At 38.0% G+C, this 72,089-nt stretch overlaps 2 protein-coding genes across 2 annotated transcripts; both read left to right on the top strand.

Moving 5' to 3' along the window:
- Positions 1-12,515: 12,515 nt before the first annotated feature.
- LOC105056344 (ATP-dependent DNA helicase homolog RECG1, chloroplastic/mitochondrial) lies at positions 12,516-44,913 on the top strand. Its single transcript, XM_010938511.4, has 18 exons — positions 12,516-12,711; positions 15,129-15,212; positions 16,050-16,132; positions 16,231-16,366; positions 16,688-17,224; positions 17,317-17,429; positions 20,455-20,689; positions 21,677-21,840; positions 24,308-24,389; positions 25,298-25,387; positions 28,498-28,731; positions 29,975-30,046; positions 30,217-30,369; positions 30,458-30,601; positions 31,525-31,683; positions 35,132-35,215; positions 40,690-41,262; positions 44,554-44,913. Exons 2-18 carry the CDS (start codon positions 15,171-15,173, stop codon positions 44,644-44,646), a joined length of 2,994 nt encoding a protein of 997 aa, XP_010936813.1. The 5' UTR covers positions 12,516-12,711; positions 15,129-15,170; the 3' UTR covers positions 44,647-44,913.
- Positions 44,914-53,987: 9,074 nt separating this feature from the next.
- LOC105056345 (protein MOTHER of FT and TFL1 homolog 1) lies at positions 53,988-55,705 on the top strand. Its single transcript, XM_010938512.3, has 4 exons — positions 53,988-54,265; positions 54,358-54,419; positions 54,589-54,629; positions 55,265-55,705. Exons 1-4 carry the CDS (start codon positions 54,071-54,073, stop codon positions 55,492-55,494), a joined length of 528 nt encoding a protein of 175 aa, XP_010936814.1. The 5' UTR covers positions 53,988-54,070; the 3' UTR covers positions 55,495-55,705.
- The last annotated feature ends 16,384 nt before the right edge of the window (positions 55,706-72,089 follow it).

Genomic DNA, 72,089 nt, shown 5'->3' with positions numbered 1-72,089 from the left:
AATAGTACCGTATCTCAAAACAGTATCAGCTTTCTGCTCCTGGACTGGATGGTTGAGTGAACTCTCCTCCTCTGGTCAGATCGTATTTTATGTCGAAGACCTTCGGGCCGATCTTCGATTTTCAATTTTAAAGTTCATTCAGAATCTTCTTGATTACTATGGTCTCTGTCCTGCTCAGCTGGCTCCGAATGCTATCCGATTGATCATTAGCTTTGCTTTGTTATGTCGGCTTATCCTGACTGAACCTCATCCTTCTCTTTTTTAATCTTTTTTTATTCTTCGTCCTCATCCCAAGGCCAAGGGTTGGTGGTTCTTCAATCCGAGAAAAGACCTTTCTTTCATCTCCGATCTTCCATCGTTCATTCATGGATGGAAGAAATAATTTTTCTTTGTTTCTTCTTCTGCTTCTTGGGGCTTCCCTTCATGTTGGGGCGATTCGAGAACTGGCCTCAGTGAGAATAGTCGGGTAGAGATTGCTGATTGAGAAGACTTCTTTCGACTAAAGGATATGGAAGTCCTACCACAGCGAGAGCTGATGATCGAACAAGCTCTCTACGATGCTGGACTTAGTTCGGTAACTTCCTTAGGTATAACATAGTCAGTCATTTCATTTTTTTTTGTTTGTTTCTGAGTTTTGTACTGATCTTTTTATTTTGATTGCAGCTATAGGGAAAAGGGCATGAGTGTCAGCCATCGACATCTGCTCACATGCTGCCAAGAAGAAGGCAACAATTGAAGCTGGACCTTCCCGACCGCTGAAGAAGAGTTGGGTTGCTACTCTATCGGTACCGACAAGAGAATCTGACATTCTGTCGAAGACAGTTCTTGAGCTGGTCCTAGCATTGTCGGCCCCGACAACGCTTCTTCCGACTGAGGTGCCATCTGCTAAAGCTGGGATGGTGAGAGATGAAGGAGCTGCGGCAGAACCATCGATGGCTCCATCAGTGGGGGTTCAGGCCGGATCAGTTGCGATCGAACCTCAGTAGTCTGCGGCTGTACCGGTTGTTCCTCCAGTAAAATGATCTCGGACGCAGTCAAGTATTGATTTTTCGACGATCTCAATCATGCAACTGTCGATTGGAGATCGAGGGAAGGCACCAGCAACTTTGACCGATGATGGGTCATCTGTGGGCCTCTCCACGCTCTTCGATATCAGGATCTCCGAAGGTGAGTCAGCCTTGGCCAATCCGGCATTGGCCAAGTGGCTCATTAAAGCTACTCTTCTCCTGACTCATAGGAAAAATAGGAAAAGTCGGACGGTGGCTGAAATATTCTCTTCCTTCTATCCGACGATACTTGAGATAATTTTTCGACATTTCTCTCTCTTTTTTTTTATCTGACTTGACTTGTCTTCTGTCTTCAGTGGGCGTACGATATGCACGCTTTGAAGAGCGAATATTGAAAGATCGTAGGCTTTTGCCAGTCTTGGATGGATAAGGTGACGGCTGCCAATGCTGAGAAGACTGTTGCCGTCGAACAACTTCAGGTAGCAACTGAATAGGAGGCAAAGCTTCAAGAAGAAATCTCCTATCTGACTGTCGATCTTCAATCTTCCAAAGTCGAGCTTGAGTCGGCTCATCAAAATATCACATCTCTCGAATCTCAAATTAAGAGTAAGAAGCACTCCATCCATCGGCTCCGGAGAGAAAAGGATGGATGTATTGAAGAGCTGGAAGCGGAATGCGAAAGACATCGGGCTATCCTGGAAAGACTGGCGGCCTCTGAAGGGAAGCGTGGTGGGTGATGTGCATGTATTTTCAAAATTTTATAGCAAAATATATATAAATTAAATAATTTAATCTAGAATATATGTATAGATCAAATCTAAAATCACCATACAGGATCTATGACATAAACTAATATGCATATATGTACATCTGAAATCTAAAATTCAGCAAGTATAGACATATTTAATTTATATTTAGATTACATCTAAATATTAATTGAGATCAAAACCTCATATCTGAGTGTGGATAGTAGATCACCGCATCCGAAATCCATAATAGATGGTTCTTCATGATGCTTGGCAGCCACATATGCATCCGGCTTCTACGGATATCCACACGAAGTCCTTGTGCTGATCGATCTCTTCGGGAGTGCTAGCTCACGAAGACATCATCCTTTCACTAATCTGAGAGGAACATGATGGAGATAAAAAATAAGAAGATCTCTTTTTCTTCCTAGATTCATGCATCTGATCTCTACAATAGAGATCAAGAGAAGAATCTTTTCTTCTCAATTTTTCATACATAAGATAGAACCTTTCTCTCTTCCTTTCACGTCTTTAAGAAAATTTTTTTTTTTTGATTTTTTATGATAAAAATTAGATCTAATCTGATTGCTCATACTAAAAATTATATAAAATCTTGAGATCTAGAAAAAATCAAAAGAGGGATCCAAGAGAAGAACCATTTTTTTCTCTTCTTCCCCCTTTTTCTTCTTGATTTAGAACTCTAGGATGCCCCAAACACCCAACCAAATTTTTTTGCTATTTCTCTTCTAAATTTTTATATTAAAAATTAAATCTAATCTAATTTTTATCTTGAAAAAAAAAAAAAAAAATCTAAAAGAAGAACTCCTTCTTCAAGACTGCGCACAAGAAAGAAGATCCATCTTCTTCCTTGATCTAGAACTCCAAGAAGCCCCAAACGTCTAACCAGATTTTTTTTGATATTTCTTCTCTAAATTTTTATTTTAAAAATTAGATCTAATCTAATTTTTATCTTAAAAAAAATTAAAAAAAGAACTCCTTCTTCAAGGCTATGCGCAAGGAAGAAGACCCATCTTCTTCCTTGGTCTTTCTCTTCATGGGAAGAAGTTTTCTTCTCCAATTTTTTACTATATAACCAGCAGAGGAGTCTCTTTTTGATACCCAAAAACCAGTGAGAAAAAGTTCTAAAAATCTCTTCCAAAGAGAGGGAGAGATGAGGGACTACATGCATGAGATTGTGGGGCGTCCAACCTCCTCTTTTTTTTTTTTTATTTGGGCGACAAGAAAGAAGGGAGGATGCCTCCTTTTCTTCACAGAAGAAAGGAGAGGGCACACAAAGGGGCATGAGAGATTTTCCACGACGAAAGGGAGGTGTGGCGTGGAGATCTTATATCACATGGGTTGGTTGGGTTGAGTCCTATTCTAAATAGGATTCAAGATCTTGATCAAATTCTAACTAATTCTTGGATCCAATCTTAACTAACTTAGAAATTAGTTATAACAAACTAACTAATTGGGTCCTAGCCCAATTATTAGGCTCCAATCAAATTTGTAATTAGTTAGATTAAAACTTCATTGATTCAGAGATTGATTCTTGATGGATTCAGGGAAGCTATTTGATAATAGGGCTTGATCTAATCAAGCCTATTATCCAATAGGATTTGATCCAATCAAGCCTATTATCTAATAGGATTTGATCCAATCAAAGCTTATGTCAAACTAATCTTATTAATTTGATTTTGAATCCCTGAGATCAATTGAAACAAGCCCTGTTATACAATAGGACTGCATCCAATCAATCCAAAACCAATCTAATTAAATTCAATTCAATTAGATCTAATCCAATCCATATTGCTCAATCAAATTGAGTCAATTAATAATTATATTATTAATTAATTATTTTTTTTAATTTACTAACCATTAGTAAATATTTTATTACAATTTTTACGAAGAATTAATCATCAATCAAATTGATAATTAAGCCCTTCAATGATTCACAATCGTCGATCAACTATTTGATCAGATAGGTACTTCTATATGTGTCACCCCATAGATTCGAACCTAAGCTAGTTGCATAAGAATAATTTCTGTATTAATCAATGTAACCATCTAGTAATGGGACCCAATATCCAGATAGATCGAATATATGCCCAGCAACACTTTAGAACCCATGTGGATATAGTTATCGTATAATTCATTCCTTTGACACTCGATGCTCAAGAATGACTTTGGGTTAAACTGTCAACCCAGGATGAGTGGTCCACATTGTGTCTCAATCTCAAAAATCCTGTGACTCCTCACTAGGACTACTTTGGCCAAAGTTTTACTAAATTGAAATACAGTGATGCATCATCTCCAATTTTACTTGGAGCAGTTAATCCTATCTTGACTTGTATTTAGACTTCACAAGTACTTGACTGTATCCAGAAACCTTCCATCATCGAATTAAAATTTCGGATAGTCCGACACCAAAGCACAATGAATTGCTTGCAAGTCACCGAGACAACCTCAGGTCCGAGGGACACTTAGCAATCCTTAACAGCAGAGTACTTCGAAAGTGGTCATGTTCAATGAAATATACTCCTATAAATTACCCATGCGCCATACCCGTGTCATCACACGTCTTGATTATGAGGACAATCAATCAATATAGTATACAATGACCTACACTCGATACAATTATCGTCCTTGTAACAATTGTATCATTTGGTCACGAGCAGGATTTAAGAACTACATAATAAATCTTTCTTTATCATTTTAGAAGCAGCTCCAAGGACTTCATCATAATATATGAGTTCTATTTAGGAAGATTTATTCCTTATGATGGATCTTGCCAAATAATATTTATCATTTTATAATTTATATACATACATAGAGCACAATCATCTACAACCTAGATGATTGGCTTTAGGACACAATTTCCAATAGCCTCTACAAGAGTGGAAGCTGAGTCGGCAAGGGATGATCTAAGTCCGACCATCGAGAACTTCAAAAATTCAAAAAATTCAAAGAAAAAATTCTCAAAGGTGGATCTACTTCCTACTGCATCGGATATGAAGGTGGTCGAGATGCAATCGGTAAATTGTATCCAAATTTGGACTTGAGCAGCATCGTTCCTCCTACTTCAGAAGAAGAAGCTGCTGAAGAGGGCACTGCACCAGCTGAAGATGATGCACCGACTGCACCAGGACCTGCTCCAGCTATTGAACCCGTGTCAGGGCAAGATAATGAAGAAAATGACTAGTGATTGGTGTAGCATTTTCACTTTCTTTTGTAATTAGATAAATTTTGTAATCAGATTTTGATCCAATTTTTATAACTTTTCCTTCAATGAATAAAAAAAAAATTTAAATACAAATTCTTTCTCTTTTTTGTGTACTTCCAATATCATAGAATCATAGTCACATAATCGAATACCAATCAACGAATTGAATGTTTAGTAATAACTATTGTAGAATTTATCTGTTAGTCGAATATCGATTGACATAATTTATCTTTTAGGTATTTGGATAGACAGTGATAAGCTGAATATCCTTCGATTGACCGTAGTCAAATCGATATGTCTAGATATTTGATAAATGATGGTAAATCGAATATCTTTCGACCGACCATAGTCAATTCGGTGTGTTTTCAATTCGATCGGGATTGAATCAATATAATATTCCACTTAGTTAAACTAAATCGGTATAAGTAGTTATTCGACTAGAGTCAGTTTTTATAGTAAAAATTGAAATATAGTCGGTGTGTCGATTTTTACGGTGAAAAATCGAGATACAGTCGATAGGAATTAACCGTTCATTTATCGGTCCACTGTCATTTTATAGTTAGCTGAAGCTTTTATGATTCTGAAATTTAATATTTCATTCTGAATATTGTACATATGAACAACTTTATTGATAATACATCTTCAAATTATCAGTATTTTAGATCCGAAGAATAGTTGTTCCATCAAGAGTTTCCAGCCGATATGCGTCCGATTGAAGTGTCTCAATTATTCTGTAGGATCCTTCTCAATTTGAAGATAATTTTTCCTAGTTTAGAGGTTTCGAGACTTCTATCTTTTTAAGATCAGATCTTTTAGATGGAAGACATTCGATTTAACTTTTGCATTATAATATCGGGCTACTCTTTGCTGATATGCTACCATTCAAACTTTAGCTTGCTGTCAGACTTTCGAAAGTAAGTCTAGATTGACTTTTCGATATTCTGAATTGCTTGACTCATTGTATGTTCTATCTTTATTGATGGTAATCCGATCTCAAGTGGGATCATCGCTTTTGTTCTGTAGGCTAGATTGAATGGCGATTCTTCCATTGGTATGCGAGGAGTTATTCGATATGTCCATAGGATCGGATACAGTTCTTCTATCCAGAAGCCTTTAGCTTCATTCAGCCTAATTTTGAGATCATGCAAGATTGTTCGGTTTGTTATCTTCACCTCTCTGTTGGATTATGAATGGCCGACTGATGTGAGTTTGTGCATAATGTAAAATTTTGCACAAAACTCTTTGAAGTTTTGATTGTTGAATTGTCAATCATTGTCAGTGCTGATGGTGTGTGGTAGACCAAATCTGCATATGATCGATTTCTGAATGAAATCTTCCATCTTACTTTCATTGATTTGTGTCAAAAGTTCTGCCTCTACCCATTTGGTGAAATAATCAATGGTAACTACTATGAATTTTTTTTAATCAGATGTTGGAGGAAAAAGACCCAGTATGTCAATTTTTCATTGTGCGAAGGGCCATAGTGCAACAATTGATGTCAACTGGCTGGTCGGTTGATGTTGTACATTTGCATATTTCTGATATGGTTCACATTTTCGGATAGGTTCAGCTACATTTTTTTTCATGGTGGGCTAATAATATCTTTGTCGTAAGACTTTGTAAGCCAAAGATTTATTCCTTAAGTAATTTTCACAAATCTTTTCATAAACTTTTTGGAGTGCATAGTCGGCACCTACTGGTCTCAAATATTTTAGTAAGAGAAGAAAAAATAACCTTTTATAAAATTGGCCATTCATCAAAATATATTGCGAGACCATCCATCTGAGTCGTTTGATTTCTAAATGATATGTTGGTAGAGTTCTATCAGTCAAATATTGGATGATTGGATCCATCCAGCTTGGCTCATCATTGACTTGTAGCACTTCTTTGACTTTATCAATACTCGATTATTCAAGGCATTCGACGAATGTCTGACCCAACAAGTTGAATGAAGTAGTCGCAAGTCAGGAGTGCATCGGTTCGAGCATTTTTTGTTCTCGAAATGTGAGAGATCTCAAAATATTTTAGGATTGATACAAGATCTCTCATCTTCTGAAGATACTTCATCATAACAGGGTCTCGGGCTTCAAACTCGTCCTTAATCTATCGATAATCCACTGTGAGTCGATGAAGACCTTCAGATTATCAATGTCAAGCTCTTTGGTAATCTTCAAGCCGATTAGGAGAGCTTCATACTCAACTTGGTTATTTGAAGTTTTAAAATTGAATCAAAGGACATATTCGGTTATAATCCCTTCGAAATTAGTGAGGATGAGACCGACTCTACTGTCTTGTATATTAGATGCTCCATTAATATGCAGTACCCACGTCGATGTTAAATCGGGTTCAGGAGTTATAACTTACTTTATTTTGTTATTGGATTCATCTTCAAGATTATTGTCAGGTCTAGTATACTCGATGATGAAGTCGGTCAAAACTTGTGCCTTCATCGATGGATGTAGACGATATTGTATATCAAACTCATTGAGTTTTATTATCCACTTTGCCATTCGACTCGAAGTATTCGGTCAGTATAAAATTATCTTCAACGGCTGATCTGTCAAGACGACAATGGGATGTGCTTGGAAGTATAGACGAAGCGGCTATGATGATATGATTAGAGCGTAGATCATCTTCTCCACTCTTGAATATCTTATTTTAACATTGTGAAGCACCTTGCTAGTGTAATAAATAGGTCATTGAATTCGATTTTCATCCTCTTGAAAAAGTATCGAACTAACTGCTTCTATTCAAGTTGCCAAATAGAGATACAAATTTTTTTCAATCTTTGGTTTTGTAAGTAGTGGTGGAAATGCCAGATATTATTTTAGATTTTCAAATGACTGTTGACACTCGTCTGATCATGTGAAGTTCTTTGCTTATCTCAAAGTCTTGAAGAAAGGCAAGCATCTTTCTACCGACCTTGAGATGAATCGATTGAGTGCGATGCTCCTTCCATTAAGCTTTTATATCTCTTTCTTAGAGCTTGGATGCTTCATATTAATGATAGCTCTAATATTCTCGAGATTGGCTTCAATTTCTCGTTGTGGCATAAGAAATCCAAAAAAATTTTCAGAAGTTATCTCGAATGCACACTTAGTCGGATTTAACTTCATCTGATATCATCAAAATATGCTGAAGGCTTTTTCCAAATTTTGAATATGATCGATAGTTTAAGAATTTTTTATCAGTATATCATCCATGTAACCCTCTATATTCCGTTCAATTTATACCTTGAATATTTTATTGACTAGTCATTAGTAAGTAGCTCCAACATTTTTTAAACTGAACAGCATACTTTGTAACGGTAGATGCCTTTATCAGTTACGAAAGCTGTGTGCTCCTCATCTTCAGTCATCATTCGAATCTGATTTTATCCTATAAAGGCATCCATGAAGCTTAAGAGTCAGTGTTCCAAAGTCACATCAACTAGTTGGTTTATTTTTGATAAAGAAAAACTATCCTTTGGACATGTTTCATTTAGATTTGTATAGTCGATGCAAATTCTTTATTTTTCATTTGTCTTTCTCACCATCACTATATTGATGAGTTAATCAAGATAATTAGTTTCTTTGATGAAGCCAACTACGAGAAGCTTGTCGACTTCTTCATCGATGATTTTCTACCTTTCAGGAGCAAAAGGCCTTTTCTTTTGTCTTATTGGTCTAACTTTTGAATCAATATTTAGTCAGTGGGTTATTATCTCTAAAAAAATGCCTGGCATATCAGTAGCCGACCAAGCAAAAATATCGATATTTGCTCTTAGTAGATTTATTAGTTGTCGTCGCTCCGGATCAGACAGCTGCGATCCGATTTGGATCGTTTTCTTAAGATTTTCTTCTTTTAGCGGGATGAAAATCAGTTGTTCGACTGGTTCATCATTTTCTTCATTTTCTCTTTGGTCTAATTTATCAACGGACAAAGAGCCTTCAAATTTATTATTTTATGTGGAGACGGAAAAGCAGGATCGAATAAGTTGTTGATCTCCACGCATTTCTCTGACTCTACTTTTTGTTGGGAATCAGACCAGCAAATGGTATATTGAAACTACTACTCTCAAGACATTAAGTCCAGGTCATCTGAGTATGGCGTTATAAGTTGAGGGAACTCAGATGCTCATGAATGTTGAGAGAAAAATACTCTGTTGTGGATCTATTCTTGCAGTTAGTAGAAGAATAATTTTTTCTTCTACAGTAACTGTATCTCCAATGAAACCGATTAATGACGTTGAGACTCTTCTGAGTCGATCAGTCGGTAGTCACATTTAGAAGAAAGTTGAGTAAAAAAGAACATATGTTGAGCTTTCATTATCAATTAAAATTTTTTTTACATCATAATTTGCTATCATTACCGAGACAACGACAGCATCATCATGGGGAGTTTGTATTCTCCAAACATCATCTTTTGAAAAAATAATTACATTATCGAGTCATCATTTCTTCTTCGAAAGTTACCCTCCAGTTTTTTGGTCGTCCGAAGATCATGTTAATTACTCCCATCATTGATCGATTGTTAATTGTCTCCTCAGCTTGCAGTTGAGGTTGTTGGTCAGTGGGAGGTTGAGTCGGATGATCGCATCAAAATTTTCTGAGGTAGCCTCATCGAATCAGGACCTCTATCTCATCTCTGAGCTAGATGCATTGTTCGGTATCGTGACTGTGATCATGATGGAACCGATAGTACTTCTTCCTATTATAGCTCTTCGATGGTGTTTTCATTGGCAGGGAGTGTCGAAGATACTCCTCTCTCTCGATCTCCATCAAGATCTATATACGAAGAATAGAAAGAGGAGTATAGGAGTCATACCTGCCATAACTATTCGATTTCAGACTCCATCGTCGAGGTGAAGCTCGCTTATTGGTAGTCGGCCTACTTGATTCGGCTGGAGCTCCACTTTTCTTTTGTTTCTTTTTCTAACCTTTTTCATCGGTTTGGCGCCGGTCAGAAGCACCCTCATCCATACAGATATACTTGTATACATACTCTAAAAGTTTAGCATTGGTCTGGGAGAGAGTTTTGTCCAGAGAATAGGTGAATTTGGATCCTATTATATCCCTCTTCATAGCCGATATGGCCATATCTTCATTGAAATCTCTGATCTCAAGTGTGACCGCGTTGAAACGAGCCACAAAATCTCTCAACGTCTCTGTCTCATCCTACTTAATAGAGAAAAGACTGTCTGATGTCTGTGATACCTTTCGGCTAGTCTGAAATAGACCACGAAAGAATGCTCGAGCTACTCAAAAGAGTTAATGCTCTTCGACTGAAGCTCGAAATACCAAGCTCGAGCAGTCTTTCGAATAGTTGTCAAGAAGACGATGCATAAAAGGACGTTGATTGCCCTTTGAATCATTATGAGAGTCTTATAGCTCTCCAAATGGTCGATTGGAACAGTGGAGCCGTCGTATGGCTCCATCTGTGGTATTTTAAACTGAGACGGAATCAATTCATCTAGGATATGCTGAGAGAGAGGTTGGGCAGTGCGAAAATCATGTCACTGAAAGATTTTCGATCTTCCACCTGAAGTCGGACAAGCTGGCGGTCGATCTCTTTGAACTTACGTTCATAGTCGTCAAGTCACTGTTGTCGGGACAATCCGAGGGTAGAACCCCCAAAAAAATTTGAGGATGGAGAAGCAGAAGGTGTACGCGGCCTTTTTCTTTTCCTGATACTATATACACGGGGAGGAGGAGAAGAATACGTGAAGAGTGGGCGGCACGATGGGAGTACTGAGAATATGGTTGCCTGTCTCGATGAGAGTGTCGAGATGGTCGTTGCTCTGGAGATGAAGAGGGTGAGCACCGTGGTGGACGACGGCTGTGCTTAGATGGCATTGAATGAGCCACCAACTCCTCCACCGGCAGTTGCTGCTATCGTTATGTTTGTTGCTGCTGGAGGCTTTGGACCGTTTCCATTAATACCTTCATTTGCTGCATTAATGCAGTAATTTATGTGTTTGTGGTAACCACAGGATGCGAAGAGCTGGGCTCTGTCATTAGAGATGGGAGAGGAATATCTTCTCGACGGGAAGACTGCCTCGCAAATTCTGTTGAATGTTGAACTCTGATTTTTGGCATAGTTGCTTGTATCCTTTTTCTACCTGGTGCGTCAATCTATTACGGCCAATCTCTTATTGCACTTGTCATCGGTGAAAAGAACCTACAAAATGAAGTCCACACTGATCAAAATTATGTCTGGCGGGGACCCTCCAATGCTTAAGTCAGTGGAGAGTGATGAACAACAGATGAAGAATATTTAAAATGATAGAGTTTCAGCCCAGAATTATTTTATCAATGCTATTCATTTACCTCTCTTTTGATAGATGATTCAGATGTAACCGTTGAGCATGTGATTCCGCATCTTATGACACAATTATCGAGCCATAATCATAGAGTTAATAGACTGTTTATGCCCACTAATAATTGCGACACGTAATTGATAACCGTTTATAATGGTTAGATATGTAGGTTCCGCATATTCCGGCATCATGTGATCATAAAAAGATAAGCTGACTATATGTCGGTAGTTGTGAAGATCCGAATGAGCATCGGTAGGTAATTCTGATATGTCGATGGTCATCGGTCGGATATTAACTCAGTTGTTATGGTTGTCTGTTGATAGCTGAGAATAGCTGACTGTCGGTCGGTCAACTGATTGTGAGTCGGCATACTGTGTTTATGAAGTCGATCTATGGTCGGAATTGGGGGTCGGTTAAATTATTCCAACAGTTACAAAACTTTCAATATATGGAGTTCTATTCTCGTGTGTGGTGTGTTTTTCTTTTTTTTTTAAAAAAAAAAATTTATAAGCCGTAGATGGGAGAGTCTAGAAACCTTCTGGTTTGGATTCCAAAAGTAGAGGAAAAATCAGGGAAAAACATAGGAGAAAGCAAGGAATATAAAGGATTGATCAATTTTTTTCCCCTCCATTTTCTTTTTATTTATTTCTCTTTTTTGGAGATATGTGGGAAGGAAAGCACCTAAAGGAGGTCGGAGGGGAAAGCCAATGTCGGTGACGATAGGGAGGAAGGCAATGGTGGAGATCGATGGAAGGGGTGATGGGGAGAGCAAGAGGAGGTCAGTGTCTCTCTTTTTCGGAGATTCGAGGGAGATTGGATGGAGAAAGCTGATGCGGGTGATGATGGGAAGGAAGATAATGATGGAGATTGGTGGGAGGTCGTGAGGAGGAGATGGGCGTAATCCTTTGCGGACCTCGAAGCTAGGAACATAAATTTGACAACTTCTAGTAAGTTCATATGAAATATCAAATTTAGGGATCATAAATGATGAACGCTCCTTCGGAGAACTGTAATCAAATTTACAGCAGTAAGTCGGCATGAAATTTGACGACTTCACTTCAAATTCATTACATCTGCGCGGATAAGTAGCTTGGAGAATGGGAGCGCAAGTAATTTGTTTTGGATGTACGGCAAAGTCGGCAGTGACCGCCGTCATACGAAACTGCGGATGCGAACCAATCGAGGGCCACGACATTGGTGATGATTTTATATCACGAGCGCTTCGGCACTGCTGCTAAATTAGAAATCCATTTAGGGTTCTTGAAATAATTTTTCCATCGAGCCTCTTTATCCGAGCAGTCGGACCTTTCGATTCTCTCGTTCCCTGTTCCTCTTTTTCTCCTCCGTCGCCTTCTTCTGCAGTCCATGGCGATCCCCACTCCCACCAAAGTCGGAGCCGTCTCCAAGGGCCAAAGCTTCTCCTCTTCTTGGGATCAGGTAGCCCATCCGAAAACCTATCTCTCCTTGATTTTCCTCTGCGTCTTATAAACCCTAAACCCCTCAAACCCCAAAATATTCTAAAGACCTGTCGCTTGTTTGTTTGTGAAGAAAAAATGAGTACATAGATGGTGATCAGGTTGCTTTCGTCGGTTGTTGTTTGCCTTTTTTTTTCGTTTAAAGATGGCAAGCTGGCTTCTTGAAACCAGTGGATACCCTCTTCCCCCTTCGGTCTTGCTTTGGAAGTTTCAAATCCCAATCTTTATTGAGAATTCTTTGCTGTTTGTTGGGGGGTAACTCCTCGGCCACTACAAAATAATAGAAGTCGGTGCCCTTGGCTTTGTCTAATGTGACGTACCCTGAGTACTGTTTGGATTCCATTGATGGCTGGCCTGAAAGCTCGCTGGCTAGGTATTCCAAAGGATCGTCTAAGAGAAGAAGAGACTGGAATAATACTAAGACTGTTGGGGGTAATGCCCTGGCTGTGCCGAAGACTGGCATAGCGGAGGCTGAAGTCGGAACCTACCGACCTAAGAGGTGCTATGATTCAGGCTTCTTCCTCGAGAATCGTTGGCCAATCCTTACTCCTAATTATATTACTCCTAATTATATGTCATGTCAGTGACTATATCAAAATATTCTGGGGTGCCCGGCTTCTCCCCACGGGTGCCCGTAGTCCCCATGTTCATTCGGTCTACAAGCCCCGTGGTGATCTTGGCCTTTGCATCGGCTGCCGATCCACTTTCTGCCCCAGCTTTATCAGGGAACCGCGACCCAAGTGGGTGGCTTAGGGAATCTTCCATCGGTCGATCCTCCATAGGTTGATTATTGGGCTCCTGAAAATAAGAAGAGATTAGAGGCTCAGCGTGCAACAGATTGACCAGCCCATTAACAGTGCAAAAAGATCTTCATCGGCTATGCTGTTCCATGCACCTCCGTAATTCTCGATTGTACTTCACTATGCATATGCTATAAGGGGAGCTTTGAGTCATTTGAATCTAATTGGAGGCATTAAATGCCTCTTCCACTCACGTCCCATTCTCTCATAGGCCATGGGCAACACAACAAGACAATAAGATAAGAGAGGAAGCAATGGAGAGAGAAAAGATGGCAGCCCAAGGGAAGAAGAAAGAATGTGCTCCCTAATGCACTTTTTAGGGTCGAAGCTCCTCCCCTACATGCACATGGCCTCCGAAGATGCCGGGCTTTGCTAGATTTATAAGTCCGAAGTCCCCTTGTTTTGAGCACTTCGGGTGACCCCAGAGCCACCCATGGCGGCTCCATGGTCCCCGCTTATATAGACTTCAGCCATGCTGAAGTTGCTAATAGACAGCCCGAAGCTCTTTTCTTATTAAATGGTCCATATTTGCTGATCCATCTCTGGTGGCGCCAAAGTGTCATTGACATTGTGGCCTATCATGATGGCTATAGGAGGCCTTTTATAGCCCATCGCATCCCCCCATTAATAAATAGGGGTAATCATGAGTAGGGTGAGCTCTCCACATCCTTCAGCCACCACCGCTTGTCAGCCTATGCCATAAATATGGACGGCTACCTACGTGCCATGAGGCAATATTGCTAGGCACGACTCTCAAGGACATTTAATGGGATAAAATATTATCTTTGATTATTCATGCTCTCTCACGGCTCCAGCCTCCCTATATAAATAAAGGTAAAGCGGGGACCCAAAGGTATGCCTCCTCGCCCTCTTAAAAAGACTCGCTCTTCCTCTTCTGTTGCGAGAAATCTGACTTGAGCGTTGGAGGGTCTCGTCGGAGCCACCTGCGATGAGGACTTTTCTTGCAGGTTCGGCCGCCGTCGATTCGCTAGGCTTCGTCATGCTCCAGCGCTTCTGGCCCGGGACGAATTTCATCCGCAACACTGTTTAATAATCTTTTCCTTGCCTATGATTGATTGGGTTTTGTAGTAGTCTTTTCTTGCTGCATTCGCAAATGTTGATTGGTTGCCCCTTGCGTTGAAGTTGAGGTCAATATGGGGTAATAGTCATTAGGCGGTGTCTTGATTTCTTTCCATGGGAACTCCTATGTGCCTCTGGCTGATGGCACATATTTGTTTCAGAAAAGTTGATTGATTTAGTTCTGAAAAGGTGAGAATGGTGCCTGATGGTAATACTTGGGTTTCAGCTGGGGAAGAGTGTCTGAGAAAGGAACATATTTCCGTTATTTCTTGTTTTCAAGCTTTTAGATCTTTGTTTAAATAATCTACTGGCTTAGTTGGGTTGGGAATGATCTAATCTTGGTTCTTATTTGATGTTTGTTTGTTGATTTCTAGTTTTTTTTTTTTTTTTAAAATATATTTCTGCTCATGTATACAAACTTTTGATAGGATTGCTTTAGATCATACTAAGGAGATGGTTGAATTTGCAACAGTTTTACCTTTTTTCCCCTTATCTTTAGGTGCATGTGCTTCACATTGCCACACCATGATAGTATCCTCAAATGGCACCACTGGCTACTTCATTTGCACAACTATGCTGCAAGGTATTTTTGCATCTTTCCTCTATTCAAGTTTCATTTGTGCTTTTTGTTAATGAGTGTCACGTTCAAATACATGGATGTACTTTCTTTAATATTTATCATAAAATTATAAAGTTTTTTTCTTAAAATCATTCGTTCCTGGATTCCATCAGTTTTTGATTTTTTCCCCCATTTATTGATTTCAGTCTCTGGCAGAAACACGGCCTGTTACCTGAACTTAATATAGATTCCCATTGCCTGAATTCGGGTTCAAATTTCATTTGATCATCCATATTCTGGGAAATATGGTGTTAATCTGCAATGGGAGTTAAATTTTGATATGATTAGTCTGACCTGATTCAGCATTATTGATTGAATAATGTGGAAATTGGTGCATGTCTAATAATTCTTGTGCGGTTTTGTTCCTTCCTACCCAAAAAGTTTTTGGTTATCTTCTATGTGCAAATGGTAGGTTCATAATTTTTGCCACTACCGAAAAACTTAATATGATGTGGACACAATCCATTCTTTTCTTCTCTGAAGATTTATTTGTTTATTTATTTTTAAATACACATTTTCCTCCATTGTTTTGCTATTTTTAGGGAACAATTCTTGGGACAATAATAATATGACACATCGCCGTAGATGGTTTTCCAATTTAACTTTGTAAATGCTCTGTTTTGACATCCTGTTTCAATGTCAGACCATTAAACATGTATACTTTGCTACCAAAAAGAAACATGGATCCTTGTCTTAGTTGCAAATGTTTGCCATTTTAGGATCTTAGTGTCAGGTTTATGTTTATTTTTCAATCATGTTGTGCACGAGAGCTTATTCTTATTTATATGAAATTCTTTGCAGGGTTTTAGTGAGAGGCATCTAACAAGTGCCATATGTTTTGAAGTTGAGAGAGGATACTGTAACACATTTGTTAGGACCATGAGGTGATCCCTATAACTCACACATGCTTGTTATTTTATCCATAATTCAGAATAAGTTGTGAGAGGAACATTTTTCTTGATAAAGCTATGTTGGTTCACAGGTTTAGCAAATTTCTCCACTTCAAGCTTTTAAAATGGTGTTCCCGGTCCAATCACATGTTTTCTCAAAAGCTATTGGAGGAAGTGGGTGGTTACAGCACTGCAAGCATGTCGGAGCGGTCAAAATTTCTAAATAAGGTATGTCGCCTTTCAGATGTTGTATCAGATAACTTCAGCTGCTACTCTTTTAGCAACTATTTACATGTCCAAATGAATCTTACTTTTTTAGCAACTATTTACATGTCCAAATGAATCTATGTATATGTATATTATAGACACATCATATTTTTGAAGTTGCATATAGCACTTTTGGTAGCTCTGAGATATGCTAGAACATGCCTATTGAAGGAATCTAAATAGCTAATCATTATTGCATGATAAATATCATAACAAAATTCATTTTTTTGGAGGCATTCACTATGTTCCGGTAAATATGTTTGGACTGTATTTTGTGTGTAGGTCTCCGTTTTAATGGGTTATGGCAACATACAAGATTTAATTGACCAAGAAAGAAATCGAAGAGAATCTGGGGCAGATGTCAAAGGCATGATTGAAGATTCTGATTTCTCATCGACTTGTGGAAAGTTTCCATGCATTAAACTGGGCGATTCTTCACTTATCGAACTGTATGATGAGGTTCCACGTCCACAGGAACAAGTTAATTTTTTGCTGCCTAAAGCCTGTAAGAGATATTTCTCTGAGTCAGAAGAAAAATGGGCAGGATCTGATAAATTCAATGAAACATGGCAGTTGTTGGTTCCTCCACTCTCAAATGTAACCACTCTCTCATCTGGTGAAGGAAGTTCCTATGTGATATATGATTCTCATGAAGCAGATTCACATGGTGAAGCAAAACTGGATGCCAAAGGCTCCAGTGAGGCACCATCAATACAAACTATAATGCCTGTTGAGTTAGTGTTGGACAAGACTGTCAGATGTATACCAGGTACAACCAGTAGGCAGTGTCGTCAACTTGAAGATTGCGGTTTCCATACGGTGGGATATCCTTGGATATTGTAGAAGATCGTCTTCATTATTTTTTCTTTCAAATCTTAGAAATTGCAATTTTTCTATTTGTTTTCAAATAGGTGAGAAAGCTGCTCCACCATTTTCCTCGAACATATGCTGACCTGCAAAATGGTCATGGTGAAATAGATGATGGGCATTATGTGATGTTTGTTGGAACAATTTTATCGTCCAGGTAAACTATATTCTTTATCATGTATATGCAAGGCAAGCTTTGATGGCACATAGAATTCTTTTTATTCCTTTCATATGCAGAGAAGATATTTTAAGTGTGTGATTTTTTTTTTCTTCTTTCTTTCAATAGAATGTCTTCCTAGAACTGTATCTGATAATCAAATCAGAAAACTCGTGTTAAAAAATACAATATGACATATACCTGAAAAACTAAAGATAGTGATCTGGTCAAATATAAGAAGTTAATATCTTCTTGAAGAAACAATCCATTTGTGACATATAACACGGGCAAGTAGCATTTAATGTTACAACAAAAACAAGACCATAACATGCATATGAATTAACTAGCAAAAGTCATAGGAAACAATGAAAATTCTGGAGAAAATCAGGGCTTGATAATTATTGCATTAGAAATCACCTTAGAAGTTTGGCATGTGGGGAGCATACTTGTTGCTGGAATTACGGGGTCCAAAAGCAATTGTGTGGAAAAAGGTTCTGAGTTAGGTAATAACAAAGAATAAATGATAATAACAAAGATGGAATACTTATAAAACCAAGGAAGCACTAGAGTTGCTAAGTTGGATGTATGGTTTATGATGATCTATGTAACAGTTAGCCTCAAAGCAAGGATTGTAGAAACTGGTTTCAACGGGCATGCTGGTTGGTGATTAGTATGGTATGGTGCTTGTCTGTACCATATTGAATTGCAACGTATTGAAACTAGGAGGAGGAAGAGGGAGAGGGCCGGAGTGGAAGAAGGAGAGGGAGGGAGAGGAAGATGCCAAAGGACTTACCATTTTGAAGCCAAGGAGAGAAGGGAGGTGAGTGCTTTGAAGCCGTTGGGAGTAGTGGGGGAGAGGTGAAGGCTAGGATCGATGACGTGGTCGAGGCCGGAGGATTGCGTGGAGGCTATGCCACCTGTCGAGGTTAGTGAAGATGTTGTGGCTATTGATGGTGCCAAGGTCGACCCCACGGTCCACTAGGCTCTCCAGCTCGTGCTATAGAGTGGCATGCAAGGGGTTGAGGGCCATGGCAGTGAGGATGGACTCACTATGTTGAAGAGAGAGAGAGAGGGGCTGGAAGACTTATAAGTTACAAGGGTTTTGATTTGAAGCTATCGAGAGGGGGTTTTGACTAGAGGTGCAAGTGGATTGGAGAAAATCCAAAATCCAAAACGATCCAAACCGAACTAGAGGATTGGATCGGATTTTTGGACTTTGGTTTTGGATTTGGAGTCAATTTTTAAAAATTTTGGACTTTGGACTTAGATTTGGATTTAATGTTATAAAATCCAAATTCAATACAAAGTCCAAACTATGGGTCCAAACCAAATCCAATCCATTCTTCTAGTTTGGATTTTACATACATACATGCATATATATGTGTGTGTGTGTTTCAAGTTTAGTTTCTTTTAAATGTTTTGGAACTTATTATATTTTGGCAATGTAGTTTTTCTAGAAAATCTATAACTCATGTTTTTTATATGATGCTATTATAGCACGACTTGTTGAGATCCTTGGTATTGAAATTTATATTTTTTATTTCTTATCCGTTGCTATTATAATATTAATTGTTAGATGTAGGGCAATATTATAGAGTACCTATAAGTAGTATATGTTTTGAATTCATATAACTTTTGAATTATGTCCAAATTGCAGTCTAATGTATGTAAAAGTCTAAAAATCCAGTTCCACCCAATCTGAACTTTTTGGATTGGATTGGATTGGACTAGTAGAGTATTTGGTTCGGTTTTGGAGCCAAGTTTCCAAGTCCAAAATATTTTGGATTGGAGTTGGATTTAGGTATAATTTAATCCAATCCAGTCAATTTACACCCCTAGTTTTGACTTACTGTTTCAAATATATAGGCTGAACTGTGTCAGTAACCGGCTGATCTGTTTTAGCCATCTCGAAAAGAGAGAACTCGAGAAGATAGAGAGAGAGGAGGCATTGCTGGTGATGGTGGCTAGTCATTGGGCATGTTGGTGGGAGGGAGAGTGATGGTGAAAGGAGGACAATGCACGATGCTGTCCATTAGTCCATGGGGCTGCTGGTGAGAGTTATACAGGGTGAGAAAGAGGAGAAAGGATCATTGTAGTTCGTATTAGCTCCCCCTTGTTTTCCCTTGTGCCGATGGGAGGGACAACGAGAAAGAGGGAATGAGAGGGAGGAGGCGAGGAGATGGGGCAACGAAGAGATGGGTTAGATGGAGAATAGATTGGGAGGTTTGTGTTTTTCTATTTCTTATCCTTTTTTTATTTTAAAACCTTAATATTGTAAAAAAAAATATAAAAATAGATAAGTTATGTGTATTGGGCCAGGCCTTGTGGCCTAAATTTGACAAGCCCAACACTAGCCCAATTTTAAGTTGGCCTAAAAATATCAGGCCTAGCATGGCCTACTGGGCTCAAACTCTGTACTCAGGCCCTGCCAAATTCCAGGATGGACTGGCTGGGCCAAATTTGCTAAGGTTTGCTAGGAACTAAATTGGCAATATACATCCAATTAACTAAATCGGAATGCTAAGAAATAAAGTCAGCAATGGTGAGACAATGGAAAAATGGAAAGGGCAGTTGTAAATGTGACTGAATTTGTATGCCACCGTAAGTTTCTATACTGATGAACCAAAATTAGCAAGGATATATTTATAGAACCTGTCCAGATATTAGAAGCAACAACTTTCTAAGGAATGTAAATCCAAGCTGCGAGGACCATATGATATACTATATGTGGTATGCAGAATCTTTGGTCTAAGTTGGTTGTCTTAGTTGGCTAGCTGATAAATTAGTGCTTTCGCTGGTTTATCTTTTTACCTTGGTACACAACTTTGATTGCAAAGTTATGAAAGACAATGCTAGTCCCATCTCATAAAAGTGGTTTACATTTCTTGATCTATTTAAAAATTTTACTCCTATTTATTTTGATATCGTTACAAGATTTATCCTAATGCTGTGGTAAGAGGTATTTTGCTCTTAAACATGATTCATTTTTGTATTAAAATCATTCTAATGCCTTAATGGTTTTCAGGGGAATCAAGGCTAGCCGTTCTTTCTCATTCCTTGAAGTTGTAATTGGCTGTGAGCTTCAAAATAATGAGTCAGTTATGGAAATTAAAAATGACAGCCGTGGCACTGAAGAACAGAAGATGGTTTACCTGCATTTGAAGAAGTTTTTCCGTGGCACGCGTTTTACGTATGTGCCTTTTCTTAAAAGTATTCAGTCAAAGTATAGAGAGGGAGATCATGTACATGTTAGTGGGAAGGTGGGTAATAATGTGATTAGTGTTTTCTGTATGGTTATTTATGATTTTTCATTGCTCATTAAGGGTCACTGTATGTAAATGAGATTTTCCTTATGAAAAATTACTTTTTGATTATTTTAACTTTATAAGCACAATACTTTTAAGCATAACAAATGACAATGTTTAGAACTCTTAATATGATTACATATATCTGACTGATGTGCATATGTCTATCTATATAGCTCATAATGTCCCTTGGTTCGGTTTTCCCCTGCTAGACAATAATTCAGCCTTTGTTTCTTGACCAGCATGATCATTTTCTTATGTACACACACATCCATACATACAGGATCACCTTTCAGTTACTCTACATTTTCTCCAGACAACCCCCCTTCTTTTGTAAAGTGTAAACTTAGTTGCATCCAGATGATCCATTTGTATTTTCCAAATCCCCTTGGTCTAATCTCCATGAATATCCTTTAATTACCATAGACCATTGATGCTTAGTTTCAGAGGGTCAGGTTTCTTAGCTTCTCTGAAATAGGGATGCTTAGGTGGACCCATTTAACCTTTATCCATAAATGCTGAGCCTTGTCTGAGGCAGCGCATTGACTTTTTAAGATTATATTCTTTATACGTTTGCAAAAATGAAAGGAAACACAGACCTAAGGGGTGTATTTAGTAATGCAAAGGATCTTAGCTGCTTGGTTATTGTTGGGGTTTTAAAATTAGAATTGTAGTTTAAAACTGAACTTGCTCATGTTGTACGTATATAGCAACAAAGTTGTGGTTGTATTAACAACTACTTGTATGCTGCACATTAGGTCACATTCTCTTGACCTATATAAATACATAGCTTAGTAATTACATGTTGGGATAAGCTGCTAGATCGTTTTCAGTTTACAAGAAGCACACAACCAATTTGTTCTTGTGTTGCATAAATCGCAGAGCTAGATATCTTTGTATGCCTTATTGCATCATAGCTTATGGTTGTGTGTGGTAATGTAGGTCAAGAAGATGCGCATGGAAAACCACTATGAAATAAGGGAATACAATATTGATATGCTTGAAGAGGAGGAAGAACAACATGCACATGTAGAGAGGAGGCCATATCCTCTATACCCTTCTAAAGCGGGACTGAAACCTGACTTTCTTAGGGATATCATATCAAGGTTACTTAGCTTGTTAATCTAGCTGGAAATCTTTGTCTATTGAACTTTATTTTATACAATTATTGTTGCTAGGTTTATTTTTTTTTCTGCCTTTTAGTTGTTGTTAATTATTCTCCATATATTATATTTTCACATGTTGTTATCATCTGTTTATTTTAATTTGTCAGTGTCAGTAAATTTACGCAAACTTTCTGGAGCTGATATTTCAAATTTTAAGCATTTTTATGACGGTTTGTCATTTAATTTGCTTATATAAACTCTCATCGGTAATATATACTTAAAGTATTTGATTAGTGTTTGCCAAAAAAAAAAAGGTATTTGCTTGCTATCATGGCTTAATATTTATCTCTTGTAAACTATGTGTTCTGGCAAAAGGATGCTTTCATGATCATTGCATCAGGATGCATAGGTTTCTGTGGTTGTTGATTGGATCTATGCCAGTGTCCTTGGTTGCAGGATATTTGTGGACATGAAGCTCAGAGACAAAATCATCTATATGTCTAGTGTTCTTCTATGTACAAGAACCAGGACCATCATAAAGAGCTGTTGTATTAGGGTACTTTGATATGACAAGCCTTTTAATTCTAGTTAACAATCAAAATGGCCCTTTATCAGACATAGCTTTTCCCTTTTTCAGCTTTTAAGTGTGCTAGTGTTATTTACATGCTTGACTTTGTAGTTTCCACATTATGAAGTGCTTTTTTCTCTTTTATTTTAAATGAAAAACTACGCTCACTATTATTCTAATTGAAAGCTAAAGCTTGCATTTGATTTTTCTTCCAATGATTTTTTAGGATACAGAATGGATAGATTTCTCCATTGGAATTCAAAATGAGAGGTTTGCAAAAACGACAGGTTATTGAATATGAGAAGAAATAGTGATTCTTCAATAGATAACGGTTCTCTGAGCAGGAGACTGGACAAAGCTGCTACTAAAAGCTTTTGACCTTTCCTCTTGCTAAAGATACCAGTTGTTAAAGTCATCATGGCTAGATTTCTATTTTAGGAGGAATTTTGGTCATAGAGGTAAATGATGCTAGGTGAGGTTGGGGTAGTCAGGCTAAGGTAGGTGGACTTGGTCCTTTGTTGAGATCTGGGTGATGATGGAGATCCTATCCTTTTCATGTACCACTGGTTAAAAAATTGTGAAAATAGTAAGGCTTCCTCTTTTTCTTGCTTGATTTGAAACAATTCTAAGGGAAACTTACTTTGAGTAGCTGTGCTTTTAGTTCCTTAGGTGGTGATAGTTGTGATGAATTTAGATGTTTTGACAGTAATAATGCTGGGATTGGTTGAGATTTAGGGTGAACTTATGGTAGTGCTCATACTTAAGGTGGCAGAATGAACCGTGTGGTTGACAAGTACTCCAATAGTTTTGTCCAACCTGATTGGGCCAATCAAGCTACAGACTCGTGGAGTGGAATTTTGGTTATTTCTAGATGTGTAGGGTACGACAAACACATTAGGAAGAATCCGAGTTGATATTTTATAATGTGTACATAATTGGTATGAAGGGTGTTGACATGCTTCTGTCTCAACCCGTACTGCCCAATGTTTGCTGTATTTTTACCATACTGATATTGTACTGAGCTCTATATGTCGCAAGGCTAGACCAGTCCATATTATTTGGAATTGACTAGTTATTTTCGCTTTCGTGTTGTATCAACCCATACTGCCTGGTTTCGGGTGGTACCATGGCATGAGTAAAGGATTTCTGGTCCTTGTTGGTATAGAGGTTGTACCATTCTATTCCGAGTGTACCATACTATATCAGGCATATTGTACAATGAACCTTAGTTATGGAGATCCATAATATCGATGACCTCTCTTTCTTTGCTTATTTACATATTTTCTTTATCTTTCCTATTTCTTTATTTTGGGTCAATCAAACTATTTTTTGATTTTCTTGTTACTTTCTCAATTAGAAGTTTTGCTGAAATGGCTAACCTTATTTTTGTCTCTGTAGTTCTGAAGCACTTCTATTTTTTTTTGCGGGAATGGCCCGGTTTTGAAGTTTTCAGATGCTTTTGCCCCTGGCTACATGAATACACTCCAGCTAATGAATTTGCATTGCATGATCAACAATTGTGTGCATTAACTTTAGAAACATGTGAGCTCACTACGAGAAATATGTGCATTCAACTTTGCTTAGGCATGTGGCTGAAATATATCTGTGGTGTTGAGGTCTAAAAGCATCTGAAAAATTTTAAAGTTGGGCTACTTCTACGCATGCACGTGAGCATGCAGAGAGAGAGAGAGAGGCCATATCCTGCAAAAATGTCAATAAAGTGGACTACTTTTGCAAAATTACTTACTGAATTTCTCCAGATCCCTTTGTTTGCTGCTAGTAGGAGAATGCTATCACCCTTTTCATATATCTGATTCCATTTCAGTTAACTTCTCAGTTAAATGCTAAGGTTTGGGTGATTGCATTGGCAACCTAATGTATGACCTAAAATATGTGCAGAGCCTTGAAGATATTGACTTCTAACATAGATCCTATGCCAAATGTGATCCTCAAGGAGTTCAACTTGCTAAACCTTTATGATGTAAGTTAATTTACTGATCATATTCATTCACTTAAGAATTTGCTTGCCATTATAGCATACTATATGTATTGAGCAAGAGCTTTGTTGGGTGCCCTCAATCTTTTATATTTAGAAATCACCGGATCAAAGGCTATGCTATAGCTATCTAAATGTATTCTTCAGTTCATTTGTCATGAGACCAGTTAATATTAATTCTTACATTGGAGGATTGGCTGTGCTTGTTGCCATTTTTGCAACTTTTTGGACCCTTAGGTTACATGGCACTCAAGATGTTTGCTTATCTGATGACGTTACAATCATTGAGCTCGAATTGGAACTCAGATTGGATGATGATCATCTGCTTTCAGACTGAGCCTGTTACTATCTGCTCATCAAAATTTGGTTTACTTTTTCACTATATTGCACAGTGCTTGTGCTGTTGCTGTCCTGGAAGTTGTATGTTTTGTTCAAGATATCACTGCTCACCCTACCTTATCACATTTTACTTGCATTAGTAAACTGTATCTCAAGTTTTGAATGTAAGTATAGATAAGTAGGAGGGTGGATCTTCAACTTGCTTTCATTCGCCTCTAATTTCTGGACATGGAATTCAATAGGTATAGATTTATTGTCTGTTGTTTTTGCACGTAACAGATACTTTAAGGCTGCCGTTGGTCCTGCTTATTGTCTTCTATAGATCCCTGATTACTAGTAACGTCATAGGTCATATCAGAATTTCAAAATCACTGGTGTTTTGCACATCTGTATGCTCAATAATGCAGATTGGCCACATTCTCTTAGCTATTTAATGTATTGTTACCGACTCTTGTATTCTGAACTTTTAGAAGCCGTTTCCCCAACATTTCTCGTGATACTTGTTATCCTCTTTTGATGTTATCATGTTGTACCAATCTTTCTACTAAATGCAGGCCTACATGGGAATCCACCATCCAAGGAATTTAAATGAAGCTGATTTAGCTCGCAGAAGACTAATATTTGATGAATTCTTTTACCTTCAAGTAAGTTATGAAGCCATAAAAAGTATTTCCTTTCATTGTTTACTTCCTATGGGATTTGCTTTTGTAAACTGCAAATACATTCTCTCAAGTTTCAGACTTGGATCTCATAGCATGATCTAAGTTCTGCAACTCTGCAAATGCATGCGCTTCCCAATTTTTGGTTTGCTGTCTGAAGATATTATTGTTGCCAAAGAGTACAAGAAACTAGCAATCTATGCTCACAGAGACAGCTGTCAAATGAAAACACACGATAACCATATTGTTCAGCAAAACATTAGCCTTGCTTTAATTTTTCGAGTCGTACATGGTGCATTATCTGATACAATTTACTAACATAAGAGTTATATAATTAATCCTGCTTTCTTGTTCTGTATCATTAATTGCCACCTACCCCAAGCAGCTCTTAGAAGTTGTCTGATATTCTTCAAAAGACACTATTAGCTTATTACCTGTTCGATTCCTCTATTTTATCGTATCCTGAGAAGGGAAGAAAGAAGTGCCAGCAAGGTTTGCCAATGTTTCTTTTAAGTGTTTATGATGTTAGCTTCTTTGAATTCTGTGATATATTCTTTGTTACTAAATTTTTCATGTTCCCTTTCGTCCCCCCTCCCCCCTAATTTTTATCTTTTGTCAAGTCTTATGTGTCTCGAACTCATGAAAAGGACTGAGTGGGAAACTAAAGTTGAAGTACTATTGGTTAAAAGGTTGATGTTTTGCCTTGAGCATGTGCAATTGTTTAGATACAGTGTTATTTTTATTTTGAGATTTAGATCACAATACGCTTTGATCGTTGGTGAAACTTCAATCATCATTCTTTTGATGTCCCTACCTTAGCATCAACTTCTCTAGATTATTGCTCGCTCTAACTAGATTGCTCACTTCTTGAACATATTTGCTGCATTTTCCAAATACTTCTACCGGAAAACTTGTTAGAATTACAATCACGTGATGAATAGTTTTATATCATAATAAAGTTATTTGTTATGCTCAAAGCAATTTGTAAGCATTCTAAAATTTATTTTTCTTTTGAGGGCAATACTTTGCTGCTGGCCATGTGTGCATGGTTCTAAATATCTGGATGCAGGAATAATTGAAAATGTCCCATTTTGGCTTTGTCAAAGGTTTGGTATTTTGACTGCTAAGAGATTCCACACCTGGAAAATGGACTAAAGCAACAGCAAAAACAGCAAAATGCATCCAAGTGATATCCCATAAAAGATGTGGTTTGTTGTGGGACAAAATGTTAAAATTAGAAGGCTCCACAAAAAGGATTGAGAAAATATTTGTTGTGGGCTTAGTGTGAGACTGCTTATAAATTGTGCCATAGTATCTGGCTAGTAATAATTATGCATGCTACACTTCTTTAAAGCAACAAAAAAGAAAATTCTTGTGCTAGTAGACTATGCTGTGCATGTAGGGCTGGAAGTGGATCGGGCCCAGTCCGGGCTGCCCCTTGACTAAACCTGGCAAATTTCTTTCTGGGCTTCTTGTGGGGCTTAAGCCTAAAATTTTTTATGACATTTGGCTTGAGGTCGAGGTTGAGCTCATGTTCGGCGTAGAGTCCAAATGGGCCCGAACCTGAAATAGTCCTCATCAAACTTAGATACATCTAGCCCAAAGCTTGAACATTTGGATGTCCTTGTCTCTTTGCCTTTGCACAATGTGTGTGTGTGAGAGAGAGAGCGAGAGAGAGAGAGAGAGAGAGAGATGGAGAGGATACATAGTATATGGAGAAGGGGCCTGGCTATGGAGGAAGAGAGAGGAGAGCAAAGGGGATGATCTTTTTCTCTCACCTCGTGACGAAGGAGGGGGCAAACTGGCAAAGGGAAATAGGTGGAGGGAGATTGTCATTACCATCGAGCATATGGTTGACGAGAATGGAATCAAGTATAGGGTTTGGATTTGGGTATGATGAGAGTGAGAGAGAATGGATGGGGTTTTAGATGGTTACCTTCTATTAGAGATTTGGATAAATGATAACCATCGATCAAAAATTGATGGATTGGATTAAGTGAGTGAAAAAAAAAAAGGTTTTAAAAACTGATACTTAAGGGCATACCAATTTTTTGAAAAACCGATACAATAATGGGACTGACACATAATTTTGGATTGTGTCCCCTACCAGCACACTATGTACCAGTGCTGATTTTCTATCAGGATGGTGCACTACCACTCATATGGTCTCATTTCGGTGGTTTTTAAGACTTTGGAATGATATTTTTATATGATGTATAAAAATATTAATGTATAACATATTTATTTTTCAGGATTTAGGTCGGCTGTTAGGTGGAACATGGGTTGGCTAGCAGTTGCTTGAACCTTGCCTGAAAAACTTTCGGCTTTGGGATTTAGGCCAAATCTAATGTGAAATTCTTCGAGTGTGACCCAAAGCCTGACTGGAAGCTGGCCCGGTCAAGGTCCATTTCCAGGCCTATGTGCATGATGCCTAACTTTATGAATGGCATCGTAATATCTATTTAAGATATCATAAGTGCTTGATGTCAGTGCTATATGAAACTCCAATTCATATTTATCCTGAATGATTTTTTTTTTTTTTGTTTTAGTTACCTGAACAGTCCTGAATGGTAACTTTGTAAACTAGGCTATAATATTTAATTATGATGTCAAAGTTCTTGGTGTGCCTAGACTACTTGGTTATATTTATCCAGAAATAGATTGTCATATAGCACGCAGCTGATAAGTTAATTCTTATTAGCCAGAATCTTCTATTTAGTGTACTTACCCACTTTGGAATTTTTGCATAACCTTGAAGCCGCATCCACTTTGTAAACGCTTCCTTACTAAAATTATTTCTAAAGTATCTGCCTCCCCACCTGCGCTCAATTCTAATCTAAGTGCTAGCTTTTGAAATTCTTGTTTCACCTTCAGCTTGGTTTGATAGTACAATATTTACAATGACATTTGAAATTCTTGTTTCACCTTCAGCTTGGTTTGATAGTGCAATATTTACAATGACATAAGAGTTGTCTGTGACACCAATTTTGTTGCATGAGAGCATTTCATAGTATACATCATGCTTTTCTTTTCGATCGTTTTTACAGTCTATGAATTTATGGATTTTAAAATTCTATGATTGGTTTTATTCTCAGTTGGGAAGACTATTTCAAATGCTCGAGGCACTTGGTACATGGATTGAAAAGGAAGAATTGTTGGACAAATACAAACAGCATGGGTTAAATGCTGTTTGTATGGAGGAATGGTCCGATCTTACTAAGATGTTGTTAAAGGCTCTTCCTTATTCTCTTACTCCTAGTCAGTTGAATGCAGTTTCAGAGATTATTTGGGATCTCAAGAGACCAGTCCCTATGAACAGACTTCTACAGGTACTTTTTTTTTTGATTTTTTTAATTTTGGCTTTCCATATGATTGCTGGAAACATGCCAAACATGTTTTAGTAAGCCTATTTAGTTGATGGTGCCTCAATTTCATACTTGCTTCTCTGAATCAACAGCTTCCTGCAAGTTCTAGTGCATTAAAAGTGGGTCATTTCAAGAATATAATTTCTTGGATCATACCTGTATGTACATATGTATGCATGTGCATATGTGTATTTACAACCTTCTTTTAACAGAACGAGACAGAGGAAATGTATTCATATCTGACCCTCACAATTGCAACCCCGAAATACTATTGCTAATTAGCTTAGAGAAGAGAGCTTTTAATGAAAGATAGGTACTACCGAATGTTAGCAACCGAGTTTAATAGGATAGTGATTCTTGATAAAGCTGCTGCTTTGCTGCAAATTGGAAGACCATCCTGTTAAGCACTCAAAGCCTTCGAGTCAGTATGTTGACCAGCTGCAAGTGAACCAAAAATTGGCAGAGTGGCTGCACAGAGTTATCTTAACAGATTGTGTAGTCATCATAGTATGTTCTTTTGAGCTTTCAATGCAGAAAATCTCAGACATGCCTACAGATTAGAACTTAGTAAGTAAGAATGGTTCAGGATCTAACCCTGTGGTGGCTCAAGCAAAAATGTATCCCTTAAAAACTGAATCAGTTGCTGAAAAAAATGGTGTTCCAGAAAAGTGGCAGAGAACATAAAAGGATGTTGAAAGCTCAATATCTGTTAAATTAATAGTGCATTGAGATTCACAGCTGATTGACTGCTAGTCTCTTGTGATATTATTGTTGATCAGTCTCGTTGTCATGGATGTTGCCCTGAACATCAGACCATGGTAAATGGTATTGTCAAGCTTGCTATGACGGTCAAAAGTCACATTGTAACTATGTTGAGGAAATGACATGGGAGCAGGGTGCTTCTATTTTGGCTTCTTCACCGACAAGCCCACAATCACTTTAGACATGCAACTAATTCCAGTAAACATATATTATAGTGACATTATATTTCTTTTGAGAACAAGTTTGATTCTTTATCATTTGTAACCCTGTGTTTCATGTATTTCTCATGGTAAAGCCAAACAAGATATTGTTATTAGTTATCATGTTGACTCTGTGGTGCAACATTTTTGTGTTCAAAACATTTTACCTCTAAGTTTGATCTATTTATCGCATGTTGCAATAACAGTCAATGCATTTTCTGATGGCAAAATATATTCCTCTGCAGGGTGATGTTGGCTGTGGGAAAACTGTGGTTGCTTTCCTGGCTTGTATGGAGGTTATTGGTTCAGGTTTCCAGGTTGGCTAGGTTAAAAATTGATATTCATGATTGTGTTTAATACGTTTGATGTTTGGTTGGATTGTGTTGCTAAAATATCATTGTATTGTAAGTTCATTGGTATCAGCAGAATTGGTGTTTGACATATGGATCACATTGACATTATGGTAATTGTTCAAACTTGTTCTTAGGCTGCTTTTATGGTTCCAACGGAGCTCCTTGCAGTTCAACATTATGAGCATTTAGTTTCTTTGTTGGAGAACATTGGGGGAGACCAAAGTAAACCTTCTGTTGCTTTACTAACTGGTTCCACCTCAGCAAAGCAGTCACGGATAATTCTTAAGGCATGCCTTTTTCTAAAGAAAAAAAACTTTTGCACTTTGCTGTCTGAATACTTTCTGATATTGCTTCTGTAATTTGTTATTGCTGCAGGGTCTTCAGACAGGCGATATAGCAATGGTCATCGGAACTCACAGCCTGATAGCTGAAAAGGTTGAATTCTCGGCTTTACGTATTGCTGTGGTAGATGAGCAGCATCGCTTTGGTGTGATTCAAAGGGGAAGGTTTAACAGTAAGGTTGTTTGCTGTTCCTTGTTTGTGGTTGTTCTTCTTCTTCTTCCTTTTTTTATAATCTATCTTTTTCCTTCCGTTAGGTGTTTTGCCAGTTCCTTTTTGCGACTTATTCTAACACCAGTTCATTTCATTAGCAAGTTAGGAACTTTTTTCTTCAGAAATTTTTTTAAGGTTGTCTGATTTATGGTGTAATTTTTCACAGTGCATGTTATTAGGCTTAATTATGAGTTCTGGATGCAAACTCAACCCCAAACTGCATTACTGCAACAGCACCCTGTAGGTTAATCATGTCATTTGGTAGTTAGGGAACAGGTGCTCAGAATATAAGTATTAGACGCACTGCTGTTTTCTCTCTTACAGACTGTCTTTTTTTGCTCCATATTAATTCATACTTGATTCTTCTTGATTTATATAGTCGTCTATTGCAGTTCTGTTATGCTACAACTGAAAGCTGCTTTAGACAGAGCGTCAGATAGTAGTTTATTATTACTTATTGGAGATCAAATCAAGATTTATAATGAGTTTGAGGATTTAGATTTGTGTGTTGAACCAGGACAATTAAAGCAGTACCATTGTTTTTAATTGTTTGAAGGTTTTGCACTTTTACTTATTTAAATTCTCTTTTAACTGTGTTTAATTTCAAAAACTTTGTTAAGGAAAATATGTTAAACCTGTTGCAATCTTCCCTTAAGATTTCTTTGGGCATTCTTTTCAATCAAGCATAAAAAATTGCACTTACATTAGTCTTTGGCTACGTATATTTGGTTTCATATCTAAATGAGATATTAATTCACTCCTAAATTTGCTTCTCATTTTCAATCTAGAGTTTATCTCTTATTAATCACTTCTCTAACTTTTACTTAAATTTGTTATAAAGATTTCAGTTATATTGAAGTTTCCTGACTTGATTGAAACCAATGTTGCAGTTATATTCTGTATCAGCAGGCTCAAGAATGAATTGTGCAAATTTGGATGAGTCTTCTGAAGATAAAGCCCTAATGGCCCCTCATGTTCTTGCTATGTCAGCCACCCCTATTCCGAGGACATTGGCTTTGGCTTTATATGGAGATATGTCTCTAACTCAAGTATGTGAAACTGCTCCACTCTTTTTAATTTTATATTGCTTTTTCTTCTGTATGATGCTTTATATTTAATAACATTTCCTGGTGACCACTGACCATGTTATAATGGCCATGTAAGGTCTCTCAAATGCTTGCAATAAGAAAATTACCACATTATTGTTCATTTTGCAAGTAAGGTCTTCATTGCATTCCTTTGGATTATAAGGTTCTCAGGTTCCTGTTTCACAAGGATTGAAGGCTAACTACCATAATAGGTTTAATTAACCTCCACATAGAAGACAGACTTTGATCTCGATGACATGAATTTAGTTGGCTGTGCCTGTCTGAAAGAGTGACGAACTTGCAAGTGCATGGCTGAATTTAATAATTTTGAATTATTATCGAAGGAATTGGTGTCAGGGTCATCACTTGGATAACCACGAGGATCAAAATGATGATGCCAAGATAGTATTTTTCTTGAATCAACCTCTTGATCCTCTTAACAACATTTGAGCAAATGATGATTGTATATCAAGTTTTCTGCCAATTACTCATCTCTTTTCTTAGCCATCTCAAAACTAGTGCATCTGTTATTTCTTCTTGACTCCATGATGAAGCGACTACATTGTTGGCCCTCCCAAAGAGCTAATATCAAACTCTAACACTAAACAATAATAATGAAAAGAGGATAACAAGAACAAGTTGCAGAAAGAAATGGAGGTGATTGACTGGAACGAGGCACAAAGAAAGATGGGAAGAACTTGGGGAAGATGGAGGTGTGATGAGGGTCAGGCACAGTCAAGTGGGTCTCGAAAATAGTTGAGTTATAAAATCAATTCCGGTGTTTTATAAAAATAATTTGGTTATTAATATCGAGTTCAATATAATGTACTATATTTGCCCTGTTAATTCTTACATATAATGATTGATAGTTTTTCTTTTAGTTATAATCTGTTAGATGTATGTCTTAGAAGTCAATTTGGCTGATACATTCTTTCTAGGACAGTTTTGTATTTGATCTTATTATTTATTGAGTAATTTATTTTCATTCATGTTGTGTATGTGTCCATGAATCGTCCAAGAAATTAATAGGATGATGACATATTCTCAAGAGTTAAGAATTTGAGGTATGTGTCATTGGTGATTCATTTTTAAATTACTTCCAATCGATGGATCGTCACGGAGACGGTGATTGATCTGGTAAGATTGATGCACAGATCGCTTTTCTTCGGATAGATAAGTATCGAGTCTATAGTACGGGGATACTGGAGCAACAGTGCAGGTGGTTGTTAGAGAATAAGGATACCGAGCGTGACCAATACGAAAAATCACTTGGATGTCTACTTATTCATCGGTGACTTTCTCGATGCTGTAGTAGTGTGACTGGTTCTTTGATCTATGGTGCCTCAGTTATTCACAATGAGGTTGCTATAGTTTGACTGTACATATACTTGGTCCCTAGTCATACGGATCCTTGCGGTGCATGTTGACTGCAGTAGATTCGTTGTAAGAGTAGGATGTGCATCTAGATAGGATCTATCGACTTTGATAGATAAGGAGTAGTCTTATATGATTTAGGAGACTGAGTTTAGAAGATCATGACCATGGCAGTGTGAATAATGGAAAGAAATTTTTATAAGATTTTATAATATGAATTCAAGTCGAATAAATCTTATATATGACAGATGATGGGGTTTGACGGATTTTTCATAACCTCTATTTTGTTAGGACTTATGATAGAAGAACTGTATCACATGGTAACTATACCTAAGAGGTTCATTCCTTTCATTCTTCTGAATTGTTACTACATACTGCCAGGCATCACTAATGGATTGTGAGACAAACAAGAATTATTTTGATGGTCGATAATTCTCATTGGATGAGTTGGACTTGTTCCAATTCATTGAAAAGAGTTTCAATGATATTATGATGGAGATCGTAATATATCTCACTACGAGATAGAATAGAATTTATGGAGTCACACACATAAGAGGTTCTGACGGATTGGATAGTTGAATTGCGATTTCGAATCGTTGGAGGATTCGATTATTAATATGATTGATGATTGGACTGATTTGTAAAAGTTAGAAGAGAGGATTTGTTAAGAGTTAGTGAGTTAGAAGAGGATTTTTTTGCAATTGTTGCTATATTTTTTGATTTGATCAAATATTTGGGGTTGAGTCTTAGTCAAATTAAATAAGGATTTAATTTGATTGGACTTGATCTAAGTTTGAGTCTAATTGGGTTTCATAGGTCTAAAAGGTTTGGACTAAATCAAAAGGTTTGATTCAGTCAAAGTCTTGTGGAACAAGGACTCCCTTTTGATTTGAGATTAGATCTCATATAAAAACTCAAACGTAATTAGACTTGGTCCATAGGAAGATCACGCCCCATGAGAGATCACGTCATAACCACCGGTGCTTTTATTTTTGCATGGAGATGAGGTAGCGCCAAGAAGAGTTGGGGCGCAACTCCATGAGAGAGAGTCCTTGCGCCCTTGGACTCTATCCTAGAAACCCTAGGGGCATTGGGATTTAAGTGGTTGGGCAAATCAGCGCCTGATCTGATCTCTGGAGATGGGAACCACGTGAGAAAGAAAAAAGGAGAGAGGTGCATGCAAATAAAAGTAGAGATGCTATTTCAAATTGGTGGCTCTCCTCTCTTTCTCTCCATACACATCCAAAGTGGTTGGATGTCCAAGCCTCTCTTCCTTTGTTCTCTTGGGCATCCAAGCTGTTGGACGTCCTCTAGTCTCCACACCTATCTCCTCTTTCACCTTTCCTCCTCCTCAAGTTCTCTGTTGTTCTCTTGAGAAGAGAAAAGAAGAAAAAAGATTCAACAATCCAAGGAGCGATCTCTGCAAGGAAGCTAGCATCTCGGTAAGATCAGGATCTCCTGATCAGATCAGCCTTGTGTAGATATCTGTAGAGGCTAGACGTGTGTGCGGCTTCAAAAGAACTTTCAAGACATCCACGGATCATCGAATCATGGTGAAGATCTACCTATGCAAGATGAAGATCAGATCTTCCTCTCTATTTTATTTTTATCTTAATCTTAAACTATGAGGGATCCTGGATTTTTGAGATGCGATCTCTTGCTTGCATGCATAAATTAATCTGATTTTATTCTGCTGCGTTTTAAATTTTAATCTTGCATGCTACCGAATTTCCTACACAATCAACTATAAATATTTAACAAAATAACGGCAACTTCTCATGTCAAAACTTGTCATAACATATGGGAGTAAGGCTTCATTTAAGATACTTAAAATAGTCTTGCCTGCAGAAAAATTCATGACCTTGAGGCTGCATTATTATGCTTGTTGTCTATGTGCATCCCAAAACATGCGACATTGATTTCACGGGTTCTTGGATCTGTAAACATTTATTATAATTCATATTATTCACAGCATGTTTGTTGGGCTATTTTGGTTTAGACTTGACAGCCACTTTTCTTGAATCTTCTTATGCAGATAACAGACTTGCCCCCTGGAAGAACACCTGTAGAAACTTTTGTTCTTGAAGGAAATGAGATTGGTTTCGAGAAGGTCTTCCAGGTAATGATAATTATACCCGTCTTTATTTGTCTTTCTGTTTTAGGCAGAAAACTATTATGTTTTTGTTACTTGATATCAACATTGGGAAAAATATTTATTTCTTTTCTGTATCAGTTGGTAGTTTTTGTTTTTAATTTTTAATTCATCAATGAATAGTGTGCTATATTAGATGAAAAGGGCAGTAACAGATTGGCATCATCTATTGGAGAACAACCAATATTGGTGCATGCCCGGACAATTATATCATGAAATATGTATTTTCTTTGGTAAAGTCCACCGTTTTGGATTGTTTGATTTTTCTACTTATGATTATGAGCATGCAGATATGTTGAACTAGTAAAGTGAGAGAAGAGGCAATGGTCCTTTGAAGTTTGAACTATTAATACAAGGCATGTAACCTCATTCTGTAGCGACTGAGGTGGATTCTATCAAACATCAACCATGTGTCATGCTTATATCTTATAGATAAAAGTTTTCTTGTGCAATATATCCTTATATTGCACATTAGACATTATGAATGCTTCTATTTTTTATTTTGAGATTCAGATTGCTATTGTATTGGGAATGGTTACTCTCATTTTGCTGGAAGCTGACTAGTTCTGTCATCTATCACTTTCTCAGAGTAGTTTTATGCTTGATACAAACTAGTAATTCCACCCTTGGAATTCCTCAAAAGTGATTATTGAACAATTGTAGCTTTGGGGCTGTCCATAGTATGCACCTACACTTGCACACACTTGACTTGCCAATACATGTAGAGATGCTTTTTGCAGGTTGGACATTGCAAATCTGAGTGACCTTGTCTACTTGACTATCATTCTTGCTTAAGAGGTAAGTTGGAGCAACTTGTCCTTTTTCAATCAATTCTATCCCATTGTACCACAGTCCAGTGGACTCAAATAGAAGGGGAAAAAGCATACTGGATTGGATCCGGAATATGAGTATATCCAAGTATGGATCCATGAGAATGCAAAATCTGGCTTAATGCATTTAATCAATTCAACCATGCATCATTTAACAAAAAGATGCTGATCCCTATGCATAATGTAAGCTCCTTTTTGGGTGGGTGGGGGGAGTTTTGTGGGGGTTGGGGGGTGTGTGTTTGGGGGGGTGGGGGTCGGGGGTTCTTGGGGGCTTCCTCATCTCCAATTTTAATTTTTCCAACTCCATCCTATCCATGAACCACTTCTCATCTCCAATCCTAATTTTTCCAACTCCATCCTATCCATGAACCACTTCTCATGGATCTGGGAGTGGATTTGCACCTCCCTTTGCTCTTCCTTTTACACTCCTTTTTCAATAAATATGTCCCATTGTGCAAAAACTAAAAGAAAGAAAGAAGCATATTTTACTAAGTCAGGAATATATTTGTCAAATTCACTCCAAATAAATCTATCATTAGTATCACGGTCATCCATCGAATGCTTCCTTGGATAAAATACATGCATTGCACATGTTAAAATGCTAGGATTTGTTTGTTTAAAATGTAACTTAGATATGAAGCAAATTCTTGCATTTGTGCTCTCTTCTTTTGTTCTTCTGGCTGAAATTCATTTTTGGACCACCTAATGTTCTTCCCCTTTAAGTCAAGCGATGTGATGTTTTGTAGTAAACCAGCATCACAAACACTTTGGCACATTAGAAACCATGACTAGAGCACTTAAAGTGAGACTTTAGTATATTTTTTGCACAAAATTAGCATCAAGACACTAAAACATAAGAAAAATGCAAAAAAAGACAATTAAGGGGCTAAAATAGGCGGTATAGGGGTGTGGACTGACAAAGATCATACATGCAGTGATGTCAAAGGTGCCAAAAGGCGCGCTTCAGGCGCTTAGGTGAGGCACCAGAAGGGGTCATCTCTTCTTGATTTTTCAGGCGATATCTCTTCACTCGGGCACATGCCTTTGGTGTTTTTAGGGCCTTTCTCAGTAAGGCAAGACGCTTGCCTTTAGCACTTTAGTGAACTCTATGATTATTTTTTTTTTAATGGTTGAAAAGTAAAAAATCTTAAAAGGCCACTTATTTAACTTTTTAGCTTTATTATTAACTGGGGATAAAGTGGTCAATTAGTATGGAATTAGTTTTGACTTTAGTGACTTAGGGTTTTGTAAATAAAAAAAAATTGAGAGGAAAGAGAGACGGTTAAGTATCATAGGAGATTGTCGAGGAAAGAGAGGCAGAAGGGGATCACTTTAGGGTTGTTTATATTTCTATTTTATTTATGAGACTCCATTGATGAACTTTAGGATTTGTTATATTTTCTGTTTCATTCATGAATTTAGAGCTGCCTATGGCTTGTTATCATATACTTTATCTTGAATTAGTTGAGCATTTTACTGTTTTATATATGTTTTATGCTTAAATTGTTAAGTATATAATAATTCATGTTACAATAGTTATCTCTAATTTATTTATTTATATATCATATTTTTTATTTTTATTTTTTTCAATTTTAGCATCTTACTTCACTCGGACAAGCGCTTTTCTAGCACCTTTTGCCTCAAGGCGCTAGATCTCTCAAGTGCCTTAAGGGCGCCTTTCGCCTTTGACTACCTTGCATTAGGGATGGCAAAATTGACCCGATCCGATGGGTATGCACCCTATGCAAACCTGGTCAAACCCGAAAAATAGGATTAGACTGGGTTCGGATTTGGGTTTGGGTATAATCCAAAAACTATAGCATGGGTTTGGGTAGTGCTGTTGTCTATCCGAATCCGATCCCGATCCGAACCTATGGGTATGGGTTATTATCCAAATTCATATCCGAATATATATATATATATGATCTCTCTCTCTCTCTCTCTATATATATATATATATATATATGATCTATCTCTATATATAAATATTCAATTTATAGTTAATGTGATAATTATATTAGTTTCATCAATTATTGAATTGTATTTGTATATTTTTTTTCTTCATTCTCATTTTCTTTTAGTATCTCAAGCTTTTTTTTCACTAAATATTTTTTATTATAGAATAAGATAATTAATATTTTTATATCTTAAAAATATTATAATTTTGAATTCTGTCTTTTTGAACAAGTCCTAATAGAGGTAGTCTTGTTTTATTTAAAAATAATGCCCTTCCATCTCTATAAAGTGAGGAATATAAACTTGTTCAAAATAATAGTAATAATAATAATAATTATTATTATTTTTTTCATTATGATTTTGTCTTCAAATAGACAATTTTAATTCATCCCATGATAGTGATTCATCTTTAATTCATCCCATAAAAATTAAGTTTAAAATAAAAAAAACACATCAAGTGTATATCAACTAAGCCAATAAAGCAATTGAATCTAATAAATAACTATTTCTATATTATATAATCATTAACATATATTTTATAATAAAAGTAATTAGTAGCCTTGGTTCTAAAGTAAAAAATTGAAAGTAAAATATTCTCATTATATATTGCAGCTAAGTGTATAATAAGTAACTAATATAGGACTTATAAGTGTATATGTGTATTCAATATTTTAATTACATAAGTGTATAATAAGTGTTACATAAACTATAGTAATTTCAATATAGTGAATTTCAGTATAATAAGTAACATAAGTGTATTCAATATTGTTATTATATAAATGTTACATAAATTATTGTAATTTCAATATAGTGAATTTTAATGTAACAAATGACTCATATAAGTATATAATGAGTGTATTTGATATTGTTATCATATAAGTATATAATAAGTGTGACATAAACTATAGTAATTTCAATTATAAGTATTACATAAACTATAGTATTTATTTTTATAATATAAGTGTATAATTTAATGTAAAGTGTTATATTAAATTATAATAATTTCATAAAATAAGTTTGGTAAGCAAACTATTAACCAACTAATGTCTATTGTCCAAATTCAATTAGAAATAAACTCAAAATTATATTATCTATTAGTGTTCTAATGTCTAAATTAATTAGAATAAACTCAAAATTATTAGTTATAATGGGTTATCCGTGGATATCCCCGAACTCATTGGGTATGGGGATGGGTATCTTTTTTCTTACCCGATCGGATATCGGGTAGGGTTTGGGTATAGGATATTAAGTTCCGGTTTGGGGATGGGTAGTACAATACTCGACCCAAACCCTACCCGTTGCCATTCCTACCTTGCATACACGTTATCCCATTCTCCATTTATGTTTTTCTTGTTTTAGTCTCGTTCTTGGTTTTCCTTTATTTTCTCTTTCATCTGCTACAGCAGATCCCGCAAAAGAGAATGTTTTTGTTGCTGTGATCATTATCAGATTGCAATACTGGTCATTGCAGCTGTTCCAAGTACATTTAGAGATCCAAATTCTAGTGCTAACAAGAGGATCTAGAATACTGGCAACACTAATCACTGGAAGACAGTGAATAAGTTGGGTTCGATAGTTTGTATATTTTGATTTTAGGATTTTTATCTGCTTATAACTAAAAGTTGAAAAGTTGAGTAATGATGTAAACTCATGTATGTCCTGTACAAGTATTAATTCTAGTATAATTGCTGTAAGACTAGGACTTCCTAAAGAGACGCTGGTTCTACTATAATGTAAACTCGTGCTTTTAGACTTGGACCTTACAATATGGTTTCACCCTGTGCCGCATGAACTCAGGTATGAATATCGGATGCAGGCATGTTTCTAGGAGTTGGATCCTTCTAATTTTTAAAAGATTTCTTCTTGTGGACCCATCCCATGGGTATACCAATACCCACCTGTAAGTATCTTGCGGTTTGTTTATGTTAAGGCAAAGTGTTTGGGTAACATATGTTTGACCACAGCAGACTTAGTGTCACTCAATCTCTTCATTGAGTGAAGCACTCTTCCCTACTATTATGATCTCTTTAAATATTAACAAGGACTTCTTTGGCAAGCAACCTAATTTGACTTGCTGAGGACTTGCAATATATGCGCTTGAAGAAACATTACCCATTTAATAAAAATTGAGGCAAAATGTAGCTCTAGATTAACATTAGCACATGTGAAAATTCTTTGCTTGATTAAACTGTTAAACGTCGCAGTAGCGACCCTGTCTAACTGGATATCTTTTTCTTCCTGGTCTTGATCTTCATCTGTCATGTTATTTATAAACTTACACTTTTCCAAAACCTACAATATGATGTCACCAGATTGGATCTTAGGATTCTCTAGCAAATCAATAACTAGGATCTGAATGCCTTAGTGAATTTAATTATACTTTCAAAAAGCAAACAAAAATTAACATTAGCAACGCTTGTTTTCTTCTTTGAAGCACTATTTACCTGCTTTCCTGCCACAGATGAATTTTTTTTCTTGGCATATATAACAAGAAGATTTTTTGACTTAGTTTTTATATTTTATGTACATTACCGGAGGAGTTGAAATTTAATTAGGGTCATGCTGTTATTTTCCTAAATAAAATTGTTACGATATTTTCATTTAAATATTTATCTTCAGTGAATCCATTTGGAAAGATCTTGCATATGCATGCAGATGATGAGAGATGAGTTAATAACAGGAGGGAAGGTGTATCTTGTGTATCCAGTTATAGAGGAATCGGAGCAGCTGCCCCAGCTTCGTGCTGTTACTGCTGATCTTGCATCCATATCAGAGAAATTTAAAGGTTACCAATGTGGGCTGTTACATGGTCGCCTGAAGAGTGAAGAGAAAGATGAAGCGTTGAGAAAATTTAGATCTGGAAAAACACGTATTCTACTTGCAACGCAAGTTATTGAGATTGGTGTTGACGTTCCTGATGCATCAATGATGGTTGTTATGAATGCTGAGAGATTTGGAATTGCTCAGCTGCATCAACTCAGAGGTCGTGTTGGACGAGGAGCAAGAAAGTCCCAGTGCATCTTCTTGTCTTCCACTTCTGGAACACTGGACCGGTTAAAGGTACTCGAAAAGTCATCCGATGGATTTTACCTGGCAAACGCAGACCTTCTCCTTCGTGGACCTGGAAACTTGCTCGGGAAAAAACAGTCAGGACATCTTCCTGAGTTTCCAATAGCCAGATTGGAAGTTGATGGAAATGTCCTACAAGAGGCACATCTTGCTGCATTGGTAATTATCATCACCTTTGATCTTTTTCTGTTTATTGTGGTTGACAAGAATAAATTGACTGCGTCAATCCGTTACTGCCCTTATGTTTAGTACTTGATGAATCTTGCAAGTTTCTTACAAAATAATGTTATCATTTAGTCTATTACTTATCTATGAAATACATATCTTGCATGCTCCAAACTTAATCAAATTCAAACTTTCGAAATGGTAAAAGCAGTTAATTTATGCAGTTTATGTAGCATTTTTCTTTTGGTCCCAAAAGCTTCTCTGGTTGAAATGTAAGTGGAGGTAATGGTTGAACTTTGTCATGCCATTTGATAAGCAAAGTGCTATACTGCTATGTCTGTCGCAGGTGGACTTCATGGGGCCAGCTATTTTTAACAGTTAGATTTTTGTGTTATATTCTTATGTCCATCTTTTGTAGCTTCCTGGCATCCATGGTAACAAATTAAGAATTTATTATCACTTTGCCAAAAGGACTTCATAATTTGGAAAATATTCAGAAAATAATTGAGGATATCTTAGGGATTAAAAAATGAAGAATTTAAAATAGATGAATAGGAAAGACTTAGAAAATTTTCATAGCGATGCATGGAATTCTCACAGAAGGTCAATTATTATTTGTGAAACTTGTATAGTTTTCATAAAAATGTGTTCTTTATTTTGCTCAGATGGTGTACATTTGAGGGAAAAAATTAATGGAGAAGCCAAGTGGATTTGGAGAATTGTTCAAAAAAGTTAGTTTTTTTTTTTTTTAACTAGGATGGCACTGTTATCTTAGTTCATTTTCTTTTTGTTTTGTGTTTTTTTCTTAATAGAACGGCCCATAGGCAATTAGGCATACAACTAGGAGTAGCCCTCCAAATTCCCCTAATCCCCCAAACCCTGGTGAAGGCAAGATTTGACCCAAGGTCACTTGGTTCAACTTCCATGGACTTCAATGCTTGATAAGTTGGTACCTTCATCTTTATTGGCCTTTAACATATGTATTAGATTCACTGGACCTTGAGAAGTATTTGACACTTGAAGTGCATTGTACATGGCTAGGGCTGGAACTGGCCCGAGGCCCATCGGGCCGGTCCGACTTCGGATTAGGCTTTGGGCTAGGCCCGAACCAATTCAGGCTGGGCTTGGGGCTAATTATAGAACCTATTTATTTTTCGGATTGGGCTCGGGTATAACTTTTGCCCGGTCTGGCCTGGACCCAAGCCTAAAGTTGGGCGAGGCTGTCCGAGTCTGGATATTGCATGCACCAGGTGCAATTGGACTGCGCCAAATCCCATGGTGAATAACACACCTCGTTACCCCTTGTATTTGACCAATTCACGATTGTACGCTATCCACTGTACATATGCTTCGAGATTTGCCCTAGTTCACCTGGAAGCTTATCCCTCCGAGTCTACTCCGTGGCCTTCCGCATGGCGGCGGCCTCCAAAAAGGCGGTATGACAAATTTCCTAGCATTTCCTCACCAGTCATCCGGGTCTCCTCTGTGCCTCCTTGCGCTCTCGCATCACCTTTTGCTTTTCTCCTTGTCATGCCACAGCCGCCGCTGGCTCCGACGGTGCTCTGGTGGCAGTCATCATCGTCGTTGGAGATCTAATAGGCTTTAAGCGAAGTCGTCCATCGGAGGGGGGGCACCTGATTGAGGGCATAGATTTGGTCAGTGGAGCGGTGCCAAACCATCCACACGGTGCCGCCAGTGCCGCTGCCGATACGGTGGAGGTGCTCGAGGTCGGAGAGGGAGGGGATCTAGAAGGAGGTAGTGGGAGGGGTGGTGGAGGCAGAAGCAGAGGGCGGTCGGAGGGGGAATGGGATGACCAAGGAAGGGTCGCATCGGGGAAGGGGGAGGTTCAGGTCGGGCCCCTAGGAGGGGAGAGGGCTATCAACAGAGGGATCAATGATATATTTGATTGGGCTAGTCCAATTAGATTCAAGCCGGGCTCGAGCTCAGGCTCGAGTTTTTCAAAAATTTTTGAGCCTAAGTCGGCCCGAAGACTGAAAAATATTCGGGCTGGGCTTGGGCAAGGGTATGGTTCAACCTGGCCCAGCCCACTTCCAACCCTACCATGGCAGTTTCTAATGCTTCATTTCCTTGAAGGCTATCCTGCTTGACAAGTCCTTGATGCCTAAGGTAGTGTTTGGTAGCCCTTTTGATATTCGTGGAACAGGAATACGAATTTTCAGAGAATAGCTATTCACCATGCCTATTCCAGATTTTTGTTTGATTAGAAATCTGCTATTTTACCGGGAATAAGGTGCAATTAATACAATGTCATTCTCTAACCTAGAATAAGGTGCAAATAATATTCTCATTAAAGACCTAGAATAGGCCATTCCATGGTCCAACATGGAATAGCTTATTCAAGGTAGATGGGAATAAGGTGCAATTAATGCACGATTAATGCATGTTGATCGGAATTGGTATTCCTGCGGGGCCCACCACCACTTGAGAAGGTGTTTGGGGGAGTAAGGTGGAATAAGCCCTTATTCCACCTAGAATAAGGGCAACCAAACACTACCTTTAAAGTTTTTCCATCAATTGAAATGCTTGAGTTTGTAGTATCTATTGCATTATTTGAGATTGCTTTATAGCCCCCTAAGCAGTCCAGAGCATCCCCCACATTAGTAGTACACGTTCTTGGAGATATTTACACTTGTTCATGTGATTTCTTGATCTGGATGAGCCTGGATCAGCCTTTTACCGTATGCTTTGATTTCAACTATGGAACTGAAGTTTGAGGCTGCCAACAGCACATGTCAGTTTCAACCACTCACAATTCTAGTTAACAGTGCATGTGTAGGTGGTGGCCATTTAATGGTGTTTAGTGTCACTTCTCAATTTTGATGCAAACTCCTTTCTTTTAGTGTTGTATTTTCCTCTCAAAAGAGGGAGATAAAATTCAAAACCTGATAATTTTAGAATACGCATTTGTTTATAGAGTTTCAGCTGAAAATAAGTTGGCAGCTTCTCATGAAGAAAATTTCTCCATATCGACCCTGCATGAACACAGATAGGTCACCTGATCTCATTTTCAGTTTTTGTTGTTATTATAATTGTTTTTGCAATTTATAGTATGTATTCTTGTCAATGTTGGTGCCTATGATTTCAGTTTATGTCAACATGAAAATGAATTCACAAGAATGCCTATCATTGTATATCGGCTTATGAAACAGATTCATGCCAAATAAAATTCATTTTTGAAAATTCATTTGCAAAGTTAGATCATGTGTTTTATTTTGCACACCACTATATAGATATAACTTGCTGTACAATTTTTCTGGGATGCAGAAAGTTTTGGGCACAAGCAATGACCTAGAAAGTTTTCCTAAGCTCAAAGCTGAGCTTAGCATGCGACAGCCTCTGTGCATATTGGGAGATTGAGCTACAAGTGGAGGTGACACTTAAGCATGCAGTTCGTAGATGCATGAACAACATAGAAGATGAGAATCTAACAATAGAAATTCTTTGTGGCCCTGCTGTGATATATGGTGATGTACAAATTATACTGTTGTAACTTGTTTTGTTACTGGGGTCCAGCTCAAATTTGGGGCGTTCTTCTGCAGCACAGAATTTTAGGGTCCAATGTATAATGATGAAGAAAGCAAAACTGAAATGGTCCATTTTGGAAATATTTTTTGCAAAGGGCCTTTTTTTTTCCTTCTGTATTAAGTAGTATATGCGTCTGTCCTTTGGTTGTTTAAGGAAGACGGGTGGTTTAGAGTTGGAGGTTCTCTCTTTTTCAGTTTCCATACAAAGTAGGCTGTCAAGCAAGGTTGACATACACTATCTTGACTCATATTGGACCAGACGTGATATCGAGTCAAGATCTCCCGACCTATACCCTCCAATGGTTCATTTTAAATCACTGGATAAGTCCAAATGATCGGATCTATTTTGTTTTGCAAGACTCAACCTTAAAACCGACGTATCCAATTCAATTTTTATAATTTTTAAGTGGTTAATTTTTAAAATAGTTTAAATAACTAGTATTAATAAAATAATCACTAATCAACTGTTCGAGAAACTGTAATCCAAGGTCACGATTCAACCTACTTAAAATATTTTTGATCCAAATAATATTCTGCCCTTACAACTCTGGCTGGTCAAATTCTGACTCTATACTTGCCCCATTTAAAATTCGAGATAAAAGATTTGGGTTTTCAAGTCAGGACAATTTCTGCTGCCCCTGGGCTCAACCTGTCGTCACCCACAACCTCCATGCCAAGCTATGCTACCATATGAGCAGAAACAATGAACCCTAGCTTGCAGGTGTAGGTCTGGATATGCCCCAGAGATGGATTTGTAACCCTCGTCGTTCTTTTTGAGTGTAATATTGGGGAAGGAGCACCTCGCCCAATATTTTTATTAAATTAGTATGACATGACTACGTGCAAGATGCTATACAAACTCATGGTGTTGCAAGGGTTTGTAGCCCTCGTTGCTTGGTGAATTGCTGTTGCCGCCGTGTGGGTTTTCCTGATCAGGGTTTTCCATGTAAAATTGTCTACCTATTTTTAGGTTTAGCAATCCGACAGATGCACACAGAAATGTTGTCTCTGGCATAGCAATTTGCACGAGTTTCATCCTGATGTTGAGTTGTGTCTGAACCTCTGTTTCTGCTGAGAACTAAGGCAGTATCCAGGATTTGACCGGGTTTGGATAAAATTCAAAAATTATAGCACGGATATGGATAGATTATGGATAGTGCTGTTTTCTATCCAAATCTGAATATGAGTAGTATCCGAATTCATATCCAAATATATATATTTATAATTCTGTTTTGGTAATTCTGTTTTGGTTGATAAAATATATAAAATTATTTTAGTTATTTATATGTTCTATGTTGAATTGTAATTTTATTTCTATTTTTGATTTTTATAAATCTGGACTTATAAATTATGTTGTATGTTGAATTGATAATTTTGTTTTCATTGATAATATACATAAAATTATTTTGGTTGTTTATTATTTTTCGGGTATGTGATAGGTATGGGGCAGATATGAGTTGGGTACGGAAAAATGAGTTATCCGTGGGTATCTCCGAATCCATTGGGCATGGAGATGGGTATCTTTTTTCTTATCTGATTGGGTATTGGGTAGGATTTGGATATAGGGTATTAAGTTTGGGTTTGGAGATGGATAGTATAATATCCGATCCAAATCCTATCCATTGCCATTTTTAATTTGAAAGATGATTAGCTTGAACTGAAGCAATTGGTTGATGTGGGAGCTTTGGATGGAAGATTTGCTGTATTGCAAGGATCTATACGACGGAGTGGGCCAAACCAAAAGAGTCATCAGATTCAAGTGGAAGAAACTAGATTGGAAAGCTATCAGGCATATCCGGCAATGGTTGGATGACAATGTGTTTCACCGTATCGACTGAAACTTCAGCACACGCGATGAAAAAAGAGTGTTGAACAAGAAGCAGGGCGAAGACAACGAAAGAGACAAGGATGGGGTCCATATTCTATTAGGAAATGTTATGACTACGTTGTCACCCTGCAATCGAACTTTGCCTAGCCCTAGGTGTAGGGAGGCAACATATTTAGTGGGTGGTCGATAATGGTGCCTTCCATCATGGTACTCCACAGAGGGATCTGCTTATATCCTATACATAGTCCAGGAGATTTTGGCTACGTGAAGATCACAAATAATAGCATTTCGAATGCCATAGGAGCAGACGATGTTTCTCTTGATGCAAATATTGACTGCACATTATTTTTCTGACCTGTTAGGATTTGACGTCTCGAGATTCAGCCCACATTGAGCCCACAGCGAGGTTCGCGGCAAAAAATGGAGTCCAACGAGACCAAGATCACCTGAATCGGAGCTCGGATGGAGGAGATACGAGCTTTTGAAATCGGCACGAGAATCGAGGCGACGGAGGACCGCTGGCGACCGGTGGCGGGCGGCGGCGGCGCGGCCGCAGGCGGCGGCGCGCGGGACGCGCGTCCCAGGCCCGCACGGGACGCGCGACCCAGGCTTGCTGGCCCCTTGCCCCGGTCCACCGTGGACCGGGTGGTCCACGGCACGGTCTGTGGACCGCGTGGGCGTTTCCCACGTGTTTCTCGTGGTCCACGGCACTATTCCGTGGACCGGAGCGTGATCTAAGGGCCGAGGAGGCTCCCGGTCTTGATCCGACGGTCCAGGAGGTTTTTTGGCTTTGTTTAGGACTCCTAATCCCTCTCTAATCAAGTTTTAAACTAGGTTTAAGCCTTTAAAAGGCCCTGTGAGATAACAGAGAGGGTGTGGGTTCGGTTTCTCACCGCCGTACGAACCAGAGGAGAGAGAGAGGCTAGGGCGCTGAGAGAGAAGGAGCAGGAGGCTCCTGGACAGCGGTCGCCAGGCTCTTCAGGGGTTCAGGGGGTCTCCAAGAGAGAGAGAGTTTTTGTGAGGGAAACTTTATGTGAGAGAGAATTGGGTGTACAAGGGTTGAGGGTGAGGTCTCCTCTTGTAAAATTTTCTTTTCATAGTGAAGTTTGCATGTCCCGTGGAGGCGAGCCCTTTTGTGGCTGATCCATGTTTTTTGATTGTTTTTCCTTTTGTTTTGTTTCTTCTTTCTTTCTGCTGCATCGCGTGGTACTGAAAGGATCTTGGGAGGTGGTGTCCTGACCAGACATCCACCCAACACCTTCGCTTCCCATCTTTATGGAATTCTAACCCCCACCCAAATGTTCTCCTTGCACATTCCTATATGTTCCTATGGTGATAGTACGAAGAATCCAGTACAACCAAACAGTAGACCCGTTCTTCTAATGTATTGCAGCAAGCATACAGAGATATGAGACATATGCTGCATATGATAGGGATGTAATATGGATATGAGTCTATGATTTAGATTTTTCATTTCAGATCAAAAGATACATTTCAGTTGTCAGAAAAATTAAAAGGAAATCATAAGAATAACCAGATTACAGAAAGCACAAGCCTATGGATTTGCACCTTGTTTGCACAATGACGTAAGAGTACAAGATAGCCTCTTGATAATGTACAGATTCCTAATTCTTCTTGTGTGTGTGTGTGTGTAAAACAAGAAAAAGGAAAAGACCAGTGTAGCCTCCAGCCATCAAGGATAACATAACCAGACTAGTTCTAGGTCTTTAAACTTTTGGTCGTAGTTCCTGGCCGGGGGCAGAATAAATGGAAGGTGGTTGCAGGAGGCGTGGCGCGTGGGGGTAACAGGCTTCAGCAGGCGTGCATGCTGATGGCAGAGGCATGCATGGGTACAGATGGGTCTGGGGAGAGAACACAATAGATGAGCCTTCTCTTCTCCTTCATCACCAACTCTTGGTGCCCGTTTTAGTGCGTGAAATCCATCTCTCTCTGCTCTAAATTGGTCCTGCAAAGCTAAGTTCAGAAGAATGGCAAAGGAAATTAAAATATGATTATATGTACCTCTGAAGAGATTAGCAACTGTTTGATCAAACAAATAATCCCAACTCCATACAACAGAAGGAAAAAAAAAAAAAAAAGAAGAAAGAATCTGGAAATTCTCACTTTGCTAATTTTTGCACCTCAAATGAAAATCCCAAACCCTAGTGGGAGCATCACATTATGTCACGGCTTTAGTTTCAAAGAATATTTTTATTAAATCGTTGTGAAGTGCCATGGTGAATGGTTTGGACTGACAAGTCCAATGATGCCAGCTGAAGTCCAGGGACCAAAGATTAGGTTTGTCTCTAATCCGCCTCCTCCATGATCCCGGATTGTCAGGATGATAACTTGGTCGTGGCTCTTTTTCTCTTAATTTAACATCTGATGAGCAATCATTGCTTGCATTGAGTTGTTTATGACACAATATTTATATTCCTGATGAGCCCTATGATTTAGGATTGGGCTTGGTCTCTGGCTTTGAAAAAGTATGGATCATATGTCTAATTAGTAAAACTTCTAGTCATCAAAATAAACCAAAATATTTGACAAAAGCTAGAGGATAACATACCTCGATAACTTTTTGATCCTAACTTGCCCATCAAAACTTGGAAGGAAATGGTGAAAGATAAAACAGTAAGTATGTGGGGAGGAAAAGATTTCAAGGTGGAGTACCTATGTGTTTCACTTACTAAAAGATTTAGCAAGGAAACCATGATACACCATGGTAAGTTCTCCGATGGGCACTACCTGGACAAGCGAGTGCCAAGAGATGTAGGCGAATCACTCTCTCTTGCTCATTAGAACATGCTGGTTAATGGTGTCTGGGGAATCCTTCCCCTGTTTTATATGCTTATATACAGTGTGAATCAGAATTTGTGGAAAGGCAATGGATCTCATTGTATTTTTTGTTTCCTAAGTTGTCATAGTATTCATTGGTAGGTTATAATGCACGTATACAAACCCAAATCACTATAGAACTTGTTTCCTAGGATAGCAAATGGATCACAGCAGCAAGTGCATGAACATATGACGCCAAGGATCTTGTTTCCTAAACGGCTAGGAACACTTCATATTTTATTAAAACATATGCATAAATGAAAAAAACAAATGATTTATTCCTAAAAAGCATTAAGCCAATGAAAAAGCATGTAACTATCGTACATGAACCTACATCACCTAGAATGTTGTTTACTAAAATGTCATGGAACACGTTAAAATTTGCAAAATGGATTCATGAATAGAAGTTACCCCAAGAGTTCCCCTACATGGACTAGAATCACCAAGGACTTTGCATCAAGGATTATTCAATGTTTGCATAATAGCATGCAACCGACTGCACTTAATTTTATAAAAAGATTGTATTTTTCAAGATTATTTCAAAATACTATTAGCGTCTGTTTGATTGGAGTATGTCAAATTACAGGATAATTTGATGATTCATGGGAGTCATTTATCTGAAAAAATGATTTCAAAGGAAAATAATTTTTACTGTATTTGGTTGGTAGAAAAATTACTCCGAAAAATTATACGAGAAAAAGATTATTACATTTGGTTAGGAGTAATCTAATACAGAAATATGATAAATTTATAAATATATTTTTTAATATAAAATAATTTTTTAATACTAGGATAGCATTATCATCTTTAATTAGTTATTATATAACCACTATAATCATATAGTCCTTTGCATAATATTATCTCCGTCTTAATTTTTTGATAAAAAATTTTTATTGAATAAATTTGGAAAGACATCAAAATAAATTCAATGATTACATATACAATTTTATTGAAAATATTTTTGCCAAGTTTAGACTATCACCACTCAAAAATTTATCAAATATCAATCTTTCGGTAGTATTTATTTTACTTTCTCTCTCTAAAAAATAAAAAGGGCCTATTAATTTTTTTATCATCTTTTTTTTTCATTTTTATACCAAACATGATAATTTGATATGAGATTCATTTTTTATGGCAGATTAATCTAACCAAAGAGACCCTTAGGTTGTTATTTTGAAAACTCAATGCCATTTTAATCCCTCATCATTGAGGGAAGGGTGGCAAAAGCCATGAAGGCAAGCCATGGGGCACTGAGGTTGTCAGTCCCTCCTTCCATGATAGATGGGCGCTGGTTTAAGCCTGGTTCAAACCATATCAAGATGACTTCACCATCCGAGCTACAACACTGGAAACCTTGTTCTCATTTTCATGCACTTATGGTCTCCATTATTTTGGACTCATCATGTCAACAAAGAAGTGAAGAACGCAAGGAAATGACCATGAGAGATTTGAATGACCGTTTGATTGCGCCAAACAATTGTCTCTAGGGCAAAAGCAAAATTTCAAAAAGCAGTGTTGCTATTGAAAATTTGGTAACTTCTGTTGAGACACTGCTGTGGAGCTAACTTAGTTTTATATCTCTTTCTCCAAAAAAGGACTTAGTTCTGCATCATAATCTGCTGAGAAATAATGGTAACTTAAAAATTAGTTCAAACATGAAATTTTAGGGGAATAAAGCCTCAGAAATGGGCCTAGGAAGAACAACTAAGATCAACCTTAATAGCAAAAATCCACCCATGCTCGTAGTCCTTGGAACCTGCATGACCAAAGTCCGAACTGCTTTGCTAGTTCATACTTGAAGACTTTCAGGTCTGAATGTTGGTTGATTACCATCTCTATCTCACGAAAAGAAAGTTGTCATCTCTATCTCACACTAAATTTTGTATCATGGACTTTTTTGTTCTTTTGCAGAAAGTGAAAAAGATCCATAATTTAAGAAAAAAAATATTAGAGGGGGCTTTTCTGTCCTTTGAATCATTTCTTTTTACATGGGCTGTTAAAAAGCTAAAGTCCGTCCCCAAAGAAACTAGACTTGGCCTTAGGTTTGAGGCCCTAATGTGGGGCCCAGATCAGAGAAATAGTGGCTCTATGGAGTTCAACCTGGATCCATGGTCCAGACTCAATGTTCCAATTTAGGTGTGTCAAGTCCAACCTGAGCCTTGTCCCAGTAAATTGCTAGATTTTGTGTTCACCTTGAGCTGGCCTAATGAGAACTAACATTTCCATCTGCTGCCGAATTAGACTTACATAGGGCACGCAAAAGTAAAGAGTAAATTATAAAAATATTTTTGAGACTAGAGATAAATTATACTTACATCCAATAATTTAAAAGACCTGCACCCAACACTTTGCTGCATAACTTAAAAGAGTGTTAATCAAACTGTTAACCTTAAACATACTTCAAATATCATGTCAAAAAAATTTTAGGAATAACTAAAATAATCTTGTGTGACATAATAACCATCCAAGAATGTAAGAAAATGTGTGCATCCTCCTCCACACCTAAGAACAATTTTGACTTCTCACATGATGCAAAAGGTCTTACCAATGCTGTTCATTTAACTTGCATAGGTAGATTTTACGAACTACAAGGTATAAGTGTAATAAATGTAAACCTTAAGAGGAGTTTTATAATTTGGTATACGTGAAGGGAAAGACATGTTTTGGTTGGACGGTGACCTCTAATTTAATGTTTTTGTTGTATTGATTAAAACTAATGTTTTCTCTTTATACTTTTGATTTGGGTTCTACATTGCAATTTTGATTACTTTTCCCAACAAGTTTGCAATTAGATGTGAAGCTGGTAGATAATTATAAATCTAGCCAATGTGAAATCATAACTAGGTTTTTCATTGTTGTTCATCATCCTATAGTCCGATATGAAGCTATGCATGGAGGACTTTAGTCATAATAGCAGTTTATATGAGCTAAGAAAAGATTGAACATTTTGCACAAATAAAAAATCACTTGAATTTTACAAAAACTTTCTTTGATAGTTTTTATGTTTAACTTCAATACTTAATTTGTTCTTTTCCACTTAGGTAAGTGTACAAGCTATACTCTTATACACCAAAAAAGAGTAGTCAGAGGGGGACATATTGATAAAGTTGTGTAACTTCCTGTTATCTTTTACTTTAGGATTCAAATGTAAGCTTAAGGTTTACCTAATTGCCATTTTATGTATATCTCGATTAGTTCAAAATTTTAGCCGAATTTTAAAGCTCCTTTTACATCCAGCCCTAGATTTATAGACGCATAACTATGCGCAAAATAGATATTACCATGCATAGATTTAGATAGAACTATATGTACACAAGTTTAAGTGTAACTATTTGCAAAACACACATAACTCTATGCAAAACAGTGGCCAAACTAAGTAGAAAATTAAAACTAAAATGTTAACTATTTATGCTAGGGCTAAAATCTAAAATGTTAGTCAAAGAAAAGCAGGATATTTAAGCTTCTCTTCAAATATCTTCTAAATATCTACATGATTTTGATCTCATAGTATATCCAGAAAACCCTGCAAAGAGTAGTTGTTTGGCTTAGACACATGAATTGTATTCTTTTTGGTTTTGCTTCTAATTTATCGCAACATATTTTTTCACTTGTTCCCAAATCTCACCGTATTCCTTTTGAAATGCTCTCCACGTGTCTTGCGAATCCTGAAAAGATCTTTTGGTATCTTTAACTATAAAATTTGATGGCATTTAAAGTTTGAGGATTTTTTGAAGCATCTTGCACTTATTATAGCTAACAATTAGATCTATTTACTGCCAGTCAGCTTATTATTCTATTTTGAATCAATATGCATCGAATAAAAAATATCTTTCAGGGTTTAAAGGGTGAACCAACACCTATCAGAAGATATGTATGGCAATGAGGCTATAGCGTAGTTTGTTAAGTAAGAAAAATCTTGATAATAGATCATAACAAAAGAAAAATAGAAAAAAGAGATTATCTTTTGAACACATTAGATTTCTTAATTATCTATAATTAGATTGATATTAGACTTTTTTTTTAAAAAAATAGACACGTCATCCAAAATTGCATGCTTTACGTTCTCATTTTGATGGATTTGTTTTTTCTTTTTGGTTTTTCTGGGGAGGGGAGGTGGGGAGAAGTTTTGGGTGGCCCATAGATATGTTTAATGCGATGGAGTACAGCAGGCGAGCATGATATAAACTCTTACCATGCGGTGACCACATCCAGTGTCTGGGTGTGAATGCACTCCATGCAAAGCCGGTAACGGCATATCAAGCTAACCCTGGTTTTGTTAATTATTTAATACACCTTAATGCAGCCCTTCTTTAAGATCTTTACCGTACGCGTGTCGAAATTCCCTCCATTTGCTTCCACGTGGTGCCTGCTGCGCACTCCCTCGCCCCCATCACCCCATGTCCACCCGCATTCACAAGAACAACCCAATCGTTGGCACAAATTATTACCATGTCCCCAATATGTTCCCTTCTATTATAAAAGGGCCCCTCCCTCCTACCACACTTAACATCACATCTCTCTCCCACCCTCTCTCCCTCCCCCCCTCCCCTCTGGGGTTCCTTCAGTCAGAGATTTACACTAGCTGGTAGTCATGGCCAGCTGTGTGGATCCCCTTGTGGTAGGGAGAGTGATAGGTGAGGTGGTGGATCTCTTTGTTCCCACCATGAGCATGTCTGTGAACTACGGATCAAAGCATGTCAACAACGGCTGTGACATGAAGCCATCGATGGCCATCAACCCTCCGACGGTCCAGATCACAGGCCGGGGATCTGATCTCTATACCCTGGTTCGAATGGCTCGCTATATGCCCTTGTTTGTCTTAGCATGCATGAATTGGTGACTTAACTATTACTGGTTCATTAATTGTATGCGTTACAGGTCATGACTGATCCCGATGCACCCAGTCCTAGTGAACCTACTATGAGGGAGTGGCTCCACTGGTAGGCACTAATCCAAGTGATCTCTCTTGCTTAGTTTCTTCCTCCACACACACACACACAGATGCATATATATATATATATTGATAAAGGCTTTCTTCTTATTATTTAAGTTCTTCCATTTGTTACAATATATCCTTTTCTCATTATTTGCTTGTTTTTGTGGATTTAGGGTGGTCGTTAATATACCTGGTGGAACAGATCCCTCCCAAGGTGAGTAAACAGTCCTGTGTATAAGAGACAAAAATAAAGCACAAAGGAAAGCTGAAAAAGAAAAAACAACAAGTTAGAATGTATTATCTTTATGAAAAGGTTGTCGTTGATAGTCCTAGTATTTAACGTAATGGATAATTTTGATTATTTTTGTAAAGTATTTTTTTTGATTTTAAAGGTAGATAAAATATTTTTTTTGTAGTGTATATATATATGTTCTTTACAACGGTTTTCAAATAATATATCTCTGCGAGGAATGTGTCCAAATACACTGTGAGTGCAATATCTTCAGAAAAAGATGTGATCATGCGACTGCAGGAGACTCGCAGAGACCACTGCATGGTTCGTTTTTTTTTTTTTTTTTGATGAAAACCCCTGCACGGTTCATGCAATGAGTTCAGAGCCTTTCTGATCCCCAAAATGTCTTCCAAAAACCAACCTCCTCAAGCCACGCACATCCCTCCCCCCTGTTCCCATTTGGCACTCAACAGTTGTCATGCCCGGCCTTTGAGACGTGTCACCCACATGAAAATTGTCTATGCCACCTCATGACACGTGTCACTCTGAGTCTATGTCTTTCTTCCATCCCTGCTAACTTTATTATTTTGTTGTTTTCTTGGTGGTGGTGGTGGCAGGAGAGGAGGTGGTGCCGTACATGGGACCGCGGCCGCCGGTGGGCATCCACCGCTACGTTCTGGTGCTTTTCCAGCAGAAGTCGAGGTTCTCAATGGGGATAGGGCTGTCTCTGCCGGCGTCCCGTGCCAACTTCAACACCCGTGCCTTCGCCGCCCAGCGTGACCTCGGCCTCCCCGTTGCCGTCGTCTACTTTAATGCCCAGAAGGAGCCCGCCAACCGCCGCCGCTGAACCCCCTTCCATCTCATCCATCGTCCCACGCATTCTCGCAATACTTCACTCTGGTCTTATAGTCTTGGGTGCTCTCGATCTCTTAGTTTGCGGAACTCTGTTCAATAAATACCATATGCTTTCACGGAAAGGATATGGTGATGCTGTCTGTCAAATATAAAGCAGTGTGTTACATATATTGAATGATATTATGGATTACGGTTATAGTTTTTGATTGATTCTTATGGTGCTTTTTAGTGTTTGCCAAAAGATACGATGAGTCTTGGATGCTTAATTAAAAAGTTAGATGAGAAGCAGAAGAACATTCTAGATTTGGGATAGAAGCAAGGATTCTGTGTGGGTAGTTGGTGTCTTTCAACTTTCAAGAGTAAGTGATGGCATTTCTTAAGTGGCGTTGCTAATGGGGTTAGCTCGATGGGTTCCTTGGAAATTTTCCTTTCTGAGGTCCCTTGCATCTGCTCCATACCAACCAGAAAGAGTATTAGCGCTTTTGGTGGGTAGCCCGAGTAAAACAAAAGGAAATAAAGGGCGTGCGCTTCAAAAGCTGTATCTAAAAAGGAGGGGAGAGAGAGAGAGAGTAACCGTATCTTTGGTACGAAGAATGGATTGAAAGAAACATGGACGGAGGAGGGAGGATGAATAAATTTTCTATCAATTTTTTTATATATTTAATAAAATATAAAAAGATGGATAAAAATAATTTTTTTCTCTATTTGGAATAGGAGAAATAAGAGAAAGGATAGATGATATTTTACAAAATTATCTTTCGATAAAAATATTATTATTATTATCAATTTATAATATTTATTTATACTAAAGGAGTAAACAATCTATAAACTTATAATCTTTATAATCTATAATTATATTAAAAATTATATAAATATTGAATTTAATAATGATTTCATAAATAAATTATCAATAAATTAATTATATAAATAACTAACTAATTTATAATTTAATTTAAATAGTTAATTAATATTATATAAATAAATAATTAAAAAATAATAAATATAAATAGAGAAATAGAAGATAATTTAATTATTTCATTATAATTATTAAAATTATATATTAATATTAAAATAATAGCTAATAAAATTTAATAGTATATAATTAATAGTATATATAAAAATATATATAAATAATATTAATAAAAAAATAGTATTATATTTTTATCAAAAAAATTAATAAGGGATAATTTTGTTAATATTAAAATTCATTATTCAATGCTCTATGCCTCCATCCATCCATCCTTCTTTCATTCTTTCAATTTGAGAGAATGCAAAATAGTGGGTCAGGATGGATTGATAATCCACCTTATTTATCCATCCTTTCTGTAACTTTTTGAATCAAACGATGGATGAAGGCCATCAATCCTTCCAATTCCATCCATCCACCCTTTCATGACCCCAACCAAACACAACTTAAGAGTAGAGTGCCTTTGATTGTATTCATGACACAGGTGATAATTGGATGGGTTTGGATCAGACAGGGATTGGATCAATATGAGTTAGATAAAAAATCATCAATCCAAATATGATATATTTATTAAATAAATTAAAATTTTAGATTTAAATTTGATCCATTTATTAAACAGATAATTCAATCTAATCTGCTCAGTCCATTTATTAAATAGATTAAATTAGTTTAGATTTATTTAAATCGATTAAACAAGTTTAATTAATTGGGTTAGAAACAGGTTAAGCAGGTTCTAAACAGGTTAAATAGGTCAGAAACAGATTAAGCAAGTTTAAGTAGGTTAAATAGATCTTAAACAGATTAAAATTAGCTAAATAGGTTATTTGAGTCAATCCGATCTGAATATTAAATAGATTAAATAGATCAAATATCAAAATCCAAATCTAATCAAAATATTCAATAGACTAAACGGATCAATCTGTTTATGATCCAAATCTATTTAGCTTAAATCTAAACCTATTGTTAAGAGTAATCTGGAATGGACCAGTGATGTATGAAGATTCAAGCCAATTATGACCTATCAGGTCCATATCAGCACCTTTTAAGCGGCCTAATTATTGTGATTTGTCCAACCTCTGGTCGGCAAATGTCTATCCCGACCCTTGATCAGAGGCTATTCTATCCAATCTCTCATTGGCATATTCTCAGTCTAAATCTTTGAGTGAAAAAAGTTTGGTCCGACCCTTGGTCGGAAAACTATCAGTCCCAACTCCTAGTCGGCATGCTACACTCTCTGATCTTTCCTCAAAAGCAGATTGATCGGGCTCAAATTCAAAAGGCAGGTGCCAACTGGCCATAGTTGTCAATGCTATCTGACCATAGCGTCAATACTATCTGGGTGTAACCACCTGATCCTGAGAATCTTTCAGACGTTACCGTCTGATCCTGAGAATCACAATCAAATAACCGCACTAGATTTGACCAGTATGTCTACCAAAAATGGTTACACAGCTGTCTCCTCTATAAATACAAACCCTGAAGATCCAAGTAAGCAATCCATCTCAGAGAGCTAAAACTCTACTCCTCTATTTGCATGTTCTGATTTGAGCATCGGAGGATCCTTGTCAAAGCATAATCCTCTGACTCAGACTTTTTTGCAGGTTGCTCTAGTATTGCACTTCTCAATTTTTGACGTCAACTAGAAATAAGCCGCAATAGATAGAGGAAGGGCTGAATCTCAGGTCTTATAGAAAGAAACAGATAAGTCAGAAACTCTAAAAGATGGCTCCACGTAGGACTTCCTCTCGGTGAACCAACACCTTCACCTCCCGACAGGTGAAGAATGAAATAAATCACTCTGCTCTCGAACCTCTAGCGATGGTGGAAGTTCCTGTGCCAGTGCAGCAATCTGCGGCGGTGATCATGGAGCAATTCAACCTGCTTTTCCAGCAGGTGCAACAACTAATAGCTGTTATTCAGGTAGCGATCCAGCCTCTGCCGGTACCTCAGTCGGTGAATCAAACCAGATGACTGGTGGCGGATCATTCTCAAGAGCCAAGGAGACGGCGGTCTCTGAGTCTTTGGTTGGGGTATGATTCAACCCCCAGCTGACGGTCTCCTCTGTGCTCTAAAGCGCATACCAATTGAGATGTGGAAGTTGAGCGAAGACTTCAAGAAATGGATCGAAAGATTCAGCAGATTTACAACAATCTATTAGTCCCATCCGATGGGTTTGATTCTGAACCGCCTTTCATGGAGAGCATCCTCCAGGAACCTATCCCACCAAACTTCAAGGTTCTCCAGCTGGACGGCTGCGACGGGACCACAGATCCTGCCGATCATGTCAACAGCTTTCGAGTAGTTATGCTCCTTCAGGAAGACTTCGATGTTATCCTGTGCCGAGCCTTCTCCTCCACTTTGAAGGGGGCGGCCTGATATTGATACTCCAATCTGAAGCTGGCTTCTATTTACTTTTTTCGACAGCTGAGCCAAACCTTTGCTGCCCACTTCATCACCAGCCGACGACAACAGAAGCATTCGGATTATCTTCAGACCATCAAATAGAAGGAGGGAGAGTCTATTCGATCTTATATAGTTCAGTTCAACAGAGCTATATTGGAAGTCCGCAACCTAAATCACTCAGTTGCAATGTCCGCCTTGCAGGATGGATTGTTGATGGGTGACTTTAAAAAGTCACTGTTGAAGATTTTTTACCAAATTTTTTTAAAAATACTGGCTCGAGCAGAGAAATATGCCCGATTGGAAGATTCTCTAATGGAAGAAACCGCTAGAATAACCTCAACTTTAGGGAATCAAGAGTAGAACAGGGCTCGCTCGCGCAAGCGAAATGATGGAAATCACTGCTGTTCAAGATCTCCATGGAGGAGAAGGAATATTTTGCCAAGAAGGAATCGTTCACCTCCAAGGTGGTTTAGCGATCTCACTCTTTTAATACTTCTAGGAGAGATTTTGATGGAGGTGCGAGCTGAGCTGCCTTTGCCTTCTAAGATGCGGACAAATTCGGGGCACCGTGATCAAAATAAGTATTGTCTTTATCATCATGATCACGATCACGATACTGAAAATTATTATCAGCTCAAAGATAAAATTGAGCATTTGATTTGAGAGGAGAGACTGGATTGGTTCATCTGACGATAAGGTGTGGGAAAATTCAGTGCAGGGGTAAAATGGTAATTTTAAAATTTTTTCAAAATCATAATTTTACAGCGAAAAAATATTAATTAATCTAATTAATTAACATAAATTTATCCTACATTAGGATCTAAATATGATATATAGCATGCATGCATTTAAATTTGAAATTAGAATTTGAATAATAAATACTTTATTGTAATGTGTTTAGAACACAATATCTTTGAGCGGGTAGTAGATCGCCACAATCTGATCACCGTTGGGAGAGTCTGATCGTCGCGACACAGCTACACAGTGTGTCTGGCCTCTGCGGATTGTCCACACGAAGCTCCCGATCTGATCGACTCCTCATGAGTGCTAGCTCGTTCTAGAGTCCTTTTGACAGTCGATGCTGATCGAACTCCTTCGATCGATGTCTGTCGATTCTTCAGATACTTCGGATCGTCAACAAACGTGCTTGAGAGGATGTTGAAGATATCCCTGAGATTTTGTGGGCTCACGACACTCGTAGCTCACTTTCTCACTTCCCGAACCCCAGGCGAAAACTCTAGAGAACTCATCGGAAATCTTGCACCCACTTTTCTTTCTTTTCTTTTTTTTTCTCTTGGAAGGATATGGACTTCCTTCTCACGCACAAGACTTCTCACGCCCCAAAATTTTTCTTCAAAAATCTTCTTCTGCATGCCCCACTATTCTCCTCCTTTATAACCACGTCAAACATCTTATCCAAAAGAAAAGATAAAGATGAGTAATTGCACATTTGAATTCAAATCAAATTTTGAATTCAAATGGACATCAACTCATCCCTTATCCACTAAAGGCATGAGGCGTGGCTTAAATTGTGCACCGAGTGATTTCATGAGAAACCTTTTCTTATTTAATAAATGGGGCGTAAAAAAAGAGATAAGGTGTAAAGATTGATTGCCCATTCAAATTCAAACTTTATTTTGCATTTGAATGGCCAACCAATCATTTTTATCCATTCATATGGCACATTAAAGTGGGGCATGGAGAGGGCTTGGCGTGAGAAAATAATTCATGAGAAGTTTCTTCTCATGAATTCAAATCCTAATCAAATCAGAAATTGACTAAGTCCAACCCCTGATCAAATCAGGGACCAAACCATCTCGACGATTAGGTCAACTCTTAACCTAATGGGGTCAAACCCAACTGAATCCAATTCAATTGGACTTGATCCAAAAATAATTACTCAATCAAATTGAGTTAATTAGCGATCAAATCACTAATTAAACCTCTCATAAATACTGAGTCTAAATTCGATGGACAATCGGGCATCAGAATTCATCGATATGTAACCCTGATCGAAAAGTCCCAACCAGTGGGACTCTTGATCCCGGTACCCATAATGTGTGGAACTCATGATCAGAGAATCCTGATTCTCGATCACTGAGTCTCAAATATGTAGGATTCTACACCAGCCATCAGATCAGATAGGAACCTCTAATGTGTGTGACCCTGCAGGTTCGAACCTAAGTCGGTAGCACAGGAACCAATTTCTGTACTATTCGAAGTGACCATCTAGCAATGGTACCCGACGTCCGGATAGGTCGAAGAGTCGCAATCGCAACACTCAGAATCTACATAAATATAGTTACTGTATAATTCATCCTTTTGACCCCTGTGTTTAGGATGACTCAGGGTTAAACTGTCAACCTTGATCAGATCATCCGAATCGTGCTCAACTCAAACAGTCCTGTGACTCCTCACAAGGGCTACTCTGGTCAAGATTTTGTTAAATTGAAACACGACTGTACACAGCTCCTAAACTGGAGTGGTCAATCCCATCTTGACACACACACCGACAAGTTAAGTACTTGACTACTCCAGCAGCCTTCCATCACTGAATTAGAAATTCAGGTAGTCCAGTGCCTAAATGCAGTGAGTTGCTTGCAAGTCACCATGGCGGTCTCAGGTCGGAGGGATATTTATACCCATATTCCATCGGAGCAAATCTTGACAGCAGAAATAGCTCCAGAGTCGATCACGTTCAGTGCAGATGTACCCTTACATCTCACCTGTATGCCATACCAGTGTCTCCACACTCATTGATTAAGAGGATAACCAACTTATATGGCACACAACGACCTATGCTTGATAAATATTATCATCCTTGGTAACAACGTATCGTTTGGTCGTGAACAGATTTAAGGACTAAACGACAAATCCTCTTTTGTCGAGTCTAAATAGTCCTAAGGACTTCACTACAATATAGGAGTTCATTAGAAGATGAAACATTTTGTGATGAAAAAATATCAAAATAATTTTTATTAATTCATAATTCATGTACAAATATAAAAATGAGCACAACCGTCAACAGGCTGACGATTGACTTTGGGACACTATTTCCAATAATCTCCCACTTGGCCTAAAGCCAATCGGTGCAGTATCTAATACCCATCTTCGACTTGTAGTTATCGAACTCCTTCACCGCAATGGCTTTAGTGAATGGGTCAGCTAGATTCTCCTTCCCGTCGATCTTCTGAAGATCGACATCACCTCGATCCACAATTTTTCGGATGAGATGGTAGCGGCACAGAATATGCTTCATCCACTGGTGTGCCTTTAGTTTCTTCGCCTGAGCAATGGCTCCAGAGCTGTCACAGCAGAGCAGAACTGGACCAATAAGGGAGGATGCTACTCCGAGCTCGGTGATAAATTTTCTCAGGCACACCGTTTCTTTGGCAGCATTTGATGCAGCGACATACTCCGTCTCGCAAACTGAATCAGCCACTGTGTGCTGTTTGGAACTTTTCCAGCAGATAGCCCCACCATTAAGGGTAAAAATAAATTCCGACACACTTTTGCTGTCATCGTGATCAGACTGAAAACTAGAGCCTGTAAACCCTATAAGTCTCAAGTCCGATTCACCATAAACAAGCCACTAGTCCTTAGTATTTTTTAAATACTTCAGGATAGTTTTAACAACCTTCCAGTGATTCTCTCTTGGATCAGATTGGTATCTACTCGCTACCCTTAGTGAGTATGCCATATTTGATCGTGTACATGTCATGACGTACATGATAGATCCCACTGCCGAAGCATATGAAATCCTACCCATACGCTCTCTCTCTTGAGGTATTGTCGGACAATCCCTCTTCGAGAGAGAAATTCCATGGCCTATCGGAAAATAGCCTTTCTTGGAATTCTTCATGCTGAACCTCTTCAGCATAGTATCAATGTACGTGGATTGTGATAAACCAAGCAATTTTTTAGATCTATCCCTATAGATTCTCATCCTTAGAATATAGGAAACTTCTCCCAGATCCTTCATGGAGAACTGTGACGATAGTTAAATCTTTATTCCCTGTAATGCAGGGACATCATTCTCGATTAAGAGAATGTCATCCACATACAATACAAGAAATACTACTACTGGACCATTAGCCCACTTATAAATGCATGGCTCTTCTCTGTTCTTAACGAAGCCATACGTCTTGATCGTCTTATCAAAATGTATGTTCCAACTCTGTGATGCCTGCTTAAGTCCATAAATGGACCTCTGTAGCCTGCACACCTTAGACTCATCTGTGGATGTGAATCCTTCAGGTTGTATCATATACACCTCTTCATCCAGCTCTCCATTTAGGAAAGCTGTCTTCACATCCATCTGCTAGATTTTATAGTCCAGATGGGTAGCTATCGCAAGCATAATCCGAATGGATTTGAGCATTGCCACAGGAGAAAATATCTCGTCATAGTCTATACCATAATGTTGACGATATCCCTTGGCAACCAGATGGGTTTTATAGGTTTTCACCTTTCCGTCTGCGCCTCTCTTCCTCTTGAAGACCCACTTACACCCTATGGATTTTACTCCTTTGGGTGGGTCAACCAATATCCACACATTGTTGACCTTCATGGACTTCATTTCAGATTTCATGGCCTCCAGCCATTTCTCAGAGTCGGATCTCTGCATTGCATCCATGTAGATGATCAGATCCTCATCATTTTCATCAAGTTCGATAGGATCGTCATCTCAGACCAAGAAACCATAGTATCTGTCCGGTTGACGTGGTACTTTACCAGATCGCCTTAAGGGTGCTTGAACAATGGGTTCCGGATCTGATCTAACCAAATCCGGTTCAGGTTCAGCAACTTGTGTCGGTTTTTCCACCTGCCGAACTTCGTCAAGTTCGATCTTAGAGGCAACAGTCCCTTCACCAAGAAACTTCTTTTTCAAAAAGATTGCCTTAAGACTGACAAATATTTTTTGCTCATCAGCTAGGTAGAAGTAATACCCTTTGGTCTCTTTTGGGTACCCTATAAAATTACACTTGTCAGATCTAGGTCCTAGCTTGTCCGTAATTAAACGTTTAACATAAGCCGGATACCCCCAAACCCTAAGGTGCGAGAGTACTGGCTTACGTCCTATCCATATCTCATATGGCATTTTGGTTACCGACTTACTCGAAACTCTATTTAGAAGGTAACAAGCCGATTCGAGCGCATATCCCCAGAGGAAGATCGACAGACCAGCAAATCCCATCATGGATCGAACCATGTCCAACAAGATCCGATTTCTCCTTTCAGATACACCATTATATTGTGGTATTCCAGGAGGAGTCCACTGAGAGAGAATCCCATTCTCCCCAAGATATGTCAGAAAATCATTGGAAAGGTATTCACCTCCTCGATCAAATCAAAGAATTTTAATACACTTTTCAGTTTATTTTTCTACCTCATTTCGAAATAGTTTGAACATTTCAAACGACTCCGACTTATGCTTCATTAAATAGACATACCCATACCTCGATAGATTGTCTGTGAAGGTTATGAAGTAGAAATATCCACCTTTTGCACTTGAGCTCATGGGTCCACATACATCAAAATATATCAGAGCCAAGAGTTCACTGGCTCGCTCACCTTTTCCAGTAAAAGGTGACTTGGTCATTTTACCAAGAAGACAGGACTCACAAGTTGAAAGTGATTCACAATCACCTACTTCAAAAATTTCTTCTTGAGCCAACCTGTTTATCCTGTTTTTATTGATATGACCTAGCCTACAGTGCCAAAGGTAGACTTCTGACACATAATCTATTCTAGGCCATTTATCGAAGGTTTGAACCATATTAACAGGTTATGATAGAAAGTAAGTTTTATTATTAAGTTGTCCAACAAACATTATAACACCATTCAAAATGATATTGCAAACGTTTTCTTTTATTAAAAATTGATAACCGTTCATGGCCAAAAGGCCTACAGAAATAATATTTAATAAAAAGCTTGGACAATAGTGATATTCACTCAGAATTACGTTTCGAGAATTGATTACAAGGTTCATGATTCCTAATGCTAGAACTGAAACTTTGCTTCCATCTCCAATGTTCAGGAATCTCTCGCCTTCATCAAATCTCCTACTGACCTGCAGACCCTGCATCGAATTGCAAATATGATAAGGGCTTTCGGTATCCAATACCCAGGCAGTAGTATCACAAATAGAAAAGTTGTAAGGTGTTATCATATAAGTACCTTGCTTCTTCTTCGGCCTATTCGGGTCCAGGGAGGCAATGTATAGAGGACAGTTCCTCTTTCAGTGCCCCTACTTCTTGCAAAAGAAGCACTCCGCCTGACTCTGATCGGGCTTGCACTTCTTGGTCTGATCCTGTGCAGATGTCCTAGCATGCAGCTGCACCTTCTTATTCTTCTTCTCTTTCTCAAAGGATCGACGACAAGAAGAAGACCCTCCCACAACATTCACCGACTCCTTATGGAGCTGGTGATCCTTCTCAAAGTTCTGCAGCAACCCCAACAAGTCGTGGTAGTTCACTGCAGGCTTTGTCATCCAAAAATGAGTAAGGAAGGGGAGGAAGGACTTGGGCAATGAATTAAGGATCGCATCCTTACCGAACTGTTCGTGCAAGGGAAAGCCCAGTTTACTTAGGCGCTTAATCATTTCGATCATGTACAGTACATGATCAGTGACTGAGGCTCCATCCCTCATCCGAGCATTGAAAATGGCACAACTAGTTTTGTGCCTTTCAACATCGTCAGGCATGCCAAAGGAGTCGTTCAACATTTGAAGCATCTCCTGTGGCTGGGCGTTCTCGAACCTGCGGCTGAACTCATCATTCATTGCCGCCAGCATAATGCACCGAACGGTGGTGCAGTCGTTGAGCCACTTCTGATAAGTGTCTCGGACCGTCCCTCTGACGTTCGGGGCTGGCTCCTCAGATGCCGGATCCGTTACTACATAAAGGATCCGCTCATGCTCAAGGATAATTTTTAATTTTCGATACCAGCTATCGAAATTAGGTCCCATGAGCTTGTCATTATCTAATAATGACCGGAGGGACAGGGTAGTGGCCATAGCTGCATAAAGGAAAATCAGACCTCTATTAGTACATAAATTATAAATACTAAAGACTTGGACTTTAGTCTAAAGTTTCTCTCAGTATTTTTACGAACTGGTAGCCTCAATCTTCAATTCGAGGAATTACTTTAATTCCTTAGTGGGTACTAGAATCCATACAGACTACACACGAGCCCAACTTTGGTTGGTCAACCCATGTGCATCTATGGGTAGGTTCATGACCAGTTGTTTCTCTAAACAACTTCTAGTAATTGATTTTGCCCCAGAACCTAATCAGTAGGCTTTGGCCTCCGCTGAAAAGATCTGGTTAGGTCCAACCATTAACATGATTTGATTTGATGAATCGGACTAATAAATGATCAGGCCCAACTTTGACCGGCCAACCTGACCACCATCAGAAAGACTCAAACCAAATTATCATATTATGAATGATAATTCCATTAGTCAATAAGCACCAGGCCTTTGGGCCTCCAATGATTATTAAACTAATGGACTCATTATCACTCACTTAATGGGAAGCTATGACTTAGTTATCAATATAACTTAATCATTTTTAGAGACCTAATAATTTTTGAAGATTTTATTAAAAGATAGATGAGAAAAAAATATCCAGCCAATTTCAATCCTCTCACTGACTTCACCAAGTCAGATTAAAAAAAGATTTAATTAAAGCTGGCATTAGGAGCACCTAAATCAGTCAAACTGATTTACCTAATGACATGGGTGAGCCCTAATCACCAAGTGATCTAATCAAAACCTAATTCACCAGGTTGGCCAGGTAAGTGAGATCAGTGGTGGGGATAAGCCATTAACTCGTCAGAGATCGAATCACTACGAGTAGCTCCCGCTTAAAAACCACTGGTCAAAATGCCAAACTTACCTTAGACACCAACTGGTTCATTAGTTTTAATTTGATCAACTTATTAAATAGGGTTCCACCGCATAGCCATGAATTAAGTCCATCTTGGTCTAGTTAAAGACATGGACCCATTCAACTATAACTATTGGAGTTGAGTCTAGAGTATCCTTGACCTAATCTAATTCAACTTTTGATTAGATTTGACCAATTACTCTAATTTAGTTCATTTCTTTAAGCTAACCTTAGGTCTAACCCAATCATGGATCTAATCCATCTAACCCATTGACCCACAAGTTTATGCAATTGTCTTAGGTCTTAATTCACAATTCTAGACCTACTAGACAACACTTAATTCTTTTAATTAAGTATTTGGGCTGTTGGGTCAGGGTTTGGCATTTCAAAAATAATTTTTAAATTTGAAAGGTTTTATTTTCTGTTCACCAAATATGTTGACTCATTTCACAAATAGATCAGCATATTTCATAAATAGCAATCCTATTGCTAATTACATAACAGAAAATAACTCAATCAAAATAAATCACGAATATTCCTTTAGATCTAATCTAACATATTCATGATAAATTTCACAATTGAACCTTTATAATTAATTCCTTTCGCTGCTTCATCTGCATAGGATATAATTGCAGCGGCACCCCTACCGCCATAGGAGACCCCATCGAATGGGAGGAGAGGGCCTTTAAACCCTGCTTTTCTCCTATGATCGGACGGCCATGGCAACCAACCCAATTCGATTACTTGCTACTTGGATCAAGTATATCTAAATATACCAATTTCAAAATTTAAATTTTAAATTTTAAATTTCAAATTTTAAATTTTGAATTTCAAATTTCAAATTTCAAAATTTTGAAATTCAAATTTTGAATTTTAAATTTTGAATTTTAAATTTTAAATTTGAAATTTCAACCAAATTTCAAATTTTAAATTTCAAATTTTGAATTTCAAATTTTTGAATTTTGAATTTCGAAATTTCAAAATTCAAAATTTAAATTTTGAATTTCAAATTTTTTAAATTTTGAATTTCGAACAACTTTCAAAATTCAAATTTAAACTTTTAGATTACAACTTAATCTACGCATGTAAATATATATATCATATCTAAGAACCCGCTCTGATACCATTTGTGGAGAAATTCAGTATAGGGATAAAATGATAATTTTAAAACTTTTTCAAAATCATGATTTTACAGTAAAAAAATATTAATTAATCTAATTAATTAACATGAATTTACCTTATACTAAGATCTAAATATGAAATATAGCATGCATGCATTTAAATTTGAAATTCGAATTTGAACAATAAATATTTTATTGTAATATGTTCAGAACACAATACCTTTGTGCGGGTAGTAGATCGCCACAATCTGATCACCGTCGGGAGAGTCTGATCATCGCGACATAGCCACACAGCATGTTTGACCTCTACGGATCGTCCACACGAAGCTTTCGGTCTGATCGACTCCTCACGAGTGCTAGCTCGTTGTAGAGCCCTTTTGACGGCCGATGCTGATCGAACTCCTTCGATCGATGTCTGTCGATTCTTTGAATGCTTCGGATCGTCAACAAACGTGCTTGAGAGGATGTTGAAGATCTTTTTGAGATTTTGTGGGCTCACGACACTCGTAGCTTACTTTCTCACTTCTCGAACCCCAGGCTAAAACTCTAGGGAACTCACCGAAAACCTTGCACCCACTTTTCTTTCTTTTTCTCTTGGAAGGATATGGACTTCCTTCTCACGTACAAGACTTCTCACGTCCCAAAATTTTTCTTCAAAAATTTTCTTCTGCACGCCCCACTCTTCTCTTCCTTTATAACCACATCAAACGTCTTATCCAAAAGAAAGGATAAAGATGAGTAATTGCATATTTGAATTCAAATCAAATTTTAAATTCAAATGGACACCAACTCATCCCTTATCCACTAAAGGCGTGAGGCGTGGCTTAAATTGTGCATGGAGTGATTTCATGAGAAACTTTTTCTCATATAATAAATGGGCCATAAAAAAAGGGATAAGGTGTAAAGATTGATTGCCCATTCAAATTCAAACTTTATTTTGAATTTGAATGGCCAACCAATCATCCTTATTCATTCATATGGCACATTAAAGTGGGGCGTGGAGAGGGCTTGGTGTGAGGAAATAATTCATGAGAAGTTCCTTCTCATGAATTCAAATGGGTGCAATGGAAGTGAGGTGGCGCATGGAGATTGGGTCAAGGTGGTTTCATTATTTAAACCAACCTAATTGAACCAAATAAGTTAGGTCCAATTAGACTAATTTAAATTCAACTTAATTAGGCTCAATAAAATCTTAATTAAATCAGGAATTGACTAAGCTCAATCTCTGATCAAATCAGGGACTAAACTATCTCGACGATTAGGTCAACCCTTAACCTAATCGGATCAAACCCAACTGAATCCAATTCAATTGAACTTGATCCAAAAATAATTACTCAATCAAATTGAGTTAATTAGCGATCAAATCACTAATTAAACCTCTCATAAATATTGAGTCCAAATCTGATGGGCAATCGGGCATCAGAATTCATCGATATGTAACCCTGATCGAAAAGTTCCAACCAGTGGGACTCTTGACCCCGGTACCCATAATGTGTGGAACTCATGATCAGAGAATCTTGATTCTCGATCACTGAGTCCCAAACATGTAGGATTCTACACCAGCCATCAGATCAGATAGGAACCTCTAATGTGTGTGACCCCGCAGGTTCGAACCTAAGCCGGTAGCACAGGAATAAATTTCTGTACTAATCGAAGTGACCATCTAGCGATGGTACCCGATATCTGGATAGATCAAAGAGTCACAATCGCAACACTCAGAACCTACATGAATATGGTTACTGTATAATTCATCTTTTTGACCCCTGTGTTTAGGATGACTCAAGGTTAAACTGTCAACCCTGATCAGATCATCCGAATCATGCTCAACTCAAACAGTCCTGTGACTCCTCACAAGGACTATCCTGGCTAAGGTTTTGCTAAATTGAAACACGACTGTACACAGCTCCTAAACTGAAGTGGTCAATCCCATCTTGACACATGCACCGATAAGTCAAGTACTTGACTACATCCAGCAGCTTCCGTCACTGAATTAGAAATTCAGATAGTCCAGTGCCTAAGTGCAGTGAGTTGCTTGCAAGTCACCGTGGTGGTCTCAGGTCGGAGGGATATTTATATCCATATTCCATCGGAGTAAATCTTGACAGCAGAAATAGCTCTGGAGTCGGTCAAGTTCAGTACAGATGTACCCTTACATCTCACCTGTATGCCATACCAGTGTCTCCACACTCATTGGTTAAGAGGACAACCAACTTATATGGCACACAACGACCTATACTTGATAAACGTTGTCGTCCTTGGTAACAACGTATCATTTAGTCGCGAACAGATTTAAGGACTAAACGATAAATCCTCTTTTGTCGAGTCTAAATAGTCCTAAGGACTTCACTACAACATAGGAGTTCATTAGAAGATGAAACATTTTATGATAAAAAAATATCAAAATAATTTTTATTAATTCATAATTCATGTACAAATACAAAAATGAGCACAACCGTCAACAGGCTGACGATTAGCTTTGGGACACTATTCCCAACATAAGGTTCTCCACATCGATATCCTCCAAGAGCCGGACAGCAGCAGTGGAGACATCCCATGCTTCAGTAGCAACAGTGCCAGCCCCCTCAGTCTCAACCTTAACCTCAACCAGCACCAGCACAACCACAGGCGAAGGGGCAAGCGGTAGTAGAAAATCGACCCCTGCAAGGTGAAATTCATATGATAATTGGAGAGTCGTCTGGATTGGTGAAGCCACATGTGACGAAGAGGCATCAGCTCGAGGAGCCAATGATCTTCATCGAACAAGATGTCGAAGGTATACAAACCCCATACAATGACGCCATGGTTATTACTGCTAATATAGCTGACTACAATGTATAATGTATTTTTATCGATAATGAAAATTCTATCGATATTTTGTATTATACTGCTTTCACTGCAATGGAGTTTATTCCCGAACAGTTGAATAAATTAAGTATTTTGATCCAAGGTTTCTCCAAAAGTTTGATAGTTTTGGAGGGGACTATCAGATTGCCCCTTACCTTGGGAATCAAACCCAGGCAGGTGACTGTTCATATTAATTTTCTTATACTTAATCTACCGTCAGCCTGCATTGAGATACTTAGCTGACCAAGTCTGGGAGCACTGAAGGCAGTGATATCGAGCTACCACTTGATGATGAAGTTTTCGACGAAAGCTGGAGTGGGGTAAGTCTGAGGCATCAGACCATGGCCTGAGAGTGTTTCACTGCTAAGCTATAGGTGGAGGAACAGTCGGCGGCATCCCAACTTAAACTCTCAATAGGTTTGGACGCTCGCAATGATCTGGTCGGAGAGCATGCTCGATCGTCCGAGAATCTAGTGGAGATCCCTTTGAGGAAGAAAAATCTCCATCAAATGTGAAAATCGGGTCATCCCTAGATCAGATAATCAAAGCTCGGCTAACTGCTCTTTTGCAAAAAAATATGGACCTGTTTGCTTGGACGACAATAGATATACCTGGATAGATCCAGAGGTGATGACTCATCACTTGGAAGTGGATCTGACCTTCTGTTTTATAAAACAGAAGAAGAGAAGCTTTGCCTTAAAGTGCTAAAAAGTAATTGCTGAGGAGGTGGACAAGCTGGTCAAGGCCGGCTTCATCCGAAAAGCAATGTATCCTGACTGGCTCGCTAACATTGTGCTAGTTAAGAAGACGAATGAAAAATGGCACATATATATCAACTTCACTGACTTGAATAAAGCTTGCCTCAAAGACAGCTATCCTTTCTCTCGAATATATCAATTGGTGGATGCCACTTCTGGGCACGAGCTCCTCACTTTCATAAATGCCTTCTCCGGTTATAACCAAATCCGGATGGCACCTGAGGATGAGGAAAAAATGGCTTTTATTACTGACTCTGGGCTCTATTATTACAGGATGATGCCCTTTGGGCTAAAGAATGTCGGGGTGATATATCAGTGACTGGTGAATAAGATATTCAAAGATCAAATTGGTCGCAACATAGAGGTCTATGTGGATGATATATTGATAAAAAATCGAACCACTCCAGATCACATAGCCGACCTCCAAGAAACTTTAAACACCCTACACCAATTTCAGATGCAGTTGAATCCTACAAAATGTGCCTTTGGAGTTAGCTCTGAAAAGTTTTTCAGATTCATGGTCTCCCAACAAAGAATCGAGGTGAATTCGAAGAAGATTAAGATGATTTTAGAGATATCCTCACCAAAAAATATAAAAAAAT

The sequence above is a fragment of the Elaeis guineensis genome, chromosome 13 (assembly GCF_000442705.2).
Source record: "Elaeis guineensis isolate ETL-2024a chromosome 13, EG11, whole genome shotgun sequence".
In the NCBI taxonomy this organism is placed as follows: Eukaryota; Viridiplantae; Streptophyta; class Magnoliopsida; order Arecales; family Arecaceae; genus Elaeis; species Elaeis guineensis.
Note: the sequence above shows the minus strand (reverse complement) of the source record. Positions and strands in the feature narration are given on the sequence as shown.

What these genes read in the sequence shown, in the direction of transcription:
- LOC105056345 (XM_010938512.3), top strand. Translation starts at nt 54,071, where the DNA reads ATGGCCAGCTGTGTGGATCCCCTTGTGGTAGGGAGAGTGATAGGTGAG. An exon ending in ATGAGGGAGTGGCTCCACTG is followed by an intron (nt 54,420 to 54,588) that starts GTAGGCACTAAT and finishes TTGTGGATTTAG; the next exon opens with GGTGGTCGTTAATATACCTG. An exon ending in TGGAACAGATCCCTCCCAAG is followed by an intron (nt 54,630 to 55,264) that starts GTGAGTAAACAG and finishes TGGTGGTGGCAG; the next exon opens with GAGAGGAGGTGGTGCCGTAC.
- LOC105056344 (XM_010938511.4), top strand. Translation starts at nt 15,171, where the DNA reads ATGGCACCACTGGCTACTTCATTTGCACAACTATGCTGCAAG. An exon ending in CTTAGGGATATCATATCAAG is followed by an intron (nt 21,841 to 24,307) that starts GTTACTTAGCTT and finishes AAATATGTGCAG; the next exon opens with AGCCTTGAAGATATTGACTT. An exon ending in AGTCACGGATAATTCTTAAG is followed by an intron (nt 30,370 to 30,457) that starts GCATGCCTTTTT and finishes TTATTGCTGCAG; the next exon opens with GGTCTTCAGACAGGCGATAT.